This window comes from Gavia stellata, chromosome 30 (genome assembly GCF_030936135.1).
Source record: "Gavia stellata isolate bGavSte3 chromosome 30, bGavSte3.hap2, whole genome shotgun sequence".
Lineage (NCBI taxonomy): Eukaryota > Metazoa > Chordata > Aves > Gaviiformes > Gaviidae > Gavia > Gavia stellata.
In genome coordinates, this window is record NC_082623.1 from 6,441,272 (window position 1) to 6,493,613 (window position 52,342).

At 50.7% G+C, this 52,342-nt stretch overlaps 5 protein-coding genes across 5 annotated transcripts; 3 read left to right on the forward strand and 2 right to left on the reverse strand.

Annotated features, from left to right (window-relative positions):
* The first annotated feature begins 366 nt into the window (after positions 1-366).
* C30H6orf132 (chromosome 30 C6orf132 homolog) lies at positions 367-13,670 on the forward strand. The gene is made up of 5 exons (XM_059831324.1): positions 367-511; positions 5,189-5,304; positions 9,886-9,961; positions 10,291-13,168; positions 13,565-13,670. Exons 1-5 carry the CDS (start codon positions 367-369, stop codon positions 13,668-13,670), a joined length of 3,321 nt encoding a protein of 1,106 aa, XP_059687307.1.
* Positions 13,671-18,324: 4,654 nt separating this feature from the next.
* WDR77 (WD repeat domain 77) lies at positions 18,325-23,648 on the reverse strand. Its single transcript, XM_059831190.1, has 10 exons — positions 23,498-23,648; positions 23,177-23,362; positions 22,947-23,088; positions 22,825-22,874; positions 22,078-22,148; positions 21,646-21,700; positions 21,307-21,378; positions 21,096-21,204; positions 20,565-20,633; positions 18,325-20,352 (listed from the first exon to the last, which is right to left on the reverse strand). Exons 1-10 carry the CDS (start codon positions 23,646-23,648, stop codon positions 20,193-20,195), a joined length of 1,065 nt encoding a protein of 354 aa, XP_059687173.1. The 3' UTR covers positions 18,325-20,192.
* Positions 23,649-23,825: 177 nt separating this feature from the next.
* ATP5PB (ATP synthase peripheral stalk-membrane subunit b) lies at positions 23,826-27,684 on the forward strand. Its single transcript, XM_059831177.1, has 7 exons — positions 23,826-23,882; positions 23,987-24,029; positions 24,407-24,552; positions 25,065-25,228; positions 25,635-25,760; positions 25,982-26,161; positions 26,744-27,684. The coding sequence occupies exons 1-7, from the start codon at positions 23,855-23,857 to the stop codon at positions 26,813-26,815; spliced, it is 759 nt and encodes a 252-aa protein (XP_059687160.1). The 5' UTR covers positions 23,826-23,854; the 3' UTR covers positions 26,816-27,684.
* Positions 27,685-36,064: 8,380 nt separating this feature from the next.
* Positions 36,065-38,107, reverse strand: ADORA3 (adenosine A3 receptor). The gene is made up of 2 exons (XM_009818930.1): positions 37,758-38,107; positions 36,065-36,668 (listed from the first exon to the last, which is right to left on the reverse strand). Exons 1-2 carry the CDS (start codon positions 38,105-38,107, stop codon positions 36,065-36,067), a joined length of 954 nt encoding a protein of 317 aa, XP_009817232.1.
* Positions 38,108-39,623: 1,516 nt separating this feature from the next.
* On the forward strand, positions 39,624-42,147 carry LOC104262542 (adenosine receptor A3-like). The gene is made up of 3 exons (XM_009818941.2): positions 39,624-39,665; positions 40,586-40,935; positions 41,529-42,147. Exons 1-3 carry the CDS (start codon positions 39,624-39,626, stop codon positions 42,145-42,147), a joined length of 1,011 nt encoding a protein of 336 aa, XP_009817243.2.
* Positions 42,148-52,342: the final 10,195 nt, after the last annotated feature.

Genomic DNA, 52,342 nt, shown 5'->3' on the forward strand with positions numbered 1-52,342 from the left:
CAGCCCCGCTGCCGCCAGCCCCGCGGGGACCCCCCGCCCCTCCGCGGCGGAGGCCCCCGGGCTGGGCCGGGGGCGCAGCTCCAGGGACAGCCGCCGGCCCGGCCCGGCCCGGCGCGGCGCGGCGCGGCGCGGCAGAGGCGCGGGGCAGCGGGGGCTCCCCCGGGCGGGCGGGGCCGGCGGGGCGCGGCCCGCGGCTGCGGGCGGGGCGGGAGGCACCTGGCGGAGGGCGGGGCCGAGGGTGGGGCCAGGTGGGCCCGGCCCGCCCCCGCCCCGCAGCCGCCGAGGCAGCGGCCCCGGCCCCGCGCCCGCCTGCCGCGGCGGGGATGCCCGGCTGGGAGCGCGGCGGCAGCGCCAGGCTCCGCCAGGATGAAGAAGCACCACTCGGTGCAGGGCACCTTCAGCCGCCTCTTCGGGAAGCGCCAGCCCAGCCCCGCCGCCGCCTCCCTCTTCGCCACCAACCCGCCCTGGATCCTCACGCAGGAGGTGACCTCGGACAGCGCGGGCGGCACCGGTCAGTGCCTCCCCCGCCGCGGGGCTCCGGGGGGCCCGGCGCGGCCGGCGGCAGCTCTGGGCGCGGCGGGGCGTGCCGGGGGCCCGGCCACGGGCCGGGGTCGGAGGGGGCCGGGGAGCGGCGGCGGCGGCTTGTTCCCCGCCCGGCTGGGGCGGCGCGGGAGCGCGAGTCGAAACCTGCGCTGCCGCGGGCCGCAGCCGGAGCAAAGCCCCGAGCCGCGGAGGAGGGCGCGGAGGCTCCGCGGCAGCCGCGGGGGCGCAGTCCGCCCCGGGAGGCGAAACTTGCCTCAGGCGGGTGGGGAAGGGCCGAGGATCCCCTCCTTGCGTCCGGTGGCGCTTTCCCACGCCGGGGCTGAGCTGCTCCTGCCCGGTTTTTAGTCGCCGACTTGTAAACCTGTTTCTCGAAGGACTGTGTGCGGGGGGGGGGGGGGGGTGAGGGTTGCATATTCCTCAGGATTTATTTGTATTTCTTTGTGGGTTTAATTGCAATACTGTGCCCTGGAGGCCCCTGTAGGAGGGAGCCAAATTAATAGTAATGGAGCCAGGTAGATAAAAGATAGCAGTTTGTGGATGAAGTTTGGTGGCTGTAAGGTTCCGATAAACGCTTCCGAGCTTAAAAATGGAAGCGCTGCTTGCTGAGCTGGGGGTGGGAAGCAGGGTCCATTAAAGCTGTTGCAAGGTGGTTACACCCTGAAGGCCAAGCCGGTGAAACTAAGATAAAATGAAAATGCGCCCGAGAGTTTCAAGCGACTCGTAAAGACAAAAGGAAAATTGCTGATTTCTAACTGTCGTAAATCTGAGGAGGATTCAAGTCTCCTTCTGATGTGGTTTGGATTTAAAAAAAAAAACAAAACTCGCTGTGTCTGCTTATTACAAGCCTGACTTCCGTGGCTGCAATTGCAGTACAAAAGCATTCCTTTCAGGTGTGGGGAACTGCTGCGTGGATCAGCTTGCAAAGTAAAAGCCAGGAGTCCTTGAAATCTGAGCCTAAATAAAAGCTGTTGAATCACTCCTTAGCATCCTCTTGGCATTTATAGCACTAATTTAATTTGTGTAGGGTAGTGTGACACACAGGAGCTGAGTGACCATGTTGGGAGTAACGAGCGCTAAGGTGTGGGCTCGTCGCGAGGAACGGCATGCTCACGGCTAAGCAGTCCGAGGGGCAGATTTGATCGTATCCTGACTTCCCCAGTGCCACGGTCTTACCCAGTGAAGCCCCATCCCTGTCCCTGTTTCTTGAATATTTGCTGCATAGCTTCACGCCATCGCTGCTGCCAAAAGGAGTCCACTGCTGCTGCTAATCCCCACCTTAGTTTTTCATACAAAGTAAACACAAGTTAGGCAATGTGGAATGGGTGTAGGTTTGCATGTCACTGACTCAGAGGTTCCTGAATACAGTGACTGATGCCGCCTCCTCGCTGTGAGCTGTGGATACCCCAGCGTCAAACCTGCTACGCCTACTCCAGGTGATGCAACCCCGAAGAAGGAAGAAGTTCCATTACCTGTGTTGCAGATGGCTTGGTTTATTTCCCATGACTGAGAGGACACAAGTGTCTCCAGAACAGGTTGAATGTCAAAAAGTGGCCAAAGCGTAGTCGGGGCCAGCCACTTCTGACAGCCTCTGAAGGCGTTTCCTCATCCCTCCTTCCAGGAAACGAAGCTGGCAGAGCACAGGTCTTACCGGTGACGGGCTCTTAGCAGGCAAGTCCTGTTTATCTAGCAAAGAAAACACAACTACAAGCACTTCATTTTACTTTAATTAAATGCATTCAGGTTAGCGATGCTTAGTAATCTAGGATCAAAGACCTTGTGATCTTTAATCGAGTTTCTCACTGAGTTTACCTGGTGTCTTGTTTAATATAAAACCGTCGTCGTTTCAAGTCTCTGAACTGCTCTATCGCTGTTCCACAAAGCCGTCTGAATCCAAACTCTAATGTTGCATTGGCCGGAATTCTTGCTTTGTGCTTGCTGAATGTGAGGTCACCCAAGGGTTTAGGCAAAACTAATGACAATTTGCTGGCATCTCTGCTGTCCTCGGGACTCCAGCAGCTCCTCCTTTGCGCTTGGGCCCCTCGCAGGTGGGGAAGTGTTCGACTGTTGGTTAAGACCACGCTAACTGAAGTGCAGGCTGATTAGTAGTTTGAAAGCTGAAGAAAATGTCCTTTTTTGTAAAGAATCCCTTGTAGTGGCAGAAGTTTGGGATAAGGGAAAGGAAGTCATGACTGACCGTAAGGGCAGTGATAGGATGATGGATACTCCTGGGTGTATCCCGTGGTGACTTGTGGTGTAGTGGGTGGGAGAAAGGAAAGGCTTACATGCTTGCTGGACTCCGTGGCACGTCTCAAGGTTATGTGGAATTCATCTGCCTCCAAACCCGTAACTTCAGCAGAGGCTGTGGTAGCTCGTGCCCAGCCCCTGGCGTGGTCAGGTTCTTCATTCCAGGTGTTCATGCAAGTGCTTTTCTTCTGTGGGAATGCGCACACAAGCATTTGCCCTCCTCTTTTTTTCACTAAACTGTGTAAAGCTCTGATTCCTTGGGAGCTTCTTGCCTGATCTCTGCCTGTCCAAGGAGGGCAGAGACTTAGTGACAACCACAACTACATGCCATGGCAGTCTGTGGTGGGTTGGGGACCCCGGTCATCGGTTCCACCAGCATGAGCTGGGTCCGGCAGCGTGTGGAGGGCACAGGCTGTGCCTCGGGCCAGCGAGGGGCCGTGCGGGAGCAGGGACGCTCGAGAGGGAGGGGGGACCCTGGCTGGGGCCATGGCAGCAGCCGGTTGCTTGCACAGCCTCAGTCAGGGGCTCTGGGGTGCAGCAGGCTCCTCGGACAAGCAGTCCTGCTCCAGCGAGCGCTGCCCTGGGGTTTCGGAGGCTTCGAAATGCAGCCCAGCCCCTTTGCCTGTGTGCGGAGCTTACACAACCTTCACCTTTCTGCTCCTTGGCTTTTGATTGCTGTACGATACTCGACAGAAACTGTTCCTGTGCTTCACGCTTTAGCGTGGGGACAGGTTTGAGGACTGCTTCCAAACTTTTTAGGGGGGGAAAAAAAAAGCTATTTACTTCCAGGTGTTTGTGTTTTGGTGCAGGGGGGGAGGTGGTTTGCTTCTTCCTTCTCACTGAAACCACTATCGAAATCTGTTAGGTGGGAGCACTCCTGCAGAGTTTTCGCTCTGATCACAGCCATTTTGCTCACTTTCCCCCTCCTTCCTTATTTTCTTTAATGTTGGTCTCCTTGGCTACGAATTATTTGTGTATCTCCTTCCAGCCAAGGTGGGGTTTACATGCTTCAGTGCTTCTGCTTGTTAATTCATGCTGTTAATCAGACACAAAGAACGTAATTAAACTAATTCTATGAGCTTTATTCACTGTCAGAAATAAAGCGGCCCAAAAGGTGTGGTTCAAGGTAAAAGCACAGGGCTGGGAACCAGGAGTACCGGATGGCTTCTCCTGCTTGTAACACCAGGGCTCTGCGACGGCCGTTCTGCCGTAGCGTCTCCATTCGTAGTGGTGTTTCATGGGAAGACCTTCAGAGCATTTCTCCGTAAGGCAGGCTGAAGTGTGGAAGTGTTGTGGCAAGCATGATTTGTCCTCCAGTGCCAACTGCATCAGGGGTCAGAAACAAATTGCTCCAGCAGCATGTGGAAGGATGCTGTGGGGTGGTGTATGTCCACAGCAGGGAGAGCCACTGCGGCACCTCCCTCCCGCTGCCCTCAGCCGCGGGTAGCAGAACATGGAAGGGGAAGAAACCTCCCTGGGAAGCCCCTGCGTGTCCCGTGTCCATCGCTGTGTCTGAGCGGTGCAGCGAGGCATTCCCTTCCACTCGCCCCGGTCCAGCTCGGCACAAGCCAGCGGGAGTCCTGAGGGACGGTGCCGCTGCCAGCGGGCAGCCGGGGTCAGGGACACCTTGCTGTCCCTCTCCACTGCGTGACAGGGACCTGTTGTGGTGATAGGGCTGAGTGAAGAACCTGTAACTAATCCCGAGTTTCGAAGCAGCCACTCTGCCGGCAGAGCGGTCGGCAGGCGAGGAAGGGCAGGAGCGCGCTCGCCAGCTGGCGTGGTTGGTGGTCACACTGTGGCTCCCCTCTCGCGTCTCGCGTCCAGCCGCTGACGGAGCGGCCAAGATCAGATCCTGCCCGTGCTTATGAGCTGGTTTGTGTCACCTCTGCGGGCACCTGCCCTGGACCCACCTCCTGCTCTGCTGGGGGTTGGAGCCTCATGGCACTGTAAAGAGCTGATCCCGTTTCTCCTGAAGCATTTTCCTTCCCTACACTTTATCTGAGTGGGGGGTGAATTGAGTGCTTGTGCTAACTTTTGACCCTCCTGAGGTAAATTTAAGTTAAGCTATTAGAAGCAAGCCTTTCAGAATAGACTTTGATATCTGTGCTCTTTAAGCTCCAGCGTCTGGAGCTCTGGGAAGGGTCTCTGCACCGTGTGGTGTGTGCCAGGGCTGCCAGCGCCTGCCCGGGCATCCCCGTTCACCTGGGACCTTTTTCCTCCTGTCTTCAACTCAGCTCCAAAACACCCAGATACTCCTCAGAATCTGAGGGGTTTTGCCCATTCCTGGGAGCTGATGCAGCAAATTCTTCACAGTGCTTTTTAAAATTAGGTGGTGTCCAGTGTTGTTCTTCCTGTTGCCTCGAACGCAGAGCTGCTGCTAACAGTCTTCTCTTCCCCTCAGGTGATGTGATTGAAGTGTACTATGGTGACAATCGCTTTGGGACAATGACCGACTCTGGCACAGCAACGCTTAAACCTCGTCCGAGAGTCCGGCCGCTGCTGACTTTCTTACCCCTTGTGAGTATCCGGCTTCCCGCTGGGATTCGTTATGGCAGCGCGTGTAACTGGTGCCCAGAACCAGCTGGGCTGGCTGCTCCTCTCATCCTCTACCCGAGGGAAGAAAATAAATGAAAAGCAAAACCGCTCTGTAATAACGCTGGATACGAGGGATTAGGAGGTGACCTGAGTTCAAGGTTTGTGTTGGACATAGGCAAGATACTCAGGCGAGAGACGTAAGCAACATCAGAGTTGTATTTTCAATTTGAAAAAAATTGCTGAGCGTGTAGATGATAGATCTGGCTTGCGCTGCATTTTATCTAACCACTACTGGCAGTATCTCTCTCGGGATCAGGCATGTTGCTGGAGAGAGAGCAACAGCAAATCTGCGTGCTGCTTACAGCGGAAGAACGAGGAGGCGATGCAGCGGGTGTCTGTGCAGAGGCTGCTTCTCCAGCCTCTGTATGAGGGAAACCATTCCCTGCAGAGCTACCGCTGCAGGGGCTGAAGCAGCAAGTGCCAACGCGGCTGGACCCAGAGGTGGCTTTAACCCAGCTGGGACCCCCCGCTGCCTCCCGAAGCCACACACAGTCCTTGCTGGCTTCAGTGCTCCCACGCTGTGTGTGCTGAGCAAGCTTTCCTCCCCCACGTAACGCACCTTTCCAAAGGTCTTATCCCCTGAAGAGTACAGCGAAGCGTGTGATTGCTCAGGGATGTTTTGGAGATGGCAATAGCTAAATCTGAAGTGATACACAAAGGTCACTGAAGGTCACTTAAGACAGTGAAACACTTAAAAGCCCTTGGCCTTGACAGGGCAATCCTCTCTGAGAGCAAGGGGTGTTTTTCCTCGTACGTCCTCATCCTTTAGAGCAGCCATCACCTTCAGCAGAAAATGGGCTGGTCTGCTGTCGCCTGGGTGCAATTAGGAGTTAATGGGGTTGTGCAGGTGTCACTTGGAGGACAACTGGGTGAGGGGGAGGGAATTTATGTATCTACTTGAGAGCATAATTAGGAAGTTATGGGGTTACATAGGGTCTACAAAGGGCTCGTGCCCTCTGTGATGCCTTCCAAAAGATCACAATAGGTGAAAAATCTCGCCTGGGCTCCGAGCCGAGTAACCGTAGGACTGGTGCCTGAGAAACTCCTCTCCAGGAGCACACTTGGGTGCGCGACCTTAGCTGGCACCCCCCAGCACCAGGTTTTTAGAGTGCAGCTGGCCTTCTGCATCTTGTTAGAGCTTTCAGATGCTTTACTAGTGGAAGTGTGTGTGGTAGAGGAATAACCAGCACAAATGTCCCTGGGATGAATGCTAAGGGCCGGCACCCCAGCCCTGGTGTTTCCTGCTGCCTGCAGAGGCACAGCTGGCTCTGGGGCTTTTCCCCCCTCGATTGTCCCTGTGAGGGTCCCTCTCACTGTGCTTCTCTTCCAAGAGTAACAGGTTTAACTGAAGAAATTAGTAGGAATAAGCAATGCTTTTGAAGGACCAGTCTGTGTTGGATATTCGCGTTATTTTTATTAGGTTTGATTATGATTTGATTTGGCACAGATGCTTCTGCTGCCACATACTTACTTGCACTGGGCTGTTCTGCAGCTCCCGCCTTAACCCTTTCTTTCCACCCACCCGCTCTCCTGCGCGGGGGGAGGCTGAGAAGCAGCTGCCTGGGTAGCTGTGAGTCGGGAGGATGCACGCATCCTGCCCGGCAGCCGGACCTGCCGGCCTTGCTGTGCCTGGCAGCTCTCCCCGCACGGAGCAGCCTCCTTCCCCCGAACCGCCGGGCCCTTGGCCGTGCCGCGCTGCGCAGCGAGCCGAGTTCCAGCAGGGATTGCAGGAGAGGGGGCTTCGCTGCCTGCCCCTCGAGTACCACCACGTCCCCCTGCCCACCCGGCTTCCCAGGCACAGCGGGTGCAGGCAGAGCTTTGGCATCCTGGGGGAATAAATTCCTTTGGTTAACCACCAAACTTCCCTAGCTCTGCTTCAAAACAAGGAATTTGGGGGTAGCTTTTCATATTTGGAGGAATCCTTGGCCTCTCTGAGACCGCAGGTGCTAAGCAGTTGTATTTTAGTGTGTTTTTTGTAACAGGCAGCCTCAAACCTAGTTCATTTAATGAGGGGGGAGCGTGGGCTCCCGAGAGACCGGGCGAGCTGGGGACCGTGAGGACAGGCTGGCTCCCCTTCCCTGGGGACAGGGGATATCTAACTCTGTGCGGGCGCTGAAAAGCGATTCCTGGTGGTTCCAGTGAAAGCTCCCCTCAACGGGATCCTCGGCACACATCAATCTGATGCAGGTACCGCAAACTGGAAATGCAGGTTGCTGGCGCACCAGCCCCAGCAGCAGCCCGCTCTGAATCAGCGGCAGCTTTGCTGGGCTGGGCACACCCCAGCAAACACAGCAGAGGGAAACAATCTCCCCAGTCATCTCTGGAGACTGGCAGCGTGCTGGAGATGCTTTCCATTTCAGAAGCCAGCTCATGACGTGAGGATGGGTGGTTTTTGAGAGAGATGCTGAGCGTTAGCAACTGCAACAGAAATTTTTGGTGTGAAACAGGCTTGCCCAGTTTTTAGGACCTGTTGAAATGACATGTCCAAAATTACTACTTGTTTATGAAATGTGGACTCTGTTTCCTCCAGCTTTGCATAGGTCTCTTCCGACTGCCATTCCCTTTCTACTCCTATCCAAACATGTGATGCATACGTTGCTCTTAATTCAGTGCCCAGACATCTTTGTTTCCCTGTAAATGAGCAGGTATCCTCGGTGTGCTCTGCAGACTGGCAGCAATGAATTTCCATAGCAAATGGGAGCTGCTGGGTTTTTTCTGTGGTTTTTGGTATCTCATTGCTCTGGACAGTTTCATTATCGGCTCTTGAAGTGCCTCTGTTAGCTTTTGTCTCCGCTCTGGCTTTCAGCTGAAGTTAAGGATCTTTCCTCTGCATTGTACTGTATCTTTGGGACCAGTAAAGAGGTCTTAGATGAGGCTGTAAGGCTTACCTAGTCTGATGGTTTGCCGCTAACAGATCTGTCCTGATGCCTTAGCAGACCTTGGCTTCTCCATCAGCACCAAGTTGTCTGATCGGTTGTGCAATCCCAGGAATGGGAATTCCCGCTCACTCTCTCCTGCCTCACCGATAACTGGCTCATTCCCTTGTGGTTATAGAGGATCTTTGGTCATCTGCAGGGTGACGGACTTTGCCAGCGAAGCATGTGTATTTTCTTAGTATTTTGTCAAAGCTGGGGGACTCCAGGGCTCTTCCGAAGGAGCGTTAAAGTCAGCTCTGTGCCAGCAGCTCCTACATTCCTGAACTCCCCACACCCAGGGCGGTGTGTCATGTTAATGTGCTGCCTGAGCCCTGGATGGGGCTGGCTGTATAATCCCAGCTTGACCTTTAATCAAGGAGACTTTGGAATCCTATAGCAATCTCTAGTGATAATGCCAGAGGAAGGCAAAGGGCATGGGCTCAATCATTACCTAGGCTTTACCGAGCGGTGCAGGCTGATGGTAGGATAACAACATTTCCTTTGCACAAGGGGCTGTTAACAGCTAATGCAAACAGCTGCCTGGGGTGAGTAGGAGTGCAACAGGGCGGACCCTGGAGCCTGGGAACGGGGCGGTATGTCCCTGACCACTGCCCATGGGTCTGCGAGCTCCTGCTGCTCTTGGAGAGTTATTTCCTTGCTATGGGCCTCTCCCAAGGCTGGTATGTGAAAGCCCGATCCGCTGCTTCAGTCACTTATGTCTGTGCTGACAGCCTGATTCAGCATCAGTTTGTGTTTCGGACACGGGCGCGTTGGTGTACGTTTCATGAGCAGCTCCAGCCCCTCTGCAGAGCGATCTTAGCGGTGAGTCACTGGAGGGAAGGAGAGGCTCTCTGCTTCTGGCAGGTGTTCGAGGCGGGCGCCCTGGTCAGCACTCCGGGTGAGTCAGCCTGCCGTGAATATCTCACGGTGGGTGGCTGTCATTATCCGAAGTGCCCTAGCTGTAAGCATCCTCGCAAATGTGTAGGCTGCTAAATTGCATGGTCCTGTACCAGCTAAATGTACTGCTGAGTTTTCAGCACGAATGCAAAGGGAGTAATTGAGAGTGAAACACAAACCACACAAGTAGCAGTTTACCCCAGACTGTTCAGATATGCTGGTGCCAGTTTCCCAAAAAGCTGGAAGTCTGTCCGTGACTTCAGTGCGGTGTGTACGTGACTGCAGCATGGGCTGGCAGTTCTTGCTGGACAGCAATACCCGCAAAACCAGTGGGAGCTATGAAATTTGCTTGGTACATGGATGGTGAGAAACCAGTGCTGCTGATCTTGGGCTGGGAAGCCCTAAGCTTGGATGTGAAATAGCCGTGCTCCTCTCCAGCCCCTTTGCGCCTGACGAGCACAGGGGAATTGTGTCCATGGCTTCTGCAACCCTGATCACTTCACTTGTCCCTTAAACCCTGTCAACAGCAGCTACCGCAGGGACCTCCATGTCTTGGAAATGGCCCCAGATCCCATCAGGCTCCTGTTTGCGTAGACGAATTACCAGCCACAGAGGCTAGGGCCTGCTTGTCAGCGCTTTGCTCTGATACCCTGGCATAAAACTAACAGCTCCATTTTCTCAACTATTGCAGAATGCCCAGGAATCCCACGGGGTGGCTGTGCCAACGCCTTCGGTGCCAGAAGACTTTGAGGAAAAAGCAGCTCTTGGTAAGGGATCTTCTCTGCTGAGTCCATGACTGGCGCTAAGCGCTCAGCAGTGCTGTGCCCTTGGGGAAGGAAACGTGTGTGTATCAAGCTCTGGAGCAGACAGTCTGATCATGAGAACTTTCATGCTAAAATAGTCTGCTATTTATTATTTTTTGAAGTCATTGAAAATGAATTAATTTCTAAGGGATGGGGTATAGTCGCTCGTACAGTTCAGCAAGCTTTAGACAGCTGCTGAGGAAAATAAACTGGCTTCCTAGGAGGACAGCTGGGGCAATGCTAGCCATCACAGTGCTGACTGAGGAGGTGCTCACACTCGCTCTTCCTTGCAGGCTCCGGCTCCCAGGTCAATGGGAACTACCGAATGTATAGCTCGGTGGGGGACCTGCGCCCACAGGCTCTCGAGGGGGATGACCTGGATGAAGACATTCCTCCACCGCCGTCGGTACCCCCGCCACCCCCTCCAACAGCACCGGCACCTGTGCCACCACCTCCAGCCTCGCCGGTCCCTCCACCACCTGAAATGCTGCCGCCACCACCACCTGAGACAGTGCCACCACCTCCTGCCATGGCACCTCCACCACCTCCAGCCTCTGCCTTGTCCTCCCCCAGCACACCGGCTCCTCCAGACTTCATCCCACCAGCCCCGCCGGGTGCCTCACCGCTCAGCCGGGCCCCGGTGCCCTTCACCACTGGCATCTCCAAGTGGAAGTCCGAGACGGTGCTGAACACGAGGCAAGCGGATGCTGAGGGGCCGCTCCACCCTGCCGAGGCTGGGGTGCCAGCTGCCCCCAGCCCAAAGGAGAGCCTGCAACCCAAGCACTGCCCTGAGCCCCACCTGACCTTCCCCAGGTCCTTCAAGGTGCCCCCACCGGCCCCAGCCCGGTCCTCCTCCATCCCCGTGCAGGAGAGCCAGCCTGCCCGTCAGGAGCCCTTCCCCAGGCAGCCTCACGCCCGGCCTCCGCTCCCACCCTGCTTCACCATAAGACCTGCAGCCAAGGCTCATGTAGGAGGAGAAGCTGAGCAAAGAAATTCCCCACTGAGACAGGCTGCGGTGAAGCCGGCTGTGCCGACCCCCCCACCGCTGAGCCCCAAGCCAGGTCCAGGGCTCAGCGAAGGAACGAATCCTGCTGATTGCCAGTCCCCACTGCCAGGCTCCAAGACGGAAAAGGTTCCCCAGCCGAAAACAGCTGAGAGAGACTCTCCTCCAAAATCCGAATCTCTCTCTGCGAATGACCTGGACCTCCCTCCTCCGGACTACCCAACATGCGACGACGACTGGAGGGATGCCAGCAACCTTAACAGGCTGCGGCACGAGCTCTCGGCCCTCCTGCGCTCCCCACGGAGGGAGGAGAGGCCACCGGAGAAGCTGGCTGCTCCCCAACCCATGGACGGCGGTACCGACCGTGCTGGCAGCCATGGGCCCAGTCTCAATGGGACCCAACTCGCCAGACCTGCCGGGAAGGATGCACCCTTACCCACGGGAGGGGAGAGCGAGAAGAAGGAGGTGCCCAGCAGCCCCCCCGCTGCCAAGGGGGGCTCTCCCAGCACAGTGCTCCCTGCTCCGGAGAGCAGCCCTGCCACACAGACCCACAGCGTGATGAAGATCAGGAATGAGCTGGAGGCTGTGCTGTCCCTGAAGAAAGAAGGGAAACCTGCCCCGGGACTCAGCAGTCAGAAGCAGGGCACCGAGGATGGCAGCAGCACCCCACGTATGAGGAAGAGCCCCCCTGACCCGAGGAAGAGCCCCCCTGACCCAGGTGACTTGGTGCTGCCGAAAGTGGCCCCAAGCCCGTGCCCAGCACCAACGGCTGCAGTGGAGAAGGATGAAACGATGCACGAGGACCATCCTGCTCCTGCCGCTAGCAAGGCCACGGAGACCCCTGCTCCCGGGTCCCTCGACAGCAGTGTGAGCCCCCCAGCCCCACCTCAGGGACCAGCAGAGGAGCCCCCTGCTTCCCCCTCGCCCCCCATTTCTCCCACACAGAGCCCAGCACCGCAGCCCAACGCGGCCGTCTTCCAGTACAAAGTGCACCGGGCTGGGGCCAGCTCAGCCGAACCACCCCATGCCTTGAGCTCGGCCGAACCGCCCTGCCCCACAAGCTCGGCCAGGAGCCCGCCGGGCACCTCGGGAGCGGGGCAAGAGGAGGTGCTGATCCACCCCGTGACGGGCGAGCGGGTGGAGCGGGGCTCCCCCATGGCGCTGCTCCTGGCAGCCCGGCAGCGTGCCCAGCGGGGCCGTCAGGGTGGTGAGGTGGGACCCGCGCTGCGGGCGAAGCTGCCCGTGAAACACGGCAGCACCTCATCGGACACCACCTCCACCAGCTTCTACCGCCACGAGTCCAAGCCCTACTCCTTCACTGTGGTGCCTCGGCCGCCCGGGGCGGGTACAGCGGGGTCAGGACGGAGCAAACCTCCTTCCTTCTCCAGCTCCTCGGATCAGGGCCGGGACGCGCGGGCCGTGGGCGAGGGGCAGCCCCCGAGCCTCCCCGGGCACCGGCGGGCCGCTGCCTCCAGCCTGCTGCGGGACCTCCTCGAGTCCGGGCAGCCGAACCAGCCTGGCCTGCCCCGCCGTGGAGTGCCCAGGGAGGAGGAGAACGGGGAGACGACGCTGGACTACGGGATTATCCCCCCGCCCCCCGAATTCAGCAACGAGGTGGATGAGGCTGAGGGGCCCCTCCCAAGTCGGGAGGAGAACCGCAAGTGCCCCAGCTTCCCCGACTGCAGCCGGGGCTCGGAGGCACCGCGGTATTTCAGGTGGCCCGGCTATGGCCGCGGCTACGGGGGCAGCCAAGAGCCGCCAGCCCCGCTGCCCTCGGAGAAGAGCAGGAGGAATGGCGACTTCACGCCCCCGTACCCGGATTACAGCAGCTCTGCCGTTTACTTCAGCCGCTGCCCGAACCCCCGCCCGCTCATCAAGAAGCGCCTGTACGTCTCTGAGCCCGACAGCTCCTACCCCCGGGCAGCCGCAGCCCCCCGGGGCACGGCCGCCCTCTCCTCCTATGGCCCGGGGGGGTACAGCTCCCCGGCCGGGGAGGGGGTCCGCCGCCACAGCTCTGCCCACAGGAACGGCCCCACGAGCGCGCAGGGCAGGCGGACGTCCATCGACGCTGCTGGGAAAGCCACGCTGTTCGGCAGTGCCGGGGCTGACGCCAAGTACAAGGGGCAGAACGGGGATTTCTCACCCGCCAGCATGGTGGCAGCCAGCAGGTATGTGCCCCCCCCGAGCTGACCCCTTCCCTGTCCTCTGTGTCCCTTTGATTTGAAGGAGAGGAGGGCTGGGCCCTGGGCTGGCCCCAGAGCGGCACAGAGGCCCGAGAGAAGTTGTCGCCCCTTGGCTCGTGCGGTGCCGCCTGGCTCGCTCCCGGCCGGGGTCTCCTCCCGCCGCCTCGGTCCAGGACCATGGCTGTGGCATGGCTCCTTCCCGGTCCCAGCCGTAACCCTGGTACAAACCGCCCTCTTGTCCCCGCGTCGCTGAATGGAGATGCAAGGCAACAAAATTTGCCCTGCTCCACTAGAAAAAAATAAAATACGTAATTGCGATATTGAATAAAACCAAAGGGTTTCCTGGGCTTTTAATGACTTCCTGCTCTCTTTTCCCTCCAGACCTGCCCATGGCAGCTCACAGTATGCCGGACCCAGCAACACCTTCACGGTCAGGCCTGGGGCGCGGCAGCCCATCTCCTACGCCTACCAGAGCGGCCACCGGTAGGCTTGTCCGCAGGGCTGCTCCGCTGCCTTCGTCCGGCTGGGAAGGGGTGAGAAGGCGCCTGTGTGGGTCATCTCCTTCTCCATGGGCACGAGGGACGGTCCCAACCCGGCCAGCAAACGCTGCTTGAAGCTACTGATGGAGGAGGTGGGGAGTGAACCTGGGACTTGAACTCTTCTCTAAAGACTGTCATGGAGAGTAGTTACTACAGAGGACAGGCTGCTGTCTTGTTACGTGAGCAAACACGGTTTTCCTTCTCCTATTCCCCCCCCCCCCCCCGTATTCTTTTCAAAATTGCAGCCTGATAGGTCTTCTAAGAAAGCCAAAAAGCTTTCTTAGTTCTCTTTAAAGAGCATCACCACTGGAGAGATTGTTTTCGGTTTGCTTTTTTAATTGGTTTAAATCCAACATGCTTGGGAGTAGGGAGAAACCAACTGGGAGATGTGCATAATGGAAGCAAGCCAGTGTATAGCTAAATGTAGGGGAATTAAAATAAGAATGTGAGGCCAGAGGGATAGAAATAAGAGTTTAGGATGTCTAGATCCTAAGCTCTTCTGTCCCCACCTCCTTCAACAGCCTTGAGCAAATCAATTATGCCGATGCCTTAAAAACAGCTCCTGCCTTCAGTGCCTGTCCTGCGAGCCGGGGGCAGCTCTGCCGCGAAGGTCGGAGCCCCCCTCTCCAGGGAGCAACTGCTGGGGCGGCAGCAGCTTTGGGAGCACGGGCCCTTGCTTTCCTGTGCCTTTTGGTCACTGTAAATGTTTCTGTTGGTAGTTTGTCCTCGTGGAAGAAGGCGGTGAGGCCTGGATGGATGGCTGTAAAGCTGTACAGCACTTTGGAGACTTAAGACATTGAGCAGTCCTCCTTTTCCTTCATCAGCTGGTGGGTGTCAGTGACCCACCGAGGTGCTGTGCTGGTGGTGCTTTCCGCGAGGGGTCTTTTGCCACTTCGTACCGCCTAAACCCCACCTCTAAAAGCTAAGCCATGGAGTCCTTAAAACTGTTATACTGAGGCTTGGCTTTGGTATACTGAGTCCGGTTTGGGGTACTAAGAAGCTAAAAGTCGGTGTGATTGCAGAGTATCCGATGCTCCTGGTGTGTGGAATGTCTGCGGTGACGTACCCGAGGGACCTGGCTGCCGCTGGTTCCTTGAGCGCTTGTCTGGGTGCTGGCGTGCGTGCAAGCGGCCCCCGCCTCCTGCCAGCGCCTCTCTGAAGGAGGTAGAGGCGGCTCTGCGCCTGGGTGGGAGACACGAGTAGCCTTAGAGGGTATTTCATACTACGGAGTGAGCAATACAGTCTCACGGTAGCTGACCAAAGTTTTGAGTAGCCAACTTCCTGAAATTAGAAAGATATAATCTTCCTCCGAGGTAAACTTGCTGAAAATCACTGTAAGATAAGTGTAAAAACTTGTAGAGAATGTTTTCTAATCACTGACAAACTAAAAGCACTTTGAGACATTAGTCTACTTTTATGGAAAGCACTTTCTATTTTCAATGCTAGACAATATCAGTAGTTCCACTCCAGCTTCTCCTGCGTTGCACGCACATGTGTATGTGTGCATGGAAGCAGATTTTGCTCTACAATTCAACACAAAATTCAGTGATAAATTTTCCTTCACGGCGGAATTTTCAAAAGAGTTATCTTGATATTAACGTCATGTCATTGACGTTCTACTTTTTATGTTATTTCCAACTTTACCTAATAGTTTAACAGCTGTTTCAAATATTGCAGCAGCTTCAAAGTATTCCAAACTTTACTTTGCTGTGAATAAAATGAAAACGCAAATACCATAATCGGTCTAATGGCTAATTCAAACGGCATGTTTCTGCCAGTAAGTTGCAGTGACTTGGAAGATTTCCAGACGTGCTCACCCCAGCCAGTATTGAAATAACATGTTTTAAATATCTGGGTGTTGGGTTTTAAAAAATATTTATGGAGAAAAGTGACTATGGAGTAACTTTCTGGGTATTTAAGTGTGCCAGTGCCACGTAGAATAGCCCCCCCTTAAACCACGGAAGTTCCTCCATGCGAGGAACATCTTGAGGATTCTTACTTGTCTGTGGAAGTAAAGCCATCATCCTGTTAGAGTGGCTTCAGGGTCATGTTTAGGTACTGGATGAAGTTTCAACAGTTTAACTTGAAACAAAACAAAGAAGCTTCTCTGATAATATTGCTACCTAATTTTTTCTTCCTGATACTTTTTTTTTTTTTCAAAACAATAAGTTATAATTGCAAATTAGTCCTCAAAAGCAGTTTTAAATTTAAAGGCTTGTTGGGAGACTTCGGCCTTCGATTGACTTTGCCCAGAAATGGGGTGTGTGCAATTTTCCCCCTCAAGAATTCTCCTAAATTTGAGTGTATTCCCAACACAAGTTTCATTCACATTTTGCTCCAAAAAACCCCAAAAACCTCCAATGGTGGCACTTGCTTTGAAGTTCACATTTACTGTTTCACCCAGACACGCAGTTCATACGTAGTTGTAATATGGTGTTATATAGTGTGGAGTGTCTTGTTTCTAGCAGCCGTGTATTTGTTTATATTAAATATTAGAAGCATGATAATAAGTCAGTTTTATGAACTAGCCATTATTCATTCGAAGAACACCCATTCTGGGAATGCGTAGTGGGCTAAGCTGTAACTAAAGCAGGTAGGACTCTGCTCGCGGTTGTAAAACTGGTTAGCGTCCATGTTCTAAGCAGTGGAACTGTTCTGTTCTTTAAACACGTTGGGCTACCCCTGCTTCTTGTGAATGCACGAAGCAGAATTCTAGTGTTTCAGTAACAACGAGACATTTATGCTGGGGCCACTGGGAACTGTTTGTGGTACAAAGACGCCCCTGTCAGAGCTGCTGGCTGCCAACAGCGCTTGCGGAGAAAGTTAAATGCGTGCTGAAGAGCGAGGAGCTCTCAGCTGCTGGGGTGGGGAGGAGCTCCCGCTTCCTTGGTCGGGTAGCTTTGCCAGGGCAGCACGGAGAGAAACTCCTGCAATTCCTGTTTCTGTTCCTTCTCCCCAGCTCTGTTTCGCTATATGAATTTAGCAATGGAAGAGGAAGAAACTGAGGGGTAGCAATGGAGCAAAGCAACCTACCTTACAGCCCAGTCTTGGCGCTGAAAGCTATCTTGAAGCCTGACAATGAAACTCTTCTCACTTCAGCCCCCTGTGATGCAGTTTGGTCATTCGAGTCTTGATACAACTTAAATTATCCCCTCCAGCTGCCTCTTCCTCAGAAGTACCTGCTAACGTAGTGTACCTTATAGCTTTACTTGTAGAGTCTTATTTATGAATGCCATTGAACAGCAACCTTCTTGCATTAAATATGTCTGGACATATTGTTTTATTACATGTGTGGTCTGACTTTATTTGGTATTGCTTAAGTGGTCTGTCTGCTGTTAAGATTGAGATCTTTGCATGTAAGATTAAAAGGACAGGAAAATGTAGCTCAAACTGGCCTCGGCAACAGTCTGAATTTCAGCTTACCTAGGGCTTGGTCCAATTTCTACTTACCAGTTGTTGATAAATTAAATTAAATAAATTAAATTGCCCCGTGGCAATTTTAAGTGTTTTTAGAAGCCCGCTCAAGGAATGAACGGGCAGCTAGCCCGAACGGCCAGTCACTCTGCAAACACCCCTCGCATCCAGCTGGTTAGGCAGGCTGGCAGAGGAGCCTGTGCAGTTCAGCCTGTGCTGCTTCTATAAATAGTTCTTGGGTTTGAGCTTTTCATTAGGAATGAAACTTGCATACTTATTTGCAAGTCCTAACTAGAATGTTGTACTTAAAATTGAAAACGCAGTGTGAGCAATGCAAGGCAGGCTTGTCTCCGTAGTGGCTCATTCCCTCCACTCCTCAAAATTATACTCATTTGCATTCTCATCCCTTTAATCCAGCTCTGGCTACAGAACCGGGCTGTCTCTGGGGAAGCGTGCAATGTGTGTCTCGAAGCTTTTACTCTAGCCGCAATGTATTTATGTAAGTAAGTGTCCCCAAACCTGAATGGCATGTAGTCCAGAGGCGGTGTGGGCATACCACAAACCCAGAGCATTCTCCAGTTCCTCTGCAGATACATCGGCAGGCACCCAGGGGGTATTGCCAGGCCTTCTGCCGCGCTGCTTGCACCTTGGCGTGGCTATTTAATACAGCCTGGCCAGCAATGGTACGATCAGCAAGGAGCCAAGCTGACACGACACGAGTGACTCCTAGGTAAACTGTCGCTCTTCTGTGCTTCTCGCGATGGCGAAAAAACCAAGTGGAAGTGGCCAAAACCAGCAGTAGACTGAAGAAGTGTGCGCAGGGCGGGGGGATGCTGCCTCAAGCTGGCAGCTGCTGCCCTCCTGTGGCAAACAAACCCTCACCCACAGACCTGCCACATCCTGAAGCGTTTATTTTTTTGTGCTGCCACACTAAGTGTCTTTTAGCAATTGTAAAAGATCAGGATTAATAACTCAATAATGACCTGTTGTCCATCTAGGCTTCACCTTCCCCTATGACGCTTTTTGCCATGGACTGTTGCGTTTTGCTCACAGGGTGGCAACGTGAGGAACTTAACGTGGTTTAATACTTGACATTGGAAACTTTTCTTCATCGCTATGCATAATGGAAACCCAAGTTTTGGAAAGAAAAGCTTCCTGAAAACAGGCAGGACTTACAGCCTGCCTTGCAGTAGTGCTGAAGAATGACAGTACCCTAGCATTAAACAGTAATACGGTGCACATTTGTTTAAGAACAGTTTTAATTTCAGGGACTGAAATCACAACTTCACTTTGACTGTGTGAATGATCTCAGCTGGCTCTTCAATACTACAGAAGTGGCCCAGGGAAACTTATACCCAGTTACAAATGAAAACTATGATTTATTTAAAAACCGTCTTCCACTTTTTCCAAGACAACTCTTTCACAAACAGCCCAAGACCTGTTTCAGTTTTCAGTACACCATCAGAGGTCCGTAACAGGTAACTTCTTTTGGTTGTTTGAGGGGTACTTTTGAGGAAACTTTTCAGTTTTTATCATCATTTACCTTTTCCTTGTCATACACCGCTCTAGATCAGGAAGTTTGCTGTCTAATCACCTGTATGACACAGGAATTAAAAAAGCAGCAAATGAAGTTTAAAAAAGTACAGAGCCTGGGGAAGCTTAGTCTACCTAAAAATGAATTGTGGGCTCTGCTTAATTTGGATCAGCTAAAACCTATGTTTACGCAGGGATAAGCCCACTGGAAGTGGTGTACATTTTAGTGTTGCTGTCGTGCTAAATGGAACAGGAGTAGCATTCACTTCAATAGTATTTTTCGTTTCGTTAGTCAGGACCTGCTTTATTCTGTCTAGGAAATATTAGGCCAGACCAAGCCACATACAGAGCAGTGGCAATGCATGCAAAGCAATGATTTTTTTTTTTTTTTCAGTTAAAATATGTTCCAGGGAAACAGTTTAGTTTGAAAAGTATGTGATATATTACAAAAAACACCTCTAAGGATTGTGTGGAGTCTGTTTTGGGGATTATGGGAATGCTTGGTCCCCTCAGTCTGTGGCACAAAAAGTCACTCATCACAAGTGCATCAGGAGTCTCGTTTATCAGTAAGCAGAGTCTGTTTATAGGAGCAAGCAAATGAAAACTGAAGTCCTCAGTCCAGTTTTTCCCTTACATAAACTTCTGTTCACAGGTCTTATCTTTGAGTAAGTTGTCTTCAGCACAGAGGAGATGAAACATGGTGTCAAACAGCACAGCAACTGCTAACCTCTCTTGGCTTTCAGCATGCTACAGCAACAGCCCCTTTGAGCTGGCCTCAGCTGCAAGCCAATGCTGAGCCTCGCAGGTGCCAGTGTGTCAGCATGTGTCATGCACCATCACAGGGTGTTTAATTACAGGGCTACAGCTGGGATCCTTATCATACAGCATAGGAGGCTCCTCACACCAAGCACTGGTATTACGATACCTATCAAGGGAGCAGAAGTGCTCACCACACGATCCACGCCAGCAGGTAGAGAAGACCAACCCCCTAAACCACATGCTGCATTAAGGACAACAGTGGAACCCTTCTAGTCTTTAAATGCTAACCCATCTTCCCATTCAGGTGGAAGAATTGATTTACATAGCAAAGAGCTTTGCTCAAGGGTGAGGCTCTTGCATCCCACTAACAAGAGGTGGTGTTTTTAACCTCCTCAAAAAATGTTTCTCTTGATTCCATGGATAGTTTGGAGAACTGAGGGAGGAACTGTGTCTTTATGATTTTTTTTTTTTTTTTTAATTCTACCTAATTCCCTGTCTTTCCAAGTCTCCTCTGTGCCTGAAGTCAATTTTTTTCTGGGTAAAACACTGAAGTCATATCACAGGTGAAGCCAACTCCTGAGGAGAGGGTAAAGCTTGGTTTGTAACTAACTTATGCCTAATTAAAAATTACTACAGGAACCTTCTCAGTCACAAGCTTCAAGGCAGACAACAGACCATACCTGCTCCAGTTTACACACACCTTTGACTTCAGCAGAATCAAAGTAATGCCAGGAAGGAACTTGGACCATGAGTTTATAAAACTATTACTCTTTTACGCAGTTGACTCCAGAAGCTTCACCAGTTGGTGTGGGGACAGTGTGATGTAAAACCTGATGATCCCATCCAACTGTAGTGAGCAAGGCATTGTCTGAAGGAGACCACGATAAGCCTTTTACAAAGTCTCGATGAGAACGGTTTCTGAACCTGGAAAACATGAACACTCCATTAGCCATAAAGCATTGTCACTAAGAGTTTACGGGCTTGTGCAATTCCTAACTGCTAGGTTGTCAGGATGATGCTCCCCTATTTAAGGAGTATTTTCGTCTTCCACTCAGCATATGGATAAATAATTAGCTTAATGAGAAGTCAGCAAGACAAACAGCTACAGTAATGAATACGTTCTGTCTAGTACTTACACCTCTGAGAGGTCTGAGTCAAGAACAGCTACTGAACAGTCTTCACTGATTGAAGCCAATAAGGGTGAACTAGAGGACAGAGATGAGACCATGGTTAGAACAATCACGTATGAGAAAGCTTCTTAGGGATAACCTTGTGAAAAGCACATTTCTTAGTGAGCCTGACCCAGGTACAGTGAATTGACACCAAATCTACAAAAACGTTTTCATCATCATTTGGCAGGTTGCCAGCACGCTAAGCAAGAATATTCTATTAGCGTCAGAAAGCAAGTAATCCTCCTTCAAGCAGAGGTGACTGTAATTAGAAAAATCCCCACAGTGAGTGGGTCGATAATTCTGAATACTGCAAAAGTGTTCTCATGTACATTCACACACTTCTTGTCAAGAGTGAGATTTTTTTGGTTTACTCTTATTATCGATCTTCTTGATAAGAAGACTCAAACTAGTACTCTCATAGGTGTTAGTCTAAAAACAAGTAAGGCTTTCAAGTGTACGTAGTCACACGTTCTATGCCAGTATATCACACTGTACCTATGTGCAGAAAATGCAAACCCCGTGATACTTCGGGCATGCACAGTGGAGCTGAGGGCAGAATCAGGATTCTTTGTGTCTACTAGTGCAACTGTTCCATTTTCATCACCTTTAAGAGAGGAAGGGAGAATGAGGCTTTTAGCAAAATTGTCACGTGAAAAGAAAGACCTTGATTTTTCTGGTGAAGTCAAATAATAAGATCACTTCTTACCCAAAGCAAAGATGTCACTTTTCTGTGGATGCCACATGACTGAGGTAGGGAGGTGATTACAGGCACTGCAAACTGCGAGTAAATAAATTGGGACGAGTGTGAAAAGTCAGTACAAAGATATTCCTATGCTATCTCAGTTAGCCCTGCTACTGAACTAAGACAAATATTTAAAAGCTTATTGCACTTCTGTGATAGACTTCCATAGGTTTTCACAGGCTTTTCTGCCCAAATGGTCAGATCGCTAGATTTGAAGTTAAACACAGTGAAGTCAGGCATAAAATAATTTCCTTCTTCCAACAAAAACTCATACACAAGCAGTGACTGCACACAGAAACATACCAATTCGAGTAGCTGGTTTGGGGCATCTGGTGTCCCAGAGTAAAGTTCTGCTGTCCTATAAATTCAAAGTGAATGAGAAGGTTTTTACAATTTCTTTGTGGCAGGGGTAGGCATAAACTCAGATTCACTGCAGAACTGCTACGGACCCGCATTCAAACCCACACCACCGCTTCCTTTGTTTTAAAATTATGCTGCTGTTAACTGGAAGTTAGCTCCCTCTCCCAGGACAGAGCTGGGAACTCCCACATTTTAATACAAACCTGTAGAAATCAGCTTAGTAAGCTGACTGGCAAACTTATCAGACTGGAACATTGAAATAACACAGGTATGCAGCTTGTAACGCAATAGGTGGTTTCTCAGTAAGTGCATTTAACTGCAAATAACTAAACTATCACTTTTATCGTGTAGATTTAGACAGAGAGCAAGTTTTACCTCAGCACAGGACAGGAACACAGTGTCCTTACCAGGACAGGAAGCCACACACGTCACTGAACCGGAGTGAGCTACCAAAAGCACAAAAGGATAAAGAGCCTCAAACACTGTATCCAACTTTCCCACATATTCCCAAGGACCTCTGAAGGCACAGCAGTACAATAAGGAATAGTTTATGCCCAGATACAGGGTTAACTTTGACTCAGCAACAGCCAACTGCTTCCTACCAAACTGATGAGCTGCCAAATCCAACCGGAGCCCCTGCAGTCAAGTCCCCGTGACGTGCATAAGCTGGAGGCAGCCCCTCCAGACAGGTCAGTTACAACGGGGCCGGGGAGAGAGGATCAAACAAAATCTGGCCTCTGCTGTGGCTAGAGAGCACAGCACCACAGCTCCAGAGATCGGCACCTCCAATGGGCTGTTGTTCAAAACAAATATGGGTTTAGGAGATCACACAATCACGTGCAGGTGGAAAAAAGATCTCAGCACAGAATACTCTAAAATATGCTTAGAGATGCAAGGCAAACTAAGCCTTACAGCATTCCTTTTGTGGGGAGAAATGAACAACAGACAAAGAAATAAGGCTGTCCTGGAAACACCGCAGACTGGCAAACACGAGACCACGGCCCCGAGTCTGGTTTGGCAGATGGGAGATGATAACCAGTGATGCCGCAGGACTGAGCTCAGCCTGCGGCAACCGGCGAGGGGCCAGGAGGAGCCGGGCGACGGGGCCGGCATGGCACTCACCTCTGTAGGAGTGCAGCACCGTTTGCTGGGGGAGGTCCCAGACCTTCACGCTGTGGACAAGAGCGAGCAGTCAGCACCCGGCACCGGCCCTGGCGCACGGCAGCCGGGCTGGGGACACTCACCAGAAGTCCCTGCCGCCGCTGACAGCCTGGGTGCTGCTGGCCAGGACGGCCACCGTCATCACGATGTCATCGTGCTCGTATTTACAGAACTTGTTGACGATGAGGGTTTCCTTCTCATCCAGCTCCCACAGCTCCACGGCACCTGGGGGGACGGGGGGGGGCACCCACCTCAGCGCGGGGGGCACCCACCTCAGCTCGGGCGGGGGGCACGGGGCGTCCCCATTGCTTACCGGAGTCGGAGGCCACCAGGATGCCCCTGTCAGCCACCCAGCACAGGTCGGCGACGCCCGCCTCGGTCTGGACGCCGGCGGTGCAGAAGCCCTCGCTGGGGGCGCGGCGGGGGTCGGCGAAGACCCAGAGGGAGCCGGCCCAGCAGCGCCCGCTCAGCCCCGAGGCGCCCAGCAGCAGGGCCCCGTCTGCGGAAGAGGCGAGGGGAGAAGCCCGGTGAGCGCCCGCCGCCGCTCCCCGAGGGCCCCGGCGGCCCGGCCCGGCCCGGCGCCCCCACCCCGCTCCCCTCCCCCGGGCCGGCGGCCCGCCCGCGGCCCCGCTACCTGCGCGGTAGTGCGCGCCCTCCAGGTGCCGCTCCATGCAGGCGGGCGCGTTGGGCGGGATGTTCCACTCGGGGCCGGCCGCAGCCGCGGCCTCCCCGCCCGCCGGGGGCGCCGGGGGCGGCGGGGGCTGCTCGGGCGGCGGCTCCTCCATGGCGGCGGCGGGAGCGGGGCCGGCGGCGCCCCCACGTGCTCCCGCGCCGCGCGCGCCGCCGCTCTCGCGAGAGCGCTCGCCCCGCCCCGCCGCGCGAGTCTCGCGAGAGCTTTTCTGCCGCCATCTTGGTGCGGAGGCCGCCGGCGGTCACCGGGACGGAGGGGGTCGTGCCGCTGCCTGCCCTGCCCTGTCCCGCCCCGCCCGCCATGCTCTCCCGCCTCGTCCTCCGCGCCGGTGAGACGGGGGGGGAGCGCCGCCTCCCTGGGGTGGGGACGGCGGGCGGGGGGTAGTCCTGGCTGAGCTCTGGCCTGACGCGCTCTCTGCCTTTCTTCCCTCAGCCCCGGCCGCGCTGAGGAGCCTGCCGCCTCCCGTCACCGTGGGGTGAGTACCGCGGGGGGCGGGCGGCCCGGGGGCCTCGGCAGGCAGCGCTGAGGGCTTTGACCTCCGGCTGAGGCCTGGCGGCCTCTTTGGTGTGCCCGGCCGGCTGCCTGAGGAGGCCTGGGAGCGCCTCAGAAACCTACCAGGCCTTGGTTTTAAATAACGTTATTCTGGGGTTTTGTCCCTCTAATTAACGTTGTGGGCTTATAAAATAGTTACGGTCGGAAGGATTCTCTGGAGGTTATCTAGTCCCGCCCACGTCCTCAAAGGAGGCGTGTCTAATGAATGCCTCCCTGTTTAATTGGAAATGTGTTTGGGCCTCATCTAGGGGTGGGGTTTTCTAAGAAGAAGCTTAATGGAAACTTTCTCATTATTTGTAGTGTATTGCACGCCACAAGACCACTGCATACAACTCAGCAATCTCTGTCTCCTTTGCCACCTCTGCCTGAGAAAGGAGGAGAAGTACGTTATGGTTTGATCCCTGAGGAGTTTTTCCAGTTCCTCTATCCTAAAACAGGAGTTACAGGTTAATATACACTTTTTAAAAAAAAAAAAATGCGTGTTTAGTTATGCTTATTTATTTCTGTCCACCCCTTCTGGCTGCTGAAAAGGTAAAATATTAGGGGAAAATATTTTTTGCATATGCAGAAGGAGGTTGTTAAGAATGAGCCAGTGGAGCGCTTCCTGGCTCTAAAGCTAGGCACCTGTGCTTTAAATAAAGGCTAAAAGAACATCATGAGCGTGATCTTGCAGGGAGATTTATTTCCCTGCTGACCCTCAAATCCTTTAAACAAAGATTTTTGCCTGTTTCTGAATGAGCAGAAGCAGCAGGTCCCATGCAAGGTACAGGTTGCTTCCGCTTCTGGTGCATGCCCTCATGGCACCCTTCCCCTTGGTGGTACTGGGTTTCTGCTTTCTGTCATGGTAAAAGAGAACGCTTCCTGATCTTCTTGTAAGTCTTAAACTAGCTACCTCAGGTGTTTGACTTTAGTGAGCCTCTTTATGCTTTGTACAAATGTTGCTTTATTTTTTCTTTAGGGCCTTACATGTTGGGAACTGGACTCCTGCTTTACTTTCTCTCTAAGGAAATCTATGTAATTAACCATGAGACAGTAGCAGCTGCCTGCATATTATCAGTCATCATTTATGGCATAAAAAAATACGGTGCTGATGTTGCAGCTTTTGCTGACAAACTTAACGAGGTAAAAAAAGAAACCATAATCTAACTTTGTAGTAGTTAATAACTATTCTAAGTTATCTGCTTAAATATTTAAAAGAATACCGTGTTTAGGCTGTCATAAAAATCTGTCTGATACCTTCATAGTGTTGCTTAAATAAGGTATGTTTTAGATCTTATGTTAGTATGGTTACATAAGTCTTCAAAAATGAAACACCTCATACCAGCATGAATGATTTTTTTTAAAGTCCGATTGATTGTGAACCTTAATTCTTCTGTCTTGCCATCTTTTAATCTCAACCCTGGCCCAATCCAGTTTATGCAGACATTTCTTGAATCTTAATGCAGAATTTCAGAAGTTAATTACAGAACACTTGTTTTCCTTGCATCTTGCATTCATTCTGGTGCATATTTTTTGTTTCTTCTTTAAGGAGAAAATGGCTAAAGCTTTAGCTGTGAAAAATGAGAGTATTAAAGATCTTGAGACTGCCATTGAACAGGAGAAAAAGGAGCAATGGAGGGTTGAAGGCCGCAGTTACCTCTTTGACGCTAAACGGGTATGCAGTTCCAGCTTTACTGTTCACTTCCTCTGCAGTCTCCGCTACATAATCTGGGTGCCTCTTAAAATGCGAACAAGTAACAAACCATTTACCCTCTGTGGGTGGAGACCGGTCCAGTTCCACCGCCTGATCCAGTGACTTTCGCTATAGAACGTGTTCTGCTGCTGTTTTGTATTCTTGCCAAACGTTAACCCTTTGATTTCATCTTCTGTGTCTAGAATAATATTGCAATGTTGCTGGAAACTAATTATCGAGAAAGATTACTGACAGTGTACAATGAAGTAAAGAAAAGGCTGGACTATCAAGTGGCTATGCAGAATTTAAAGCGTCAGAAAGAACAAGATCACATGATTCACTGGGTGGAGAAAAATGTTGTTCAGAGCATCACACCTCAACAGGTACTTGCTTTTTTTAATCTGCTTTACATTTTAGTCTGTACAGATATTTGCTGTCCTCTGATTCTGGCCTAAGCCAGGTGATGATAGGCCACTTTCAAATGTGGCTGCGATGCATCCCTACTGCCAAGTAAGGGCTAACAAGCCCAGTTACTAGGTACCAGATGCTTGTGTTGCTGGTGATTTAAGCTAGAATGATGTGTGGTGGTTGTTGTTGCGGCATAGAGCTAAGCTTGGGATAAGTTGTGTGGCTAACAGGTCAGGGAATTCACTTGTAAAATTCTCTTTCTAAGACCATGGCAGCTTAAGATCTGCAGATGGGCTTTAGATGTCCTTTCTTTTAAAGAATGAAGCTGAGAAGAATAAAGAAAACATGTTCCTAGCACTGCATGCAGATGCTTTAATGCAGGTCGTTGTTTGGGTTTGAATCTCTGACTTCATGAGCTATACTTATATCACTTTTAATCTGTAACTTTTTATGGGTCTAAAAAGGAGTATCTAAAATGCATTAGGATGTGTATTTTGCTTGTTTAAATGTCTTTCACAAAGTCTTTCTTCTGAAAGCTGTTTTCTTTTCTTTTGCAGCAGAAGGAGAGTATCGCAAAGTGCATTTTGGACCTGAAGGCGTTATCGAAGAATGCACAGGCAGCAGTGTAACCATGTGTAACACTGACATGTCTCGTGACTTACTGTTGGAAACTGTATGATGCTAAAGTATCATTAAACAAACAAACAAAACACTCTGCTGTCTTTTACTAGCAGTAGCAACAGTAATTTCCTTTTTGTGTTTGAAGTAGCTACATCTGTCACATAAACCACTACAGTTAGTTTATAGTGGGGACTTACTTGCAACCATGGTATGTGCAATTCTGTTTGCTTCCTTGTTTGGTCATGAACACCTCCAGAGATAAGATACAGAACTTCACAGTGAAAAAATTCTGGTGCTAATACAATGATCAGTTGTTGTTTTAGAATTCTGTGTGATAATGACCTATAGATATCTACTGTAAGTGTAAACATGTTCTAAAATCAAAATGAGTGCCAATGCTCCCGTTCACCTAGTCCAGTACTTGGAGGTACTCTGAATGAATGTCCTCATTTTAAAAATGAACTGAAAAACCCCCACTTTCATAACAAAGCTTCAAACAGTGAAGAAAGCATCTTCCTGTTCTGTGGAAAAGATGTAGCTGGCAGGAAATGTATCGAAAGCTACCGGAAAACTTGGCTTCAGCTGAACTCACCAGTATTGAGTTTAAAACAGTGCATTCTAGAGGGTGTTTTTTTCTGGATTTTTCATAAAAAGAAGAGCACAACTTTTTTCTGGTTTTTTTTTCTTTTTTGCGTAACAAGGAAAACGGTTTTATGTGTATTATCATAGTATACAATATGAGCCTTTTCATTTTCTTCTAATAGGAAACTTGTTATATCTCAAATGTCCCAGCTGAGCAAAGCACTTACCTATGTATAATCCCATCCTTTCTGTGTTGGGAAGTGATTTATTTAGTAAATAAACTTAAGTAAGCAGACTAGGGTGTGCTGACATGCCTTTTTCATATGGATTGGTACTGCAGTAGGAAAATGCTTATTTTTAGTGGTGTTAGTAAAATAGCACAGTTTTCTACAGCTGTCAATACAACAGTTTAGCAAAAAAAGGTGTTCTTTAGAGGTAGGCACCTTACTTAAAAGTAAGTTATGTTAAGCTGAAGCTGACTTACTATTTTTAGATCAATAGTTCCTGAGAATGCAGGTGTTTTTCATACTTTCCTGGGTTTTTTAATTTAAAAAAGTGAAGTTGCTCAACTTCCGCATTTGTGTAACCCCACATTTGAATGACATTTGAGCTTTTGAGCTTTAACTAGTTTGACAGATTCTTTTCACAAAGCAAGTGGTTAAACTGCTGTGCTAACGCTTCAGGAGTCTCCTAGCAGAAGGCAGGCAGCAATTCTATGGTGCAAGGTAAGACAGAGCTGTATCACTTGTTACTTTTATTACTGCAAACACAATGCACTTCTAGACTTGGTGTAGGAACTGGGAGTTCTTAACCGTTTGACTTCAGGAACGTGGGCAACAATGGGCATGCAGTAGAAAAAGATGACAGCAACAGAGAATGGGATGTTTACTTAAACATTGTTGTTAGCAATACTTCTATGTTAGTAACACTGTGCAGTTTGCAAGCCATGTAGTGAGAAATACCAGAGTAGGAATTTTGTTGTAGAGTGGTATTTCCTATCTTTAAGATTCTACCCTCAAATTTGAGAAGTTACCGTTCCTGCTTTGGTGGAAAAAAGATCAGTATAACTTGAGAAAGAAAAACTTTGAAGGGGCATTTTGTCAAAGCTGCTTCTGATCATGAAAATGTTCATAAAGTTCATTCAGTTCTAGCGGCTGCAAAAATCATACTGCGGGTGCTTTTTTAGTTATTAAATATGCTCTGTAATTTTGAAAGAAGGCAGCATATTCATAAGTGTAGTGAATGTGCATATGCAGGAACAAGATACTGGGAAGTAGGGTTCATGCTCAGTAATCACCAGGTTTGCTGCTGTGGCTTTGTGCCAGTTGTATAAGATGGCTGAAGAATTGATAAAAACTAAGTCTGTGAGTTAGAAGGGGGTGATAGATTTGTTTTGCTGTAGTGTGTGTGTAGGTATATGTATATAAATACAACTTTTTTTTTCCCCTGCTCTCCTTTTAGCTTCTCTTACTGTTGATTAGTGTTTGGAGAGAATGGGAAGTCGTTCCTCAAAAACAAATGCAGGTATTTTCTTCTTTAAGGAATTTTCTTAGATGCATTATTCTTGACTAAGTTGATACTGTCCTGACTCAGAAAGGGCTGCTGTGGGGTTAGCTCAGCAGGAGATGTATGCATTTGGGGAAGAACTGGATGGCTGCCAAAGGCTGCTGTGGGACAGTAATAATATTAACACATTTTTCTGTCTGGTCTTTCCACCTTCAGCCCTCTGGCAGGGAAATGTTATGCTTAAAGTAATACTTACTTGAATAGGCACATGCCTCTATGTAGTTCTTGTTGCTTGTAATATTACTGGAGAAATTAACAAGTCTTAAAACCAGTTTTTGATACTTTTTTTTTCTGTTCACTTTCAGTTACAACAGAACCCATTTCCACTACTGTCACTGTACATACCACTGTATATACCTCTGCAGCTACTTTAAAAGCTTCAGAAGTCAAATGCTGGATTGATAAGTAAATGCTTCACCTTTATTTCCTGACTTCAAATGCAGAGTTCCCTGACACTGCAGACTCCTCCTCTAAGGGAGGAGTTATATGTAATAGATTCTATGTTTTGGGGTTTTAAATGGTTGCTTAGAACTTCCTAGTCTGTGCACTGGATATTTAATTCATAGTGATGCTTAATGCAGATACACACCTTTTAGTCTCATGGGGCTTAGGGTAAATCATGTATTTCATAAAGTTTGGTGAATTTGAGCACTACTGATTCTTCAACACCTCTGTTAAAACTGGGGATTCAGACGCTATTTTCTATGTGTCAACAGCCATGAAATACTCTACATATCGCTAGCCTTTATCTCTGGCATCCTGTTGGCTGTTCTGGTTTTTGCAATCATCTCCCTCTTCAGAAAAAGTAAGTGACACAGTAGAGGGAATAACAGCAGCATGATGATCCACACCTGGTGGCAGAGAAGTGCTTAATATCTTGTGCTGCACATCTTAACATGGGTGGTGCTAAGTTTCCTTGCTTTTCAGGCTGCATCTTACAGCACTAGGGTTTCAAAGTAACTTCTGCAGAAGTTACTTTGAAAGAGGCTCAAACTATGTCTTCCTTGAATAATTAATGTATTGATGAACAGGTCATTCCTGGCAGTAGCTCTTCATGAATCATCCCAGGGGCTGTTTTCACAGAAGAATTAACTTTAGCACTGATGAATTGTGGTGGGTTTTGTTGGTTGTGTTTGGTTTGGGATTTTTGTCGTAACACTGGCCACAGAGTTCTCACCAAATTCATCAGGCACTTTCATCTTTGCGGTGGGTTTTGTTGGTTGTGTTTGGTTTGGGATTTTTGTTGTAACACTGGCCACAGAGTTCTCACCAAATTCATCAGGCACTTTCATTTTTGCCGCTTCCAGCAGGTGGGTGGGGACTTGGGCTACCCTCCTCCTGGGACTGCCAAACTGCTCGCTTTGCACGGGTTTTACAGGCTACGTCGAAGCCATGCACTCTCTGGTGCCGCTCTGTCCCCCCACCCTTGCACCTCTCTTGCACTGCTGTTTCCAAACACGGAGCAGACAGCTGAGACTAGTATCTCTCCTCTACTTCCTAGAGTATAAGAGATCCCACCAAAATTTACAAGAGCAAGCTTCCTCCCAGACAGCAACTGAGGAATCTGCTAAGAACATCCAGGTAAAGGTCACAACTATTATTTCTAATACTTTATGCAGAGACTTCAGATTCTTGATAGAATGGTAAATATTAACTTGAGGGGGGGGAAAAGAGGTTTGTTCTTGCAAGACTCAAGTGTTTAGTTGACGGTTCTTTTGGCTAAGGAAAAGTGCTTTCTTTTGTGCATCCAAGGCTTCACCTGTGTTTATAGTTGCAGGGAGTTACCTGAGGAGGTACCTGGACAGTAGGAGGAAAGATATTCCTTCTCTGATACCACAGGGCTCAAATGCCATACTCCCCATCAATTTCAAGGGTTCTGAGGCTAAACTAAACCACTAGTTAGGCAGGTTAGGGGAAAATCTTTTTAAAGGGCAAGCATTTCTGCAGTTTTCGTTTGTGTTATTTATTCTTTGGAAGCCCCTAATGCAGGATCCTGAGATAGACTAACAACTGGTCTGATCCAGCACAGTGTTTACTAGATTTCCCATATGTAGGGACAGACTGTGACTGCTTATGGTGTGTAGTGTTGAGCACAAATTAAAAGCAGGAAATTCATGCTGAGATGTGATGCTTGCACACTCTAATGTTGTGGCTTCTTTCACATTCCCAGAACGAGGTTGCCTATGCCACTCTGGTCTTCCAGCAGAGTCAGACACCAATGGCTGTGTGATGATGAAGTTTCTAGTGAAACAAAGATGCTTGTACTTTCTGAACATCAAATGCTGCCGGAACATTATACAAGGCCTGTAATGCTCTGAGAAATGCCAGAACTGCTGTATGTAACATCAGCTCATTTTATAGTTATAAGGGGAAACTAATGTTGCCAAGGGTTGTGGACAAATTGCTTTTTATACCGTATTTCCTCATCTGTAGAAATCTGAGTGAGTCCATACAATGCACTTGTAAAGTTTCCCTTTGTGTGTTTGCTATTGCTTTGAACTACTGAAGAGAACTGAAAATGGAAATGTTTCTCTGCATTTATTCATGTTTGTGCCCTTTTTTCCTTTTTCTGTCACTGACCATGGCAATCAAAAAACATGAAAAATGCCAAGTGCTCCGATTAGTTATTTTCTGCTCACTGAAGTTATGATAATGAAATGTTTGTTGCAGGATTGGGTCACGTAAAAGAAATGCACAATCACAGCGCGACCGTCAAAATTTTTGGAAACGTTAATTCGTGTTATTACCCATAGTGTTCTAAATATATTGTAAAAAGTTAAAAAGCATCCCCTTTTCATAAACTGGGGAAAAGTTACCACTAGTGATGCAGTCTTAGCAGCCACAGTGAAGCATCTCTGCATGTTCCTGTGCTCACGGGTGGGAGGCCTGGTGTCCGAGGAATTACAGCGATCTCTGTCTGTCGTACAACGCTTCTCCTGCGAGGCTGAATCGGAGCGAAGTGTCCTCCTGCTGCCTCAGCCCTCTGGGCTTCAGAAGCATACTTGTTTCTGGTCACCAGAGAGTGTCAGATTCTGGCAGGTATTTCCCGTTTCTGAAAATGCAGATGATTGCGTGCGTGCTATTGTAAACACCTCTCTAGAGGAATCTCTTAGACATGACAAGCGCCTCAGGTCCTACAGCTGAAGACAGCAAGGCTGGTATCTGAGAGGCTTCCAAGGCGTGAGGCTGGGTGTGCCGTCGGATGGCAGCACCAAGCCGCAGATGGGCAGCTGGATTTCGCTCAGCTGGGGCTGGTGCGGTTGTCTTTCCAAGAAGCAGTTAGCAGAGCAGCGGCTCCACCTCTGCCAGCTCTCGTGGGTTGTGCTGCCTTCGTGACTGCGGAAGCTGGGGAAGGCCAGGGGACCGCCGAAAAGCAGGTGCACAGACGCTGTTACGTTGTGAAATCTGGCTGGAGAGGCGGTGTTGGTAAAGCTACTGACCGTTTTACAGGGTCAGGAGTAGAACTTGTGGTCTTTGTTTTGCTGCATCTCTCTCAGTCTTGGCAGTTTTTTCAAGTGCTATTTAATAGAAACAATACTATATTACTCCTCAAAATGTGCAGCTGCTGAGAGGCTCATGAGGGATGACTGTAGTTCATTCACAATTTGTTTGTTTGTTTAAAATAAGTAACAATGTTAGTCTGCTGCCTGGCAGCAACTGAGAAATAAGAATGTCTGAAATTTACCTGGCTTGCACAAATGTTACTTCACCGTACCAAGAAGCATGCTGCCTTCCTGTGGAAGATGCTGTTAGATCCTGTTTTAAAAGTACAAGAAAAGGTGACTCACCACAGGCTTTCCCCCCCGCCCCCGAGACCAGCTAGGATGTTGGGGTTTTCACGTAGATGTTTCCTCGCCATGAATTGTACCAGGACTTAGCACAACCATTTCATGTACTTTGTGAAACGTTGCCAACCCCAGTGCAGCAATTTTGTGTGCCTGCCTACAGCGCTGAGTGTGGTACAGCCCTTGGAGATGGAGGGTAACGGAGAACCTCTGTTTGTTGCGTGGCTGCTAATGAGTCCCAGACTCATCCCAGAGCATCCGTCTGTCTCTCCCTTTCCCACACCAAGACCTCTGCATAATCATACACAGCTTTTAATAGTAGCCATCAGCCAACTCCTTGCTTTAAAGACAGAGTAATTTGGGACAACTGTGTTTGCTAACCAGAATAGAGGAGGCATTGTGCGTCCTCTGTTGCTCTGTTCTGGTTCTCCCATTTTCACTATTTCGGTAGGTTTCTGCTAGAGGTGTTTGCACTTGTGGTCTCCCTGAAGAGAAGCTTTCACAGCAGGAATTTGCCTGGGGATGGGAAAGTCCAGTACAAATTGTCCAGCCCTGGGAGGGTGGGTGAAAACGGCTCGCAGGTTAAATGGTGCTTTGGAGGGTGCATGGACAGTAGTGGCCTATGATATTCCCTGGCATTTTGGAATGGACACCTGGTTGCAATGTTAAAAGGATGGATTATCAGAGGTACGGCAATGATGTTGATGTGACTCTCAACCAGCAATGAGTCAGCTCTCGCAGGAGAGCTAAATCCTTTGCTCTCCCTGAGTGATATTTGTATACACGTGGACTGCTGGCATGTGCCTTCACCCATCTTCACATCTAATTTAAGCATTATTCAGCCTGTTTGATCTCTGCCTGGGGCTGAACACCGCAACTAATTCCGGAGCAACTGCTGGAAGTGAGAGCTGGGGACCTAGACCTGCATGAGCGTTTTCCAGCCAGCAGCACCACTGGCAGAAGCCAGCTGACGAACCCTCTCCCACAGTGAGGCAGCCGCTCTGCGGGTTGCCTTACAGAGAGAGGCTGGGTCTGGCGGTGGTGAGCATCTTGCTTCATCGCTGAACGGTGAGCTGTTGCCTGGGGTTTTCTCTCAGGGGACTGAGAGGGTCCGTCGGCTTGCTGAGACTGCTCTCCTTTGCCACTTTCTTTCAGAAGGCAGGACAGCTTCCCCTGCTCTCAGTCCTCTCTCTTTCTGTTCTCTTTCTCTGTTTCCTTATGCCGCCTTCTCTTGGAGTTTGTCAAGCAGCCTGCTAGGAATTTGGTGTGGTGTGGCTCCCTCTTTTCTCACTTTCTCAAAAATACATAGGGAAAGTTTGCTGTGTGTCCTTCTAATGAATAATTTTCTCCTCTTTAGGTGGGACTTGTTTTTCTGCTGAAAGCAATCAGTTCTATCAACCGATAATGAGAGATCATGTAGCAAAATTCTGATGTACTTACGCAGTGACTTCCTTTGCTGGCCTGTTTATTAATAGAGTTGAACTGTGTAACAGGGCAGAGCTTTGGCCTGTGACATGGGTTACATCAGATAATAAATTGAGATGTCTGATCTCATCTAAAGGAGCAGACGCCAACACTTTCTGAGATAAATAACAGAATGATGCACTCCCCTTTTCTGCTTTTTCCAGACCACTTTTGTTATGTGAAGATGGAGAAAAAAGAGCCCAGCCTTTGACCTATTTTCAGCTTGACCCATGTTCCCTAAAAACAGGCTGTGTGAACTGTGGTGTAATATTTATTGCCATTTCTGTGCCGTCCTAGTCAGGACACCGACTAAAACAGTGTGGATATTTCATGCAGGCTGCTGTTTTGATTGTCATGGTAGGAGAACGGGCTGAATTAGTATAAAATCTATCTAATATTTATTATTATTCATGAAAATGTGACTGTGCTGACTGCAGCACAAGTTGACCAGACTCAAATTCATAGTCTAAACTGACAGAGAAGACAGAGGATGTAAGAATAGTCAGTGAGGACGCACCTGGATTGCGAGCTGCTGTATTACTAACAACAAAGAACATATTTATCCTATTTTTCAGTGGACCCAACCAATCCTTCCGGAAAAAAAAAAAAACAACACTAGACAAAATTTGTCTTAAGTATCTCTTCTGTATTTTGAAATTATTGAATACAAAGCCATATATAGACACATATTTACATACACCTTTAGAGTAGTCTTCAGATCTGACAGATTGCCACAAAAAAAGCAACTGTTCTTCAGGTTTACAGAGGACACTTGCAGCAGATGACATTTAAATCAGGTGTTAGGAAAAGAGTTTGTGATTGTAGGGAGAATTAAGCATGGGAATATGCTGTGCAGGAAGAATCCCCCAAATGGATGTTTTTGGTAGCAAATGAGGAAAATGCATTCTTGATGGGTTTGGGATAGCTGATTCTATCCTTGGTCAGGGAGCTGGGGGAGGAGGGAAGAACTTACATATATCATTAGGGTTTTTTTAACACTCATCTTTTCCTGGCATGCTCCCCTGTCCCCGGCATATCTCATTAATGAATAGCTTCAGCGTGTTTGGCAGTTCGGCTCTTGCCTGGTGCTCTATGTCGGAGGTCAATTTTGCAGGCTTCTGGGGTGAGTGTTGTCTTGATTTACAAGCAGTGGAAGTCTCCCACTGACAGGATCTCCCCAAAGAAGAGGAGGGTCACCAAAGTCAGTCCAGCTTCTGGCCTTTCAGCTGAGATGGTCAGCAGCGGGTGAGGGTAGTTCGACAATGCAGTTGGAGGTGTCACGGGAGATGCTATAGTTATATTGGACAGGTGCTACTGGATAAAAAAACCCCGTCAGGGCAAGTCTGGCTGTGTGTAAGCAACGGGCCTATAACTGGGCAAGAAGAGAAATCAAAATTGTAGCAAAAAGACTTTTCAGGCTTGAGTTAAAATTAGAAATGAACAAGCACTGTTTTTCACCAGCCGGTCATGGATCAGAGCTGGGGAACTAGGAGCAAAAAGTCTGCCCCGTTAACAGTCCTTTGGGTCGCTGCTCTACCAAACAACGCTCAAGCCAATAAATAAAAACTGGAAGGTCCTGTTAAATGAAGATGCTTGCCTGGAAGATCTGGGCTAGGTCAGCAACCACTGAACAGAATTCTCTGGGGTGCAATAATGCAGAAGGTCATGAATGATCCTTTTGAGCTTAATGTCAAATGTGCATCAGATTGAGTAAGAGGAGTTTGCCCTTATCGCAAAACAGTTTGCGCAAGAGCAGGAGTAGATGAGACAGAACATGCATTTTCCCATGAGTTTCTTAACAAAGCACAGTGGTTTACCGATGGTTTGGTATATACTGGCAGGTCAACATTCGCTCTTTATTTATGACTGTTGGTCTGTTGTTTGCTCTGTAAGAACTGGGTCTGGTTTTTTGCACAAGATATAGGTCCTTAAAATTAAAAGGTATGTGGTTTTGAACTTCTTTATCTTGCAAGCATAGACAATGGGGTTCATGGCAGAATTGGCATGGGATAGCAAGATTCCCAAGTACATCAAATAGGGGGGAATCTGACATTCAGGGTAAAAGTAGGAAATGCAGTTTATAATGCACAGCGGCAACCAGGATACTGCAAACAGAAAGAGAACAAGTGCTAGAGATTTGGCTGTCTTGAACTCCTGTCCATAAAAAACTCCTCCCCCTCTCATGCTGGTTGTACCTTGACTTAGCTTTGTCCGGATGATGTAAAAGATTTCAACATACAGAGTACACATGATGACCAGAGGGACAAGGGTCCATGTGAAGAAGCCAAAATATACCATGTAATCCATCCTCATCACAGAGGTAAATCGACACCTGAGACCGTCAGGGTTTCTTGGTTCTGTCTTGCTCCATCCAAACATGGGGACTAATCCTACCAGCAGGGACACAGACCAGCACGAGCCCAGCGCCCACCACACTCTTCTCTCTGTAGTGATTATTTTGTATCTGTTGGAAGAAAACCCAGGTTGTGTTAAACAAGTGTTTAAAATAGTTAAGGATGGTTTCAAGGATTCACATGTTCAAATGCTACGGGTTCTTTGTCACAAAATGGAGCATTAGCTTCTTTCGGGGGCCGGGGCGGGGAACCGAATCTTATTTTGAGATGAGCCCTAACTCTTCATTTGTAACAGTTACTTTGCAGAAGCCCTAAGATGAACTATGTTTAACTTCCCCTCTTTATAATTGGATGTTTTCAGCTATTTTGTTTCTTGTTTCGTTATGATCTTAGTGCTCCTCTTGCCTATATATTGGCAGCTCTATCTTATTTCTCAGCTTCCTTGGGTGTACCTTACTCTTTAAGTTTGGTTTATGCCATTTGCAGGACCAAACTGTTCTTTCACTCTTCGATTTTATAGGTCCTTTCCCCATAAAATATATGACTTCTTTCATGCTTGAGGTTATGCTTTGCATTTCTAGCTTACGTACTTTTCCATTCAAATATAAAAAGTGAATGACTTGTTAAGTTAGCCCTTAGTAAGTCTGTTACTTCTTCAACTCCAGTGGGAAGATTTGTGGCTTGAAAAGTTTTCTGTCTGTGTTCAGGGAGGGAAGAGCAGAGCGGGCACCGAGGGCCACCCAGCAGGGCCGGGGATTGCTCCCAGGGCTGCTCAAAAACTAAAGGAATTTTATTTCAGAGACTAGCCTCAAAAACCGAAAGCAATCTATCGTACTCTCAGCATCCTGCATAATTAACAAAACAGCTGAAGAATTCAACTGTTTGACCACAGACTCATCCTGTGGTCAAACTCTGGTCAGCAATAACGCCGAGCTATCGGCCCCGTACAAACACCCCTGGGGTCTGTCTGCACTGCATTATTAACTGCAGAGGGTGGTTCCTGCTCTAGATAGCTCATTTGGGTGCGCTTTTTGGCACAGGTATCTTCTCCATGCGCTAGCACGCATTTAGAGTAATTCGTTAGAAAAGGGCCAAGATAAGGAGGAGAGAGGAGGTGGCACCCGCGGAGCAGAGGCTGGGCATGGGAAAGCTGGCAGGATCAGGGCCAGCGGAGGGGCCCGTGGTGGTCCAGCACTCACCTGGTTGGCAGCTTCACTCGCAGGTACCTGTCGATCGCGATGGCCAGGAGGGAGAGGATGGATGCATTGGTGAAAACCACCATCAGGCAGCACATAAATAGGCAGGTGTAGAAGTGGATGTGGATGCCCAGACTCACCACGATGGCCAGGGGCATGACAAGGATCCCCACTGCGATATCAGCCAGCGCCAGGGAAACGATGAAGTACATAGTCATGTTCTGAAATGTCGAGTTCAGCTTCACCACCCAGATGACCAGGATGTTACCCAAAGTGGCAAACAAAGCAACCAAGCACTCGGTACCGATGTAAATCCCATCCAGGCTGCTCAGCACCAGGCTGTCGTTTGGCATGGCAAGTCGCTGGAGATGCTCCCACCCTGGCTTGAGCTGCAGAAGGGAGCATGGGCATTGACAACCTCCTGTGGGATTCGTCCTCGGTGTCTGGTGCTCAGTTGTTCCAGTGACTCTCCAGTGTACAAACCTCTTCCAATATTTCACATCCGCGGCACTCAGGCAGCAAATCAGCTGTTGCCTTTCCACAGAGCTGGAAATACCTCAGCATCCAGGAAATGTTCCCTGCTCTGGACACATCTCCTGAAGCTCACAGCACCCCTTCAGCAGCCTGGTATCAGTAAAATACTTCGGAAATCTATTTTGAAGGGAAAAAAAAAATGGACAAACTTCCACAAGCCTGCTTACCAGCAACCTATCAACAAATACTTTAGCTGCTTCCTCTTCCAAGCTACAGTTTTAGAAATGAGAGAACTGTAACCAGAGTTGACTGTGCAAAGCTGCCACTTATCAATCTTGATAATCGCTCTGTAGTCACTATAGGAAATGAGGCAGTTCAGGGGACGTTAGAAGGGTGTTTCATTAAATTCCAATACTTGATTTAATTCAGGGTATACCATTTCGGTTAAGGCCCTGAGGTGGCCAAAAAACGCTCTTTACTTGGACCTTTCTCAGTCTGGCAAGAACGCTATCATAATTCAGGTGATGTTTTCAGTGAGAGCCCTCATTTCCACTAGAAATCAGTATGATGACCAACCAAGTCATGTTCAGAGGGTGGCATACTTTCCTATGTTTTGTTTATAGAAAACAGAGAAACCAAGGAAAGGCGTGGGAAGTGATGAGAAATAGGGGGGAGAGGGTGTGAAAGCTGTGATCTGTTTGCTGCAGGTGGTGCTTTGCTCCTTGACGTGGGTCTGCAGTGAAGGAGCTGCTCCCGTTTCAGGTGAAACTGAGAAGAGATGCAAACACGTGCGCTCGTGTCCGCCTGCGAGGCGCAGGGCAGCCTGGCTCTCGGGCACATAGAAACGCACACTCTCCGGGAATGAGCAAATGGCAAGTGAACAATCAGGTGGATGGTGCCATATTAGTGTAACGAAGCCTTAAGCAAGCATGGGTAATGCTCGGTTTCCCGGACACTGAGTCCTCCATCTCTTCCACTCAACTTTCTGGCAAAACTGAGGATGGGGAAGTGAAATCAGTCTGGGAGAAGACAGAGACAGAAATAAATGAGACTTCTTTATTGTCTGCTATCAAAAGAGTTGCACAAATTCTGCTTCCTTGAAATCAATGTAAGTGCTTCTTTATCCCTGACTGGAGGGCGCTTTGGTAGAATTACTGCTGGGAAAATGGTGAGCTGTCTGTAGACAGTCCCAGTCTGCAGCTGAACTTGGCTGTGCCGGTTTTCTAATCAAAGCTGACACAGGATATCTGTGGGTGCCGGAGATAAATCCCAGGAGAGGCATGTGTGAGGTCACAGCTGGGATGTGTGCTAGGCTTTTGTCAGCTGAACGAGTTACTTCTCCAGCAAGTACCTGGGAAGGAGCAGGCAGCTGGCACTTTGCAGCTTTGAGCAGACATGGGAAATGTCTGTGTCCTCCCGGCTGCCGGCCATGCTTGGGTAAGAGCATGACCCACTTCCTGCGCTCGTTGTGCATCTCCTCTCTCGACCTCAGCTGCCAGCTTCTTTTTTCTGTCATCTACTCCTGTGGCTGCAGCCAGATGCCGCTCCTAGAGACAGCTACTGCAATGCTGAGTTACAGGGACTTTCATAGGGCTCACCCTCCTCTGCTGCCCTGGGCCTGCTCTAAACGCAGCTCCAGAGAACAAGAACTTGGTACTGCATGGGACCTTAGGGGACCAGCTTCTGTCACGGAGTCAAGAGAAAATGTTTCACCTTCCATTTGCCTTTTGCTCACCCAAAATCCAGCTGAACGTCTCCCCATTTGCCCTCCTCACCCCTTCTTTGTGGCAGAGGAATGGACTAGATCACTCAAGGTCCCTTGGTCCTATTTTCTCTGATGCTACAGCTACACTGCATGTAGTATAGACTGAGCAGGCTTTAAAGAAGCTTGGAGACGGAGCGATCTAGCTGCAGTGCCATATAGCTGTGCATTGGCTAATTCACCCTGCTAGATAGTACAAGCACCCAACTGGGGAGGAAATTGTGTGTTTGGGGCTAAAATAGACTAGCAAATGTACCACATCCAACAGCTACCTGTGGTTTGTTCAAGTGTGATGCTGCCACTGTATAACGTTGACTCTTCTACAAAAGCACACGTAAATATGTTGAAACCTCAAGAAGGCAGAAAGAAAGATGTTACGGGGCTTGTTATAGAAGATCTGATAAATGGATATTCATGGACAATTTGCTCTGCTCATCTTTAAAGAGTGAGTTGCGTATGCAGATCGGAAAGCATGATAAATTCTGAATGAGGGACTTAATTGAAGGCAGATCAAGGAGGAGCTGGCTTCTGACCTGGCTGCTGGAGGAAAAAAAAAGAATTCACCACAGCATTTCTTAACTTTGGATGTAAACAGCTTCAGATGTCCAAAATGTCAGTAGGCAGCCTGGATGTGATCTATATCACGATGGAGTCTGTTATTGGGATATTTGCAGTGGCGGGCAATGCCTTGGTGATCTGGGCAGTGAAGCTGAACCCAGCTCTTCAGAAGACCACCTTCTTTTACATCATTTCCCTGGCACTCACTGACATTGCCATGGGGATTCTTGTCACACCGCTGGCTGTCATGGTGAGCCTGGGAGTCGTCATGCATTTCTACTCCTGCCTGTTCATGTGCTGCCTGATGATGATCTTTTCTCATGCCTCGATCCTGTCTCTCCTGGCCATTGCAGTAGACAGATACCTGCGAGTGAAGCTGCCGACCAGGTAAGCCTGGGCGAAGGTCCCACCTCATTATCTTTTCCCCATTTCTCTTCCCCCTTATGTTTTCCTCCTCCCGTATTTGCAGCATCATAGGGCTTCCTGGGTATTGTCGGTTCTCTGAGAGAAACCCGCACAAAGGCAGAAGTTCACAAAGTGTAAGCAATGGAGCACCAGCAGTCTGGGCACTCCTGGAAATTCAGCAATGCCTGAAAATCTTAAGCTACAGGGAGTCAGGGAAGGGTTGCTTGTAAATGTTTGTATGCTTCAAGTCTGGATAAGGTGGTGGTCTTTAGGTTTTCCTCTGGGAGAAAGCATACTGCTCTACTGATGCGAGTCAAAATGAACAAGTATTTCTGAGGAAAGGGTTCGACACTGCATCAGTGGGTTCTCATTTAAAAGGGATCGGTGGCTGTTTGGAGGTTCCCCTGTAGTTTCAAAATACATTTTTAAGTATCAGAAACTGCTGAGGACCAACTGTTCTTAACTGGAATGAGGCCAACTAGAAATCAGTGCTTAAAAGCCCAAGTTCCTGAATAGTGTAGTTCTTTTTTCTGAAGAATCGCATCTAACATGGCTGGTGCTTCCTGCCCACCCAGGTATAGGGCAGCCATCACGAAGAAAAGGATTCGTGTGATTCTGGGACTCTGCTGGCTCGTGTCCGTGCTGGTGGGGCTGGTTCCCATGCTGGGGTGGAACCAGCACACGGGCAGCTCCAGCTACATCGAGTGTCGCTATTTGGCTGTGATGAGAATGGATTATGTGGTGTATTTCAGCTTCTTTGCCTGGATCCTCCTTCCCTTGCTCATCATGTGTGCCCTCTACACTGAGATTTTCTACATCATGTGGATAAAACTAAGCCTGAGCTCAGCAAGTCCTCCAGGAGGAGGAACAGTTTGTGGGAAGGAATACAAAACGGCCAAATATCTGGCCCTCATCCTCCTCTTGTTTGCAGTGTCCTGGCTGCCCCTGGGCATCCTAAACTGCATTTTGTTCTTCTGCCCCTCCTGTGCCATCCCGCAGCCTCTGATCTACGTGGGCATCCTGCTGTCTCATGCCAACTCAGCCATGAACCCCATCGTCTATGCCTTCAAAATACAGAAGTTCAAAGAAACTTACATTTTCATTCTGAGGACTTACATCCTGCTCCAGAAGACGGAGTCGGTTATTTCTAGCGCAGAGCATGCAGCAGAGCAGCTGGGAGCGAGCACCGTCTGAGCTGTGCCCTGCTCGGGAGTCTGTCTGGGCTGGATACAACTGAAACGGCGTGGGAGCGACAAGAGTGGGGTGAAAATGGCACAGATGCCAAGACACATCTCTCAGATCATGCATTCTGGAGCAAAAATTGTGTGTATATATCTGCGTTCAGCTAATTAAGCTCCGGACAGTGCAATGCCAAGTTCAGGCTCCTAGCTACCTCCCAAAGCAAACTCCTTTGCGTTTCCGAGGCCAAAGGTATGAGAGGTTTGGAACAGAGTGGTAGCTCGACGGGGGAGTGCTGGGTGCAGGGGAGAGATGAGCATCACTCGTGCTTACGGGTGTTTTGCTCCGTTAACAAAAAGCACGGCCGTGCTCTGCGGGCCGGCGGCGGGGGCTGGCAGGACCCGGGCACCGCCAGCAGCTGCCGGGGGCTGGCAGTGGTTCCCCGCGGGTCTGGGTCCTGGCTGGTGCCCCGCCAAGATGCGGGGTAGCCGTTTCCCAAGCTCTCTCTCTTGGGCTGGCCCAAATATTTCTGCAGCTGCAGGGTGAGCTGGGCAGCAGCCGCCTCGGCAGAAGCTCCCACTGACCGTGAAACGCAGCACAAGGCTCTTGCACGCAGCCCACGAGCGCGGTGGGCTTTAGCAGGTTGACAGGAGAGCTGACATTAGCCTTTGGCATTACTTCTGCCCTGCTAACGGCTCTTCCTTTAAGAGTATTTGCTTTGTCTTTTCAGCTCTATTTAAGGAAACTGTTTCTCAAATTGGTGGAGCTACAAAGAAATGCTCTGGCACGTTGCCACAGAACACACTTCTCTCTAAATGCTAAGGTACTATAGGATGTAACAAGAAGCCACACACTGGCTGCCAGATTTCTGGTTGCACGAAGAGCAGCACAGCAAAATACAGTCAGGAGGAGCCAGGCCTGGGGGGGGTCAGAGGCCAGCTGCTGGCAGGAGGGTGCTTCACAGCCCAAAAATACTCTGACCGGCGCAATGGGGCAGCAGCACCCGCTTGTCGAAAGGTGCTTTGGAACGGAAGGAAAACAAGCAGCCTTTGTGCAAGGTCTTGTTTGCACCAGCCCATAAAACAGCATTAGATCTTCCCATGGCTTTTTCTTGGAGGGCAGGTGCTTTCCCATGGGAACAGTGTCTCTGTCTCAAAGATGCCCGCAACGCTGCTGGTCACACCAGGGCACAGGCTGTTGGGTTTCTTTTTGTCTGTCCTTTTTAGCAGCTGTGGACTGGAGATGGGTTCAGCAAAACGCCTGTCTTCAGTAAACCCGTGTCCATGTGCCTGTGTAGGTGTGCGACCTGGGACTGGAAACCTGCCGCTGAGCAGAGGGAAGGGGTCTTGCTTCGTACCCAGGCGGCACGGTACACCGAGCCCACGTTTGCCGGGCTGTGAAGTGAGAAATGCTTCATCAGCTCATGTCATGACCCTCAGGCCAGATTGCAGAAGGGGCTGCTGCAGCCGTTACTGCAAAAGGAGGGGGCCATCGCCTTCCCAACAGGTACATAACTAATCTGGGCTTTCGTTGCCCCGGCTCCCCGTGCTTCTAAGGAGAAATAAAAGACCCAAAGGAAAAAAGCCCTTTGGGCCCCCGTCCCCACTGATGCAGCCGAGGGCAATGCCATCGAACCCAGCTGAGCTGCACCTGCCCCGACTGGGGCCAAATCGGGGCGTTTCTGCCCAGCACCCTCTGTTCCCACCGGGTTCCTGCTGGGGAGGGCACGAGGTGCACTTATTTTCTTCAGATGCTTCCTCCACCAGGCAGCATCTGTTTCCTGTCCTAAATATGAAAGAACCAGGCTGCTGGGCTGCTGCGGCTCCTCGGTCAGCAAAGGAGGACGAGCCTCTGCCCTTCCGCTGTCTCTGCCCTGCATGAGCGCGGCTTCGCCCCCAGCCCAGGGACGCCCCGGGGGGCTGTGGGTGCTGCATCCCTCCTCACAGCCCCTCATCTTCCTTCCGTGGGCACTCGGCTGCTCTCCCACCGCCCTCCTTCAGCCCCAGCATCAGGAAACACCGGGCTGGAGGTTTGTACAGCTCGCAAAGTGATTAAACACTCCCTGCACAGGGGAGCCAAATGGGGCCGGACCGTGGGATCAGGGAGCGTTTTGGCGTGAAAATCGTCTCTGCCCTCCCCTTCCCACTATTTACTCACAGGCATCCAACCCCAGATCCCGATCCAAGTGCTCCCTCCTTTACTTCTCTACCAAATTGCTCTCCCGTAAGCATGCGTTGTGCTCCCACCGAGAGGCTTAGGGAAACAGATGGCTGAGCTCAGGCAGCAGAGCTCTGTACATCGGTGCTAACAATCCTCCGCTTATCTCTGCTGATGGCTATACTCTCTGTGTGCGCATGTTTATACATGTAAATATATACTGCTGTAATACATAATCCTTCTGCTAGTGGTGTCGATGTGGTTGGAGTATTTGGACGCCTTTGCCACATACAGTAATATTTTTTCATAAAAACACTTGTGATTTGAGGCAGGCTGCCTTGTGCAGGCTGATAAAGCTGGCGGCAGGAGGGACTGTGAGTAAGAAGGATCAGGCTCAGCTGCACGGCAGTCCAGGATTCATTTTTCCATTCCTCCCTGGTATCGGGTGGGCATCAGCCATTGAGCAAAGGCAGAGAGTCTGTCGGAAATCTCGGCAGTCTGCTCTGGACAAGTGGGAGGATGATGCTGAGGTGGATGGTACAGTCTTTGTCAGCCCCTGGGTTCATGGCCGTCACTGGGATCTTCAGCACCCGCCGATCCACAGCCCTCTCCGGTCACCCAGGGTGGCTCTGTCCGTCCCTGGGCTGTGGTGCTGTCGGCTGTAGCTCAAAGAGGTGTCCAGAAGTGCTGGGATGACCTAGCCCGAGGTGGAGGAAAGGACCAGACCCCTCTTAGTTTCCCACTGCCTTTTACTCCCAGTCCTGCTGCATGGCACCCAGCCGGCTCTCCCGTCCCCTGCTCCGGCCTGCCCAGGGCGCAGGGCTGGGCTCTTGGAGCTGGGGCCACCCCCGGAGCGCTCGCAGCCCAAGAGAAACTCAGCCGTGGGTTTGCCGCCACACAAAACCACCCGCCTGTGAGCGGGGTGCAGCTGGAATAAGTTTGTGAGCCAGCAATTTCAGGCTTTGGTTTAGATTAGGATTCGAAGGTGTATTTTTAGATCATGTTATTTCGCTGACGCGGCAGTGCCCGCAGAGCTCTGCGGAGAAGGCGGCTCGAGGAGGAGCCCGTGCCCGGGGCAGGTCGGGCTGCCGGGGCGGCTCCCATGTGGCAGAGTCCAGGGACGTTGTAGTTCGATGGGGTTAAACAGCGTTTCGGATCCTGGTCCCCGAGCACTTGATGGATTTACCATTTAAAGGCTGTAGTCAGCTCACTCCTTTCTTGGATGGCTCCAGTGAAAGGCTTCCAGCTATTCCCCAAGGATCCTCCTACATCCTGGTGAGATAAGCATCAGGAAGGGAACGGTCTATCTGCAATCTCAGCTGCAGCTCTGAGCACAGATTCCCTTTTCACATTGCGAGTGGAGGGGAGGAGAAGAGATTTTCTAGAAAAAAAATTATTTCTAAGTGACACACAGATGCAGGGAAAAAAAACATCCCGCAACAATGATCTTATCATGTGAGTCAACAACAGGGACAGGCGCCTTTGTTCTGGCAGGGCTGTGAAACGCTCACAGGGAGGAAAAGGCAGCCTCATGCAGGCAGCCCTGCCCGTGCACCCCCCTTGGCCTCAGGGCTCTGGGCTGAACCCCCCAAGCCTGCGCTCGCACGGTGCCGGTGTGCCCCAGCCGCAGCCGGGCCTCGTCGCTTTGGGGCATCACCGTACTGTGCTCTCATCCCTCTTTCCTTACTTCCCGGCAGCTTCTGCTCTGGTGCCAGGAGGTGTGGAGGAGGGTTTTTTCTGGGACTTTAAAATTTAATGTTTACCTTAAAGGAAAAAAAAGTGAGTGGCGAGTGCTGTCCTGGCTCATCCCTGCCTCGAAAGGAAGAGAAAGCAAAGCAGAGAGAGGATGTGAATGTGAAGCAGAGTCACATCTGGTTTAACAGAGAGTGATTGTGGTCTGGTGAACAACGAGCCAGAAGGAGAGTCTGGAGCCTGGCGTTGGTGACCAATGTCATGTCACCACTCTGTGCCTCAGTTTCCCCATCCATGGAAAGAGGAAGGTCAATCTGGTCTTGAGAGAGCGCTCTCTGAGCTGGGAAGGGCTGGACAGGAGCAGGGTCCTTTTGGCTTCCTTCTGAAACTTCCCATTTGGGCATCGTTTCACCTGCCCCCTTGGATATGGAGGCACGGTGATGTTAAAAAAATGCCGTTGGTATTTCTCACAGGTGGGAAAACCTGAAGAAAACTCTTCCCCTGGTACGCACTCAGCTTTGCCGAAAGACGAAGTTCACTGTCCTTAGACTCCAGATTTTGTGCCAAAGATGATTTCAACTCCTGTCAAAAGCAAATTCTCAGTGGAGAATCAGATCTGCAGAGCTCTTCTTCCCTTCCACATGCCGTTCCCTGAGCTTGAACCGTGCTGGAAATGGGGGGATTTCTCCTGTGACTCACCCGCAGTGTTCTGAGCAGCCAGAAAAGGTGCAAATGCCTATCTGCTGCTGACGGCTCTCCAGCGCGACGGCAGCGCGTAGTCTCAGTCTTGGCAGGTCCCGATTGCTATTTAAAGCGGAGCAGTAAAGCTAGAGAGCGTGTACAAGGCCGGACCCAGCGGTGGCTGGAGCCGGCAGATGGTGCTGCGAGATGCGCCAGTGCCCACGGCAGCCGGTGTCCGGCCGTGGACGGCCGTGCGGCAGCGTGGGAGCCCCCCGCCCTCTGCTCCCGCTGACCCCCGGCCCTCTGCGATGCCGCTCTGCACCCCTGCGCTGCTGGCGCTGGCATGCGCAGCCCACAGCATGCGCGATCGCAGCCCTCGCAGCCCTCCGGGGCAGCCTTAGCCCGGGGTCTGACAGCGGGAGAGATCAGGGTGGTAATAAAGAGTGTTAATGCCACGAGTACCACAGCAGCGCTGGTGTTCTCTCGGTATTTTAATTCCTGGGAGACGGCAATTTGTGGCTTTGCCTGATTTCTCAAGGAGCACGCGTGGCGACCTGGGCACCTCCTGCAGAGACAGCCCGTCCCTCCTCCCCGCCGTTTGATGCTGCGAGTGGGAGTGGAGCAACCGGCATCGCTCCCGGGGCTTCACAGGGCACCGCAGTGGGGATGCACGGCATGCTGACAACCTGGCAATCGCAGGAAACGTGGCCCCAAACTCTTGCTGGGTGAGCAGGGAGGCTGACGTGAGATGTTTCCTGCCGAGTGGGTTTGCACCCCTCCCGAGCAGGCTGCCAGCCTTCGCCCCGCTGTCGGAAGAGCATCGCTCCTTTTAAGTCCAGGGGGCCGGTGAAGCTCCCTGGCAGCAGCCGTCTCCATGTATGGGGATGGCGTCCCTTCTCCGGGAGGGTGCTCGCCGCAGCGGCTGCCCGGCTGCTCCCTGTGGGCACAGCCAGCCGGACGCTCTCCCTGCCCTGTGCCTGGGCAGGGGGAGATACTGCTCCAGAGTGAAGCCTGTACTCAGAAAACAGCAAGAACCGGTGTGATACTTACGCTCCCTGTGTGGTTTTGCTCGGCTGGATTATGTGGCTTTGGATTTTAAACATCCCGAAACCTGGGAGTGAGTGTACCTGTTTGCTCTTCTTGCTCAGCTCGTTAGGGAGCGCAGCGCCTGTGTAGGAGGGAGCCCGGGCTGTCAAACCAGTATGGCTCGGTGGGTTTGCCCGCCAGACAGCAGGGACGCGGCGTTTCCAAGAACGGCTCCTGGGTGTCAGCCCCTGGAACTCCCTAAAGTACAAACAGGGCAGGAACACAGGGGTAGGGGCTTGGATGAGTGATATTTTTGTGCGTTTCAAAATGAATTGCATTCTAATTGGAGTTTTTTTATGGTTTTCTTTGGGCATGGCTACGGGGTGGGTGAAGCCACAGTCGGGCAGAACAACTGGCACAGAACCCCATTTGATGCCAAATCTGCTCACCCGCAGGGCAGTGATCCCGGGGGAGCAGCGATTCTCCCGGTTATCCAGCTGTATCACGCTGTGTTTTTCTCTCTGACCCCTTAGTTACAGGCCAAAAGGATTTGGGGGCCGCTGCAAACATCTGACCCCCATTTGTGCAGCAGCCAGAACCCTTCCACGGCCTTGGCCCTCCTCTCCCTTCCCCATTAACACCAGATGACTCTCGGCGCTGCGACACATCCCACAGCAGTGGGCTGGCCCTTGTCCCACCACGTCACATCAGGCTGGAGAAGCTGGGCAGAAAGCGCAGCGCTGCCTTTGCTGTCTGTGTTGTGCTGTTGTCCCTGTGGCCGAGGACACGTCACGGGAGCTGCCGCTGCCGCAGCATGCCCACCCCTGGGTTAGACACCCCCAGCCTCCAGCCTCGGAGGTTTGGTGTTTGGGTTGGGTTTGGCGAGGCAGGGTGCGTGTGTGCGCACGCGTGCAATGCCCGTCCTGCGCTGCCGGAGAGGCTGAGGATGCTCACCGCATCCCCCCGAACCTGCAGGGCTCTCTCCCTTCTCAGCTGGCTCCTCTCCCAGGCCTGGCAAAGCCGGGTAACGCCGGCACCGAAGCGTTCACCGCCGTGGCGTGAGCTTCACCTTGCTCTGTGTGTGGGGCAGGTTTGCAGGAGAGCTGCTCCATCGGCACCCAGCACACCCCGACAAACCTGGCAGAAGGGGAGGAAAACTGCGACTGGGGCGAGATATCCTGATGCTTGCGGCCATCCTGGGTCCCCGTATCGATGTGGCAGAGAGCTGAACAAACCCCATCGTTCCCTCGTGCAGTGGTGAAGATTTAGCAAAGCAAAGGACCAGGCTGGCCACCCTGTTTCCCTGCGGATAGTGCCATCACAACGGCTGCTGTGTCCCTCGTCCCAGCCAAGGGCTGTCCTGCCCACTCTCCTGTAAATCGGAATTTCTCTGTATCCATCTGAGCCTGCCTGGCATGGTGCTAGACTGTTTATTTTGCAGAACAAACAGGACAGAGATGGTTTCTTCTGCTCTTTCAAGTGGCTTTGCAACACTTGGGAAATGCAGCTTTTTGGAATATTTTGTTCCCAGAGGTGCTTCTCCAACTTCTTGCACAGCGATCCAGAGACATCACCCATCCAGCGACAGCAGCTTTGAGCACTCACCTCCCATGTAACGTGAGAGGAAATTACCTCTCCATTTCTTTCTAGAAGCCTTTCTGCGTGGCTGCTATCAGGCACCTGGCAGGTGGCAGCAAACACGGGATCCTGCAGAGCTCGGCGCCTGCCACACACCCGCCACCGCCGAGGACTCTTCTGCACAGCACAGAACTTTCCGTCCTCGCTCTTCATTAGGGATTGTTTTAAAACCCCATAAAAATAGCATAAAATAAATCACGGGGAGATGAAAGGGAGGGTTGAGCTGGCAGGAGGCTCTTTAAAGAGGCACTATTTATACAAATTGTCTAGCTGACATGAGAGAAACTGTTTTGACGTTTTATAAACTCTTCTGCTGATAATTCTGCATCTAAGTATGGCAAGGCTGGGGGAGGCAGAACGGGGTGAAATGGCAGAGCCAAGGGCCTGTGCTCTCTTCCCAGCTCTTATTTTTGACCACGAGCAAATTATTTAACTGTAGCAGACTGCAACTTACAGTAGCCGTTTCTCAGAGAGAGAGGGAGGAAAGTGCCGTCACTCTGTCCCAGTTGAGGATATGGGGTTGAAACCCCATTTAGCAGCTTCTCCTTATCGGTTTGTCTCCAACAAGGGCTGCTCTGACCCTGCCTGAAATGTGTGGCTCTAACATCAACCACAATAAAAATATGTGCTTAATATGTGGTCACTGAATTATTCTTAATTTTGACTGTTTAGCTGCATCTCAGCCTGCAAATGCCCCGGATTAGATGAATATTACCAAGGCGTACGCAGAGGCTGCAGCTGGGCTCTAAAAAGCCCTCCGGAAACAAGCTGTATTCATGGTACTTAAACAGAGGCCTGCAGAGCATTTGCTCACTTTCGAACAATACACGCCTGCCTTTCTTTTTCCTGAGTGAAAATCCAAAATTTAGACAAATGATTGAAGATGCAGCCTCTTCAATCCAACACGAAGCTGAAGGCATGGCCATTTGTTGTCATTTAAAAGCCCATTAACGCGTTCTGAGTAGCACTGCTGGCTCCTTTGCCCTGGCTACCTTTCAAGTTAGACAATTATTTTCAGCCTCTCCAAACTCTCTGCGTACTTGACCGGAGCTCACCCTCCCTTCCGCCCTTGCCCGCAGCCGGCGGTGCCGTGGGCTGGATGGGGACAGTCGCCTTCATCCCGGGGGGCTGCAGGGTGAAAGGATCGTGCTGCAGCTTGTGAAGAGGAAAGATGCTCATCGTATGCAGAATGTTATTTTTATTATTACTAGTAATAAAGCTGATAATGCCTGGTTTCTGCCCAGGGAAAGACCCGTATAAGGCAGTGGGGCTTTACGGCTACACAGACACGGGTACAGTAGCAGCAGCGTGAGAAGCATGCAGAGCTCGGGCTCTCTCTGGGCAGGGGCACAAGCTCCTGGGGGGCTCCTGCCATGCTGTGCCTCCTCTGAGCCACATGGCACGTGGGTCCGGATGCTGCTAAGTCCCCAAGGGCCAGTGATGAGCGGCTGGGGGGTTTAGTCAAGTCCCATTTCGGCTCTCTCCATCCCCTCTATTGCCCCGGGCGTTCCCCTTACCCGACTCCCTGCAGCTGCAGGGAGCCCGGCAGGATGTCGCCGGCCTCAGGAACTGGGGATTCCTGGGTGAGGACCAGCAGGAATTTGGTTGCCACAGAGGCGAGGGCTGTGGGCTCCAGGTGCGCCTGGCTCCATCCCTCGCCTTCCCACGGGTCTGGCTTCTCACCTGTCACGTTTTGTGGAAAACTCCCTGCCATGGGCGAGTACTCCGGGATGGGGAATATCTTTGTGTAATTTATTTATGAAACATGACTCAGGCTCTGACTGGAATTCATGGGCTAATTCATCATCGTCAGTGTAACTACTTGGAGGGGTGGGAGAGCTTGTATTTCCCCTGGATATCTTTTAAGTGCTTTTTTCCTGCCTTTAGTTCTCTAATCAAACCAAGGTCTTATTTATAGTACGGCCATTTATGTCTGGGTAAGCCCAGAGTGGCCCCAATGGCTTAAAAGGATTTACTCTAGATTTACATGGGTGTAACGAACACAGGGATTTGGTCCTGTGGCTGCAGTAATCCTCTTGGAGGTGGAAGCAGAGGCTTTCCCCCGAGGAACAGAAATTCCCATGAAAATGAACAAATGAAACCCCACAGGCCCTTTCTGAAGGTGTAAGGAGCCGATCGATGGCTCCAGAGGCGTCCGCGGGGCCGGTGCTCCCCGCATCCCCCAAGCCCCCGTGGTGCCCCCCCGCAGGCTCCCGCAGCAGCAGCACCCGCTCGCTGGTCCCTCCGGCTCCGGCTCTGCTGGGAAATTCGGTCCTGTTTTGCGATCCATCAGGCCAGTGCGGCTCGGAGCAGGGAAGGCACGAGGCTGCAGCGCCCATCTCCCGCAGCCGTGCAGCAACGGCTTCCCGGGACAGAAAATGAAGCACAGTCACAAACGAAGGTGGCGGCAAGGAAGGAAAAACTTTTGGTCTTCGTTTGATCAGAGATGCTACTGGAAACAACCTGTTTTCCAGGGAAGTGGTCCTGAGAGGGTAGAAAGCGCCCGGAGCCTCCCTGGGAGCTCGGCTCCGCACCGGACCAGCCTCCGCGAACAGGAAGATGAGCTGGAGGCAGGCAGACTCCGGAGGCCGTCAGGGTCCAGGCTTACCCGGGAGGCTCTTTAGGAAGGAAGCATTGTTTATACCTTTTTATTTTTAATTTATGTATATTTGGATCCAGCCTGTTCCATGATGTGTGGCAGAAATTGAGGCCTCTTTTGTTCTACAATTAGCTCAAAGATGTTATTTGGTTCCTTAGGAAAAAAAATGGGATTTATTTTTCTTTACTGTCTCTTTGCAGCAAAACACACACAGATCTCTCATTGGAGTAGAAAACTCATCTTTTCTAATAACACTCATCGCCAAGATTGCTGCCCTGATTTTTGTGGAAATAAATTGTTCTTAAACACTTGCCCCAATACACGGTTTTGGAGTCTCATAATGACGTATCTGGAGTTTGCCTGTAAGATAGGTTAGTGCTGGAGGGATCACAACACGCTTACTCCACAGTGGAAGGG

What these genes read in the sequence shown, in the direction of transcription:
- WDR77 (XM_059831190.1), bottom strand. Translation starts at nt 23,648, where the DNA reads ATGGAGGAGCCGCCGCCCGAGCAGCCCCCGCCGCCCCCGGCGCCCCCG. An exon ending in CAAACCAGCTACTCGAATTG is followed by an intron (nt 21,379 to 21,645) that starts GTATGTTTCTGT and finishes ATTTACTCGCAG; the next exon opens with TTTGCAGTGCCTGTAATCAC. An exon ending in GACTCAGACCTCTCAGAGGT is followed by an intron (nt 20,353 to 20,564) that starts GTAAGTACTAGA and finishes CATGTTTTCCAG; the next exon opens with GTTCAGAAACCGTTCTCATC.
- ADORA3 (XM_009818930.1), bottom strand. Translation starts at nt 38,107, where the DNA reads ATGCCAAACGACAGCCTGGTGCTGAGCAGCCTGGATGGGATTTACATC. An exon ending in CGAGTGAAGCTGCCAACCAG is followed by an intron (nt 36,669 to 37,757) that starts GTGAGTGCTGGA and finishes TTCTTCCAACAG; the next exon opens with ATACAAAATAATCACTACAG.
- LOC104262542 (XM_009818941.2), top strand. Translation starts at nt 39,624, where the DNA reads ATGGGAAATGTCTGTGTCCTCCCGGCTGCCGGCCATGCTTGG. An exon ending in CGGCTGCCGGCCATGCTTGG is followed by an intron (nt 39,666 to 40,585) that starts GTAAGAGCATGA and finishes GGATGTAAACAG; the next exon opens with CTTCAGATGTCCAAAATGTC. An exon ending in CGAGTGAAGCTGCCGACCAG is followed by an intron (nt 40,936 to 41,528) that starts GTAAGCCTGGGC and finishes CTGCCCACCCAG; the next exon opens with GTATAGGGCAGCCATCACGA.
- ATP5PB (XM_059831177.1), top strand. Translation starts at nt 23,855, where the DNA reads ATGCTCTCCCGCCTCGTCCTCCGCGCCG. An exon ending in CCGCCTCCCGTCACCGTGGG is followed by an intron (nt 24,030 to 24,406) that starts GTGAGTACCGCG and finishes CATTATTTGTAG; the next exon opens with TGTATTGCACGCCACAAGAC. An exon ending in TTGCTGACAAACTTAACGAG is followed by an intron (nt 25,229 to 25,634) that starts GTAAAAAAAGAA and finishes TTCTTCTTTAAG; the next exon opens with GAGAAAATGGCTAAAGCTTT.
- C30H6orf132 (XM_059831324.1), top strand. Translation starts at nt 367, where the DNA reads ATGAAGAAGCACCACTCGGTGCAGGGCACCTTCAGCCGCCTCTTCGGG. An exon ending in GGACAGCGCGGGCGGCACCG is followed by an intron (nt 512 to 5,188) that starts GTCAGTGCCTCC and finishes TCTTCCCCTCAG; the next exon opens with GTGATGTGATTGAAGTGTAC. An exon ending in AGCATGGTGGCAGCCAGCAG is followed by an intron (nt 13,169 to 13,564) that starts GTATGTGCCCCC and finishes TTTTCCCTCCAG; the next exon opens with ACCTGCCCATGGCAGCTCAC.